Source organism: Neoarius graeffei, chromosome 15 (assembly GCF_027579695.1).
Source record: "Neoarius graeffei isolate fNeoGra1 chromosome 15, fNeoGra1.pri, whole genome shotgun sequence".
In the NCBI taxonomy this organism is placed as follows: Eukaryota; Metazoa; Chordata; class Actinopteri; order Siluriformes; family Ariidae; genus Neoarius; species Neoarius graeffei.
The window spans coordinates 70,112,146-70,173,093 of NC_083583.1; the positions used below are offsets into that span (position 1 = coordinate 70,112,146).

Consider the following 60,948-nt stretch of genomic DNA (forward strand, 5'->3'; position numbering starts at 1 on the left):
TTTGCTGGATTATCACACCAGCGAACTAGGTTTGAATCCCAGCTAACACATTCCACAATTCTATTAAGCTGGTGTCTCTCATCTGGTTTTGCAGAAACATACAACTGTGTGTCATCAGCATAACAGTGGAAACCATGCTTACGAATAATATCACCCAGAGGTAACATATATAAAGAAAAAAGCAGTGGACCCAAGACAGAACCTTGTGGGACACCAAACTTTACCTCAGTATGTCTAGAAAAATCATCATTTACATCAACATACTGATAGTGATCAGTTAAATAAGAGCTGAGCCAGGAGAGGGCCGTTCCCGTAACTCCCACAACATTTTCTAGTCTGTCCAGAAGAATGGAATGATCAATGGTTTCAAATGCTGCACTAAGGTCAAGAAACACACACAGCAAGACACAGCCCTGATCAGACGCCAACAGTAGGTTGTTTACTACTTTAACCAGTGCTATCTCTGTGCTATGATGGTCTAAATCCTGACTGATACATTTCATGGATGTTATTCCTATGTAAATATAAGCATAACTGCTGTGCCACAGCTTTTTCTAGGATTTTGGAAATAAAGGGGAGGTTTGATATTGGCCGATAATTGGACAGCTGACAGGGATCAAGGTCAGGTTTTTTAATCAGTGGTTTGATAACTGCAAATTTAAAGGTTCTGGGTACATAGCCAATCCTAAGAGAAGAATTTATTCTTTTTAGAAGCGGTTCAATTACTTCAGGTATTATCTGTTTGAATAGATGTGTACGGTAGGTAAGGGATCTAGTACACAAGTTGAGGCTTTTGATGCGAAGATTAATGAAAGTAATTCGATTTCTCTAAGGGGAGTAAAACATTCTAATTGGTGATCTGATACAGTCATATTGTTAACTACAGGGTCACTTAAATTGTCTGACCTTAAATTAGTAGTTAGAATTTTTTGTTGGATATTTTCACTTTTGTCATTGAAAAAATTCATGAAGTCGTTGCTACTACATACTGCAGGTGTGCATGTGTCTATAGTCATCTTTTTCCTGGTTAATGGACTTTTTCCTGATTAATTTTGCTACAGTATTAAATAGGAATCTAGGATTATTTTTGTTATCTGTTATCTTCTATTAGGGTGAAGAAATATGTTGACCTAGCAGCATTAAGAGCTTATCTATACTTCAGGAAGCTCTCCTTCCAAGCTAATTTGAATGCTACCAATTTTGTTTGACGCCATTTACATTCCCATTTTTGAGTGGTCTGTTTTAAAGTGTGAGTGTCATCGTTATACCATGGTGCTAATTTTTTCTCTCGAATCATTTTCCTTTTAAGTGGAGCTACATTATCTAAAGTATAGTGGGACTTTGACTCTAAGCATTCAGTTGCCTGATCAAGTTCTGCGGGGGCTGACGATAACTCTGGGAGATCATTTATAAAACTCTGCAGTAGTTGATGTGAATGTACTTAAACATAGTAGTGTGGTGAGGTGCATATATTATTACTCAGATATATTTTGAATGAGATGAGATAATGATCTGAGGTAACTTCAGACTGTGGAAGTGTGACTATATTTTCTATGTTTAACCCGAATGTTAGTATTAGATTGAGAGTGTGACCACCATTATGGGACGGTCCTATGACACTCTGATTAACCCCTACTGAATCTAAAATGGACAAAAATGCTGTTTTCAAAGGGTCTTCTGGGTTATCGAAGTGAAAATCTTAAAATCTCCGTCAAATAAAGCTTTGTCTAAGGAAATAACCAGGTCTGAGATAAAATCTGGAAATTCAGAAAGAAACTCAGAATATGGCCCCGGGGGCCTGTAAATAATAAGTCACAAAATTTATTTTTTGAGGCTACATACATTTTATTAGTATGGTGAACTTCAAATATATTAAATTTATAACCAGGTTTTTGTGTTACATCTAGATAATTATTATAAATAACCATGCTGCCTGGGGTGGCACAGTGGTGTAGTGGTTAGTGCTGTTGCCTCACACTAAGAAGGTCTGAGTTTGATCCCCGTGACTGGCGAGGGCCTTTCTGTGTGGAGTTTGCATGTTGTCCATGTGGGTTTCCTCCGGGTGCTCTGGTTTCCCCCAAAGACATGCAGGTTAGGTTAACTGGTGACTCTAAATTGAGTATGAATGGTTGTCTATGTGTCAGCCCTGTGATGACCTGGCAATTTGTCCAGGGTGTACCCTGCCTTTTGCCCGGAGTCAGTTGGGATAGGCTCCAGCTTGCCTGCGACCCTGTAGAACAGGATAAAGCGGCTAGAGATAATGAGATGAGATGAGACCATGATGCCTCCTCCTCTTCCAGTTAGACGAGGCTGGTGTATATAACTGTATCCAGGAGGACTAGCTTCATTTAATGCTATATATTCAATTGGCTTAATCCATGTTTCTCTAACACAGTACATCAATCTCCTGATCAGTAATAAGCTCATTAACAATTAGTGTTTTAGATGTAAGAAATCTAATATTTAATAGCCCTAAAGGATCTTCTGAGTTGAAGTGAAGATTAAAGTGTCCAACAACTAAGGTTTTGTCTAAGGAAATAACTAGGTCTGAGATGAAACCCACAAATTCAGAAAGAAATTCAGAATACAGGCCTGTAAATATTTATTTATTTATTTATTTTGGTCAGTACATATATTATGTTAGTATGAAGAACTTCAGACATATTCAGCGGTGGACAGTAATGAAGTACATACTTGAGTACTGTACTTAAGCACATTTTTTCAGTACCTGTACTTTACTTGAGTATTAATTTTTTTGGCAACTTATGACTTTAACTTCACTACATTTGAAAGACAAATATCGTACTTTTTACTCCACTACATTTCTATCAAGGTCTTCATTACTATGAAGTGGCTTTGAAAGTGGATGTTTTTTCTTTTCTTTTCTAAAACGTGATTGTTTTTTTCACAGGTGACACTGAGACAGCCTATTAGTCTTGAATAATCGTGTTAAATAATACTGCGGAAAAATCATTGGTCTTGATTTTATCCAGTCTAGGGTCAGGTCACATCCATAGACTGGATAAAATCAAGATCAACGATTTCTCTGCAGTATTATTTAACATGATCAGTTGATGGCAAAATGGAAGGAAGTAGTTTTTCTGGGGAATGCACGCACTCATGGCTATAGCTAGAACCCATGTTTCAGTTTTCTGAAAGGAATAAAGAGTTGTTTCATTTTAAATGTTTGCTTTGTTTGCCTAAAATGGAGCACATCACAGCCTACAAAAACTTGCCGTCTGACCTGCAGAAGCATATTGAGGTATGTAAACGTTTTATTCCAAGAGAAAGCTTGCAATGAAGTTGTCTGTGTTTTTAGAGCTAGCGATAACATTGCAATAGCTATGCAGTCTGGTTAGTCAAATGACTTTCTATGGATTTGCCTGCCAATTTGTCATAGCCTTATCCATGGCTAATGTTAACACATACAGTGCTCAGCGTAAATGAGTACATCCCCTTTGAAAAGTAACATTTTAAACAATATCTCAATGAACACAAACAATTTCCAAAATGTTGACAAGACAAAGTTTAATACAACATCTGTTTAACTTATAACGTGAAAGTAAGGTGTAATGGAAACTTCTAATAAACACTTCAGAACGCTTAGCAGTTGTCTTTTCAGTTATTATTATAGTAGATCATATAAAACAGATATATAAAATAGGAAAGGAAAAAAGAAGAAGAGAAGACACCACTTCAGTGATGCTGAGAGTACACACAGTCTAAGTTGTGTTTTAGTGGCTGTTATCTATTATACTCTAAAGGCATTCGCTTACTGCTTCACGTGATTGGCTCAAGATTTTCTATGAAGCTTTGTTAAAGCGTGCACCTGGTGTGCTCTGGTATGTGCAGGCGGATGCGTAGTTAGGGAGAACTCAGGCACCCTGCTTATCACCACCAAGGCCACAGAAAGGCAGTTACAGCATTGGAAAAACAACTTTTCTCAGTACACTAGGCCACTTGAGCTTAACACACAGAAACACAGAGAATAGGAATCTCTCATCTCATCTCATCTCATCTCATCTCATCTCATCTCATCTCATTATCTCTAGCCGCTTTATCCTGTCTTCGACTCCTCCATGTTCATCTGCTCGTAATTGTTCAGCAACCTTGCGCATCTTGTTCAGTGCCTCAGTGATGTTACTGAGCTAACCCTTGCCCTTCTTGATGTGTATTGGTGCTCAGAGGGAGGGCACACCCTATCAGCCCTCGTCCCACCTCACCGGGACTTGGAGGAAACTCGAAACCCTAAGACTTATCTATCGGCTAGACACTGAAATACTCTTCCCTATTGAGGGTGTGTGCGTGATTGATGTGATACTTGCACTGTTCCATGCAGTGATGCTTTCTTCCTCATGTGCTTTACCAGCATCCGGGTCACTTAGGCCTTCCTTTTCCTCCTGCTCAGCCGGTTCAGGAACCCTCCTGCAGTGGCTAGCATGGATCCATGTCACTCTGCCTGTGACCTTCACTGCCGTTGGGGTCATGAGCAGGACCTGGAATGGGCCATTCCACCGTGTCTTGTTCCACTTGGTTCGTTCTTCACTACTATCCAATCCCCTGGTTGTAGATCATGCAGAGGTCCTTCAGCGGGCTTGGGAAGTGCTTCTTTTACCTGTTTGTGGATAGATTTCAAAGCAGAGGACAGAGTTGCACAGTAATTCAACATTGCATCATCACACAGTCTGGTGTCCTGCAGTGTTCCTTGGGCTGGCCCTATCCCCATGTTGGGTACTCGTCCAAACAGAATTTCAAATGGGCTTAACCCATGTTTAGGTCTAGTTTGCATTCTCATTTGTGTGAGCACTACAGGGAGGACCTTTGTCCATCCTAGCCCTGTTTCTGCACAAGCTTTGCTTAGTTTATTTTTTAGGGACCCATTTTCCCTCTCTACTGCTCCCGCACTGGCAGGATGGTAGGCACAATGTTGTTTCAGGTCTATCCCTAGGAATGCTCCTATTTTCTTTAGGGCTGCATTAACAAAGGGTGTTCCATTGTCACTTGAAATTTTGCTAGGTATACCCCACCTCGGAATTATATCTCTCAGGAGTGCTTTAACTACTGCCTCTGAGTCTTGCTTAGCTGTGGGGAATACTTCAACCCATTTTGAAAACATGTCAATTATTGCCAGGCAATACCTTTTCCCTTCGCTAGGTGTCAGTTCAGTGAAGTCCATTTGGAGATGATCAAACGGTTTGTCTGGTATTGGGTGTGCTGCTTGAGTTAGTTTGGTACTTTGACCTGCATTATGTTGTGCACATATCAAGCATTGCTTGCAAAATTTCACAGCATAATTTGAAAACTCCTTTGTGAACCATCTCTTTGTTACTTCTGCTACCATGCCCCCTTTTGACACATGGGTGAGCCCATGGGCCAATTTTGCATAGAAAGGGAACATGTGTTTTGGTAGACAGGGACGGCCTGAGGGACAAACCCAGACTGAGTTTGCAAAGATACAGCTGGCCTGTTTCCAGACTCGTCTCTCATCCTGGGTGGCAGTGCTCTGAAGGTCCGCTAGCTGTAAACAGGAGGTAGAAAATTTGCTCTGTCCCGTCTCCGGGTCTCTGGAGGCTGAACCATCCGCATAGAGGACCATGTCTAGATTTCCCAAAGGGTCTCTCTTTAAGTCTGCCCTGGGGGAACAAAAATCGTTAGTGAGAGCAACACAGTCATGTGGTTCTCCATCATCCTCTGTAGGGAGAAGAGAGGCAAACTTCAGAACAGAACAACATTTCACAATGTTGTTAGGCATATCAAGTATGACAGTATAAACTTTAACCATCTCTTTGCTGACAAATGTGACATCTTTTTCTCCAACAGAAGCAGGGAGACAGCATGTGGGACCAAAAGGGTATACCCCACAATATACCCCACAATATTTCTGGAAGCAGTTACCACCTTTTCAGCTGCAGCAACTGCACGCAGGCAAACAGGAAGTCCAGCCACCACTGAGTCCAGTTTGCTGGAGAAGTAGGCTACAGGTCTTAATCTATCCCCGTGCTTCTGTAAAAGAACAGAGATCATGAAACCCTTCTTTTCATCTACAGTTTGAACAAATGGTTTATTGGGGTCAGGCAATCCCAGAGTGGGTGTGGTCTGCAGAGCGCTCTTTAGGGACATCAGACGCACGCGGAACAACCGCAGCATTGACTGCTTGCAGATCTTGGACAAACCTCCACTCATCAGGCTGGGATAGTTTTCTTGCCTTCTTAACTGGAAAAATAGGAGTGCGCACTGGAGAGTCCAGGCAAGGGACAATTACACCTGCCTTCAGGTAACATCGGAGAGTGAGAACCGCCCACTTGATGGCCAGACACTCCTTCTCTATTGTGCTGTACTTCAACTCTTGCATGGAAAGCTTGTGACTGATGTACAGCTCCTCCCCCTCCACCACCTGGGACAAAACGGCCTCTAGCCTTCTGTCCAACAGGGTCAGTCTGTAAAACAAAATAGAAAGAAAAGTCAGGAGAATGCAACAGTGGGCCCCCACACAAAACAGCCTTTACCTGAGCAAAAGCCTGTTCGCACGGCTCTGTCCACTGGACTGGATCTGGAACCCCCTTTTTAGTGAGGTCAGTCACTGGGCTGGTGACGTCCGAAAAGTTAGGCACGAACTGTCTATAATAGCCAGCCAGCCCCAGGAACTGCCTCACCCCCTTTTTGGTCTTAGGTCGTGGGCAGGCTGCAATTGCTGCAGTGTTATCAATTTGGGGATGCACCTGCCCATGACCCAAATGGAAGCCCACTTGTCCAATTGCACACTTCAGGTTTGCTGTGATCCCAGTGCGCCTCAGCGACCTCAGAACTGCCCTCAGATGTTGTAGGTGCTCCTCCCAATCATTACTATAAATGATTATATCATCTAAGTAGGCCACCACATACACATTGTGGGGATGGAGAATTCGGTCCATGAGACACTGAAACGTCGCTGAACCTCTCGTGGGATAATTGAGTCAAGGGGATCTGCTAATATCCCTTTGTCAAATCCAGTGTCGAGTAAAAGCAAGCCGCGCCTAACCGATTGAGCAGTTCATCAATGCGGGGCATCAGATATCTGTCAAATTTAGACACTGCATTGATTTTTCTATAGTCTACACAGAACCGGCCCGACCTGTTGGTCTTGGGAACCAAGACCACCGGGCTGCTCCAGTCGCTCTGTGATTCCTCAATTACTCCCATCTTAAGCATACCCTGAAGTTCATCCCAAACCACATTTTTCTTGTGTTTGGGGAACCAATATGGGTGGCTGTGCACCACCACCCCGGGAGAGTCTCAATGTGGTGTTCTATGAGATTAGTGCGACCAGGGAGGGGCAAGAACACATCAGAAAATTCCACCTGTAACCTAATTACCTGTGCTCTCTGGGACAGTGAGAGGTGGTCTCCACAGGGGACCAGGGTGAATTGGGCCACACTTTTTGGACTTACCTCCAGTCCCAGCTCCACCCTTTCTGGAACTACCATCACCAGAGCCACAGGAACCTCCTCTCTCCATGGTTTCAGGTGATTGAAGTGGTAAATTTGACTTGTCGCCCCATCTGGCCATTTGACCTCATAATCAACCTCCCCAATTTGCCAGGTGACCTCAAAGGGCCCTTGCCACTTGGCAAGCAATTTTGGAGTTGAGGTCGGCAGTAAAATGAGGACTTTAACTCCTGCTGCAAATTCCCTTAGCCGTGCCCCTCTGTCGTACAGGCGAGACTGACATTCTTGGGCCTGTAGCAAATTCTCCTGAGTTATGTGACTCAATGCGTGGAGTTTTTTTTTTTTTGCTTGTGCCCATTCAATTCAAAAGGGGAAAACCCAGTGGAGGCTTGTGGGACATTGCACACTGCAAACAGAGGGTTGAGCCACCTGTCCCAATTTTTAGCATCTCCATGAACGAAATTACAAATCATGTTCTTAAGTGTTTGATTAAATAATTCAACCAGCCCATCCATTTGTGAATGATAAACACTAATACGTATCAATTTCATTCCCAATAATTTATATATTTTGCGCAGTGTGCATGACATAAACGTAGTCAGTCAGGATCATAAACTTCTATCAGTCAGGATTTCTTTCAGAATCCCGAATCGGGAGATAATGCAGAAGAGCACCTCCCCAACACTGCATGCTGAGATATTGCGGAGAGACACTGCTTCCAGGTATCGCGTTGCATAATCCACAATGACTAATAGAAAGCAATACCCACGTGCAGATCAATTTAATGGCCCGATGAGATCCATGCCAATTCTTTCAAAGGGGATCTCCATCAGTGGCAAAAGGCGCAATGGCACTTTTGGTGTGGCTGCTGGATTTACCAGCTGGCATTCACGACAAGCCGCACACCACCTGCGGACATTGGCGCAAATCCCTGGCCAATAGAAATGGGCCATGAGACAATTCCAGTGTTTTATCCTGCCCCAAATGCCCAGCTATAGGATTATGATGAGCCACATGGAATAAAAGTTCCCTGTGGCTCTTTGAGACCAACAACTGTGTTATCTTGTCTTTATTTTGAGTGACCTGCATCACTCAATATAGCCTATCATCGATAATACAAAAGTATGGGAAGGAAAGCACAACATTAGGCTGGATAATTTGGCTATCAATTACTTTCACTTGGGCAAAGGCACGTCTCAGAGACTCCTCATGCACCTGCTCCAATGGGAAGTCCCCTAAGGGATTCCCCAGAGAGGCAGGAGGGCTCTCCCCACTCTCTGAGTCATCATGACGTGGAGCTGACATGGCCTCCCCAGCCAACATTGCGGTGGGATCCCCCTGTGACATGCTACTGCAGGACTCACCCATTAATGTTTCATTAATGTTTTAAACACCAGCCAATCGGTTCCCAGGATCAGTGGGTGAGTGAGACTCAGACTAACCATGGTCTCTAAGCTATGTTTTTCTCCCCAGAAGTGGATAGTGATGGGCATCAAAGGATATTTGTGTTATCACCACGCATGCACTTAACCTTCATCAAACGTGTATTTCCCAGTGTCCTGCATTGAGTCAGGCTTTGATGTATGGAGGTCTGATTACAACCTGATGTGTACCCCCTCGAATACTCACAGCTATCCTGTATTCAAGATTCAAGATTTTTATTTGTCATATACACAATAACAGACACAGCAGTTATTATTGGGTAATGAAATTCTTATTTTGCAACTACCTGACCAAACTATGCTTACTAATATAAAAAGAAATATATATAAAATATGAAATATAAAATATAAAGTGCATATGCAATGCAAAATATAAAAGTAGAATGAAAATAAACAATTAAAATAAAGAATAAAGAATAACAAGTAACTGATCAATGTGCAGTAGGACAGCAATCAAACAATATGCAATAGGACAGATATAATTTGCAATGTCTTGTGCAAAATTGCAAATATAGAGGTAGATGGTGATTATAATCCTTGGTTCAAAAGCCTGATGGCCTGGGGGTAAAAACCGTTTGTCAGTCTAATAGTCCTTGCTTTCACACTCCTGTAGCGTCTGCCAGATGGTAGGAGTGTGAATAGTCTGTGTTGTGGGTGTGTTTGGTCCCTGATGATGCTCTGTGCCCTTTTTGTGACCCGGGTGTTGTAAATGTCCTGTAGTGGGGGGAGGGTAGCTCCACAGATGAACTGTGCCATTTTAATGACATGCTGGAGAGCCTTTCTGTCCTGAGTTGTGCAGTTCCCGTACCACACAGTGATGGAATTTGTCAGGACGCTCTCCACTGTGCACCTGTAGAAGTTGCTGAGGAGTCTGGTGGACAGTCCAAATTTCCTCAGCTTCCTCAGGAAGAAGAGTCTCTGTTGAGCCTTCCTGATGGTCTGCTGTGCGTTGTGTGTCCAGGTGAGATCCTCACTGATGCCTCCACTCGATCAGGGTAAGCCTGAGGTGCATTGGGAATGCGAATTAGTAGCCTTGCCTCCTTGTGGTAGTGCTGACTCCCTGCCTTCCCTCTGCATCTACAGACCTGCTCGGCCTCATTCACGATTCTGGTGGGCATGGATGAGTTCATCTGTGGAAAGAGGGGGAGTTAATGGCAGCACAGACACAGAAGGAGAAGGGGGAGTGGAAACATGAGGATAGACATGGGTGCAGGGAGCGGGTTTCGGGGGAATTGGCCCCTGTTTCCATGGGGCTGGGGTAGGGGAGGGATGGAGTGAGGAGGAAGGAGAAGGTGAAAGTGATTTGAGAGAGGGAGTTGTAACAGAGCCTGCCTCCGGATATGCCGTCAGATGATCCTCAGTCAGTCGGACCACCTCCTCGAGCGACATCGTTCAGTGACACCGGACCCATGCTGACATCCCGCTTGGCAGCTGAGCAATGAACTGCTTCAATGTCAGTCACTCAATGATGGCTTCAACGTCGCACTCGCCAGCCAGAAGCTACTGTGGGTAGGCATCTCAAAGCTGTTAGGCGAACGCGAACAGCTGGCCCACTTCGCTATAAGCCAGTGTGCAGAAGCACTGGTACTGCTCTTCTGGGCCGCGTCCGACCCGCTGTAAGATGGCTCACTTCAGGTGGGGTTACTCCCGCATGTTGGTGGCCAGGAGCTGTCAAGCTACAAGCTGGGCTTCCCCTGACAGGAGTGGCAGTAGGCAAGCCACCAACTATGAGGTTGGCCAAGAGCTTGCCTCTGCAACACGCTCAAACAGCTCGATTAAGGCATCGGGGTCATCCTGCGGCCCCATCTTCACCAGCTGGATGGGCATGCTGGCTGCAGGAACGATGGCTGGAGCACCCACAGACTGGAACCAGCTCCATATCACCTGCCAATCCTCTACCTCGGATCCCAGAAGAGCCTAGAAGCACTGGCCCAGGTCGATGGACAGTGCAACAAGGGTGTGCTGCTAGAGCTGGAGGTCATTGGTGAGCGTTTGGAGGAGCTCTTGAACTGGTTTGGACCCCATGGCAGCGTTCATTCCTCAGTCCTGGGTTTTGGCACCAGTGTAACAGTTCTCAGACTTTGGGAAACAGAGGAACAGGAAGTAGGCTTCAGAACAGGTGAGTCATTTTATTTTAGCACACTTTTCAGTGATCATTCACAAAACAAACAAACATGCAATGGGGTGTCACAGCTCCCTGTCTCTCTCGTTCCTGACTGTCAGCAAGACGCACAGAGACACAGGTTAATAGACAACCAGTAATTTGACACAGGTGCACCTCATCACATGTTACCTACTGGTTCAACCTGCCTCCTCACTGTTCACAGCCGACGCTTGACCATGCCCCTGCTGCCACAGTGTATGTATATTCACATATTACTGCCAAGTTGACAATTTATTATATTTATAAATAACTATTAAACGTTTTATGTCTTATTCTCAGTGGATTTGCTGTTTGTGCAGAAATGTCAGCATCGATCAGAAAATCCTAGCAGACAAAACAAAATTGTGTGACAAAACATGCAAGTGCATATTGGCTAATGCATGACAACATACTTGCATGTACTATATACAACCCCGATTCCAAAAAAGTTGGGACAAAGTGCAAATTGTAAATAAAAATGGAATGCAATAATTTACAAATCTCAAAAACTGATATTGTATTCACAATAGAATATAGACAACATATCAAATGTCGAAAGTGAGACATTTTGAAATTTCATGCCAAATATTGGCTCATTTGAAATTTCATGACCGCAACACATCTCAAAAAAGTTGGGACAGGGGCAACAAGAGGCTGGGAAAGTTAAAGGTACAAAAAAGGAACAGCTGGAGGACCAAATTGTAACTCATTAGGTCAATTGGCAATAGGTCATTAACATGACTGGGTATAAAAAAAGCATCTTGGAGTGGCAGCGGCTCTCAGAAGTAAAGATGGGAAGAGGATCAACAATCCCCCTAATTCTGCGCCGACAAATAGTGGAGCAATATCAGAAAGGAGTTTGACAGTGTAAAATTGCAAAGAGTTTGAACATATCATCATCTACAATGCATAATATTATCAAAAGATTCAGAGAATCTGGAAGAATCTCTGTGCGTAAGGGTCAAGGCCGGAAAACCATACTGGGTGCCCGTGATTTTCAGGCCCTTAGACAGCACTGCATCACATACAGGCATGCTTCTGTATTGGAAATCACAAAATGGGCTCAGGAATATTTCCAGAGAACATTATCTGTGAACACAATTCACCGTGCCATCCGCCATTGCCAGCTAAAACTCTGTACTGTAGTTCAAAGAAGAAGCCATAACTAAACATGATCTAGAAGCGCAGATGTCTTCTCTGGGTCAATGCTCATTTAACATGGACTGTGGCAAAGTGGAAAACTGTTCTGTGGTCAGACGAATCAAAATTTGAAGTTCTTTATGGGAATCAGGGATGCCATGTCATTCAGACTAAAGAGGAGAAGAACGACCCAAGTTGTTATCAGCACTCAGTTCAGAAGCCTGCATCTCTGGTGGTATGGGGTTGCATTAGTGCGTGTGGCATGGGCAGCTTACACATCTGGAAAGACACCATCAATGCTGAAAGGTATATCCAGGTTCTAGAGCAACATATGTTCCCATCCAGATGACATCTCTTTCAGGGAAGACCTTGCATTTTCCAACATGACAATGCCAAACCACATACTGCATCAATTACAGCATCATGGCTGCATAGAAGAAGGGTCCGGGTACTGAACTGGCCAGCCTGCAGTCCAGATCTTTCACCTATAGAAAACATTTGGCGCATCATAAAACGGAAGATACGACAAAAAAGATCTAAGACAGTTGAGCAATTAGAATCCTACATTAGACAAGAATGTGTTAACTTTCCTATCCCTAAACTTGAGCAACTTGTCTCCTCAGTCCCCAGACGTTTACAGACTGTTGTAAAGAGAAAAGGGGATGTCTCACAGTGGTAAACATGGCCTTGTCCCAACTTTTTTGAGATGTGTTGTTTTAATGAAATTTAAAATCCCCTAATTTTTCTCTTTAAATTATACATTTTCTCAGTTTAAACATTTGATATGTCATCTATGTTCTATTCTGAATAAAATATGGAATTTTGAAACTTCCACATCATTACATTGCATGATGGATGATTCGTGATTGCAATAGCTCATCTGAATGAGCTAAGATTGTTTTTGTCATATTTGATGACATCAGTGGCGGCTGCTGGTTTTTAAAACAGGGGAAGCCCATTTTACGCATTCATCGTAAAACCTGTAGGCCGGATATCAAAGCATAGAAAGGTGTGCCCCATTAGCATAGTGAACTAGACAACCCCATCTAGTGGCAGAAAGTATTTTTGCTTGTACATTTCATGTTATAGTCTGGCTTGCCAGGCTAGTGCCTCATATCCTTTATCAAAAATATCAAACATCCAAAAATCACTGGCTATTCAACAAAGAGCCTTGAACATCATACCCTGATATGCAACACAGAGTCTTTAACACAACACCCAGCTGTGCAACACATCCTTGAACATCTTCTGCAACACAGTCTGGAAATTAATAACCAGGTAGGCTATGCAACACACAGAACCTTGAATATTATACCCAGGTATAACCTATAACACAGAGCCCACCATTCTCTTAACATTACTGAATAATATACACACTTCAGATTCATGAACATTATATGATACACACTATTTATACACAAATTCTGCCCTCCGCTCCTTTTCCAGAAAATGGTCTGTGACCCTGTCATACCAGCTAGTTGTGCTTTCCAGAGACTTCACCAATTTCTTCTCAATGGCCAGCAGAGCAAGACTACTTAAACAGTGTTGGCCCATTGTATTTCAAGTGAAAGACTTCACTCTTTTTAAACAAGAGAAGCTATGCTCTACTCCAGCTGATGTGGTGCCAATAGTTGCAACTAAAGACAGCAGCTTGTATAGCTGGGGCATTGAACTGTCCAGCTCCATGTCTTTGAAAAACAACAGAGAATCACTCAGCTTGCCCAGAGTGCCCTGCAAGTCAGTGTTTTTGTACCAAACCTGCAGCTCAGACTCCCTAAATCAAAAAAATTACCATACATTTTCTCAACACTCTGGAATTCTTCCTCTGGAAACACCAGCTTTATTTCATCAAACCTTCCTGGGTTAACCAGTTCAAGGAAGCGCAGACTTTCCAGGTTTGTAAAACAACGAGAAATCTGTTCAATTATGTATTATGTTATCAAAGATGGCCATATACAAATTTCTGTAATGCTCCTGTGGATCTGACACCGTGGAGTGGTGCTTTCTCAAGGGCACATCTCGAGGGTCTGTTGTCATATTTGCAGCTTTGACATACACAGCTTGAAAAGCCTCCTCTGACCTTTTCTCCACTGCAAAAGAAAGCAGGGCCTCTACTCTCTTTTTGCAGAAAAGGACATCCATGGCCTTGGCTTGCACAATGTCAAACACAACATCTGTCTCACAAAAGATGTCATAGTAGGACTGCAGCAGGAAGGCAAACTCAAAGTCCTCCATCCTCATCACACACCCCTTGGCACAGTCAACTGTATCATCATCCATGCTTTTATCAGCAATTAAGCTGTCAAAAATCCTGATCAAAGCATCATAATTTTCAAGCACAGTGCCCACTATGCGGGAACTAAAATTCCACCTAGTAGGTGCATTTCGGGGCAGCCTTGAACATTCTGCAGATTCCAGAAAAGATGTTCTTTTAGTTGATTTTGCAAAGAATGTCGCAAACCCAGACAACGTTGCAGAAAACACTCTTGCTTGAGGTATGCATTTAGCACCCTGGGACAACACCAAGTTCAGTCTATGTGCATAACAATGCACAAACATGGCACTAGGAGCTACTGCCCTGACTCTGGCTTGCAGGCCATTGAGAGACCATGCCATAACTACAGCCCCATCATATGTTTGTGCCACAAGTTTTTCCTCAAAATTGTAAGCATGCATATTCTGCTGCAAAACCTCAAACACAGACTGAGCATCGCGGCCTTCTGACACATCAAAAAATCCAATAAAACGCTCCTGGATTGCACCTGCCCTATCCACATAGCGAACAATGACAGACATTTGGGCATGACAGGATATGTCTGTGGTCTCATCCACCTGCCAAGCAAAAAAGGGAGCAGCCTGCACTTCACTGGTTATCTTGTCAGAAACAGTGGCAGCAAGTGCATTGATCAGGTCATTTTGAATGGTGTGAGACATACCAGTAAACACAGCTGATGACTGAAAACGTGTGGCTAGGACAGAGTCATATTTTGCTAATGTTTCAGTAAATTCTCTGTAATTCCCCTTGTTGTCTGATTCATGACTCTCATTGTGCCCCCTGAATGACAGTTCCTGATGGCCAAGCAATGAGGTAACATCTATCAAATGTTTCAGGAAGGCCCTGTTTTGAGTGACTATTTCATTATGCCTTGCACACTGTATACGAGCACCTTCATCGATGGCATGTTCCACCCTGACCCTCCCCAGACAGCTAAGTCTTGCACATGAAGTGACACGCTCATTGCTTGTTTCATGCCTTTTGCAAGCCCTTTTGAAATTCACCAGGTCCCTAAACCCATCTTTTGACCAAACTAAATTTCCGTGAGAGGGCTTCATCAACAGACATGGCCAACAGTACATTTTATTAGTCACAGGAGACCCAGTCAACCAGTTCACATTTTCATACCAAGACACCTGAAAAGACCTGATATGACCTGCTGATTTTTGAATGAAATTAAGCTTGGGCTTTGGTCTGCCTTGCTCTTTAATTCTCACTTTCTCCTCATATGGCAGAGTGTCAAAACGTTTTGACAAAAGCATGTCCACGACGTTTGCCATTATAGCAGATAGATACCAGCTGTTAGCAGCTAGCACTGCAGATCCCAATAAGGCTCAAGCTAGCCTACAACCATGTTGATTGAACTACAAATGAAATAAATGAGTGAATTCACAAATGATCAAACTGATAGAATGGATGAAAGTTAACGGAGCACAATGAGTGATATTTACATTTATTTACAGAGTAATGTACAGAGACATCAATGAGAAGAAACATTTATATGAAAAGAAATTCGGACAGCACTTTGGCACATGACTACACTTTCTCGACATCCGCTAGGGACTGACTGATCATGCTTACCGTGTTCCTCGCCGACGCCGAAGTACAGCGACCGCCCTCCTCATGTCTTTCAAACACCACCTCCAATAATCCTTTATCAGCCCGGCTTCTTGGCCCTCCCATGTCCCGTTTACCCCCAGAGATACCCGGCTTCCCTGGAAGTGACAATTTTGTCGATTTTAACCAATAACAACTAGCCGAAATTGGCCGTTCAGAGCCATCTCGTAGACTGCAACGGATAAAATGTTTGATTCTCGTAGCGAACTTCAAGTTCGTCAGACATCACTCAAATAAGTTACAGGATGACATAGGGATAGTTATGAACGTAAATACAATCTTGGGCATATATTATGTTATGCAAGTTATTGTTTTAATGAGAATTCAACGTCGTAGACGCCGCAGTTTGGGGAGAGAATTTTAGGGGAAGTTCGGCTTCCCTTGTTGTCTCTGAGAAATTGCCCCTGGATGACATATTATACAGCTACAGCCTACAGGTAGGTTTGTTGTCTACTAGCATAAGTATAGAAAGGCTAGCATTTTAGATGTGGTATGCATATCTGCACAAACATAAGAAAATGTATAATAAAATATTCCCTTTTTTAAAACCTGTCTAAAATGCCTGTTTGTTTTGAACTGCTTAACTTAATAATGGCTCACATCACAACCACTCGTTTTCCCATGGAAACGGCTTAAAGAACTAATATTAGAATTGATAAATCATTGCAAACTTGTTGAACAGGATAGCTGACTGTGATAAACCCAATATAATGGATACCAGCACGGACAATAGCGCATATGTTTATGGTATTTAAGCCTTGACACTCGAGGCTCAATCTTTTAATTATCACCCATAAAATGTTTGATCTGTCATCAGAAATTTAAAATGTCCACAAAAATCATAAATATAACATGTGGCACCACCACCTTGACAAATATTATGTATAACCTGGGGAACATTGTGTGTGAGTTCACTCGAAATCCAATCAATCCTGTGGGAGGAGTAGCGATTTTTATGAAATTGCATATGACCCCCATGTAGTCGCATCCATGGCAGGTGGTGCCACCTGGTGAACAATTCTTGTTGGACTATGTCTTCAGAGTCTTCTGGGTGAATTTCAATGAAAACATCCTAGCAGTTTACAAACAGTAGTGTTTGGTGTGATGAGTCACCCAAAATTTTCAAACGCCCATAAAATATTAAATATGACAGGTGGTGCCACCATCTTGACAACTTTTATACATACCAACCTGAGGAACATTCCATACAAGTTTGATCAAAATCTGATCACTCCTGTAGGAGGAGTAGTGATTTTCATGAAATTGCACGCGACCGCTCTGTAGCCTCATCCATGGTAGGTAGCATCACCTGGTGAACAATTCTTGTTTGAATCTGTCTTTAGAGTCTTCTGGGTAAGTTTGAGTGAAAGCGTCCCAGCAGTTTATGACCATTAGTGTTTAATGTGATGAGTCACCCAAAAAATTCAGACGCCCATCAAATCGTAAATATGACCAGTGGTGCCACCATCTTGACAATTTTTATGCACACCCACCTGGGGAACATTGTGAGTTTGATCAAACTCCGATCAATCCTGTAGGAGGAGTAGCGATTTTTGCAAATTGTGGACAGACGATGACAGACGGACGACGCGTGATTGCATAAGCTCATCCAGCCTGGACTGTGGCTGGATGAGCTATATATATATATATATATATATATATATATATATATATATATAATCTCCTTCTCACCCCCGGCGGGGGGGTGGTATCCATGTCATCCTCAAGCTCGGGTCCTCTACCAGAGGCCTGGGAGTTTGAGGGTTCTGCGCAGTATCTTCGATGTTCCTAGGACTGCGCTCTTCTGGACTGAGGCTTCAGATGTTGTTCCTGGGATTTGCTGGAGCCACTCTCCCAGTTTGGGGGTTACTGCCCCAAGTGCCCCCACTACCACGGGGACCACGCAACCCTTGACCTTCCACATCCGTTCCAGCTGCTCTTTCAACCCTTGATACTTCTCAAGTTTCTCATGTTCCTTCTTCCTGATGTTGGCATCAGCTGGGATCGCCACATCTATCACCACCACCCTCTTCTGCTCTTTGTCCACCACTACTATGTCCGGTTGGTTAGCCAGGATCTGTTTGTCAGTCTGGAAGCTGAAGTCCCACAGAACCTTGGCCCTGTTGTTCTCAGCCACCTTCTGTGGTATGGCCCATTGGGACTTGGGTACTTCTATTCCATACTGGTTGCAGATGTTCCTGTATACTATCCCAGCCACTTGGTTGTGCCTCTCCATGTACGCTGATCCAGCTAGCATCTTACACCCTGCTACTATGTGCTGGACTGTTTCAGGGGCTTCTTTGCACAGTCTGCATCTTGGGTCTGATCTACTCTGGTAGATCCTGGCCTCTATGGCTCTTGTGCTTATGGCCTGTTCTTGTGCTGCCATGATTAGTGCCTCTGTGCTGTCTGTCAGTCCTGCATTATCCAGCCACTGGTAGGATTTCTTGATATCAGCCACTTCCTCTATCTGACGGTGGTACATACCATGTAGGGGTTTGTCTCTCCAGGTTGTCTGTTCCTCCTCCTCCTCTGCACTCTCATCAGGGTTCTGCTGCCTGAGACATTCACTTAGCAGTTCATCCTTTGGGGCCATCTTTCTGATGTATTCTCGGATTTTCGATGTTTCATCCTGGACCGTGGTCTTGACGCTCACTAGCCCTCGGCCTCCCTCTTTCCGCTTAGTGTATAGTCTCAGGGTGCTGGACTTGGGGTGGAACCCTCCATGCATGGTGAGGAGCTTTCTAGTCTTGATATCTGTGGCTTCTATCTCCTCCTTTGGCCAGTTTATGATGCCAGCGGGGTATCTGATGACTGGTAGTGCGTACATGTTGATGGCTCGGACCTTGTTCTTACCATTCAGCTGACTTTTCAGGACCTGCCTTACTCTCTGGAGGTATTTGGCTGTGGTTGACTTCCTTGTGGCTTCTTCATGGTTTCCATTAGCCTGTGGGATGCCAAGGTACTTGTAGCTGTCTTGGATATCACCTATGTTGCCCTCTGGTAGGTCAATCCCCTCAGTCTGGATCATCTTGCCTCTCTTTGAGACCATCCGGCCACACTTGTCCAATCCGAATGACATCCCTATGTCATCGCTGTAGATCCGGGTGGTGTGGATCAGCGAGTCTATTTCTCGCTCGTTCCTGGCATACAGCTTGATGTCATCCATGTAGAGCAGGTGGCTGATTGTTGCCCCACTACGGAATCGGTACCCGTAGCCGCTCTTCGTGATGATATGACTGAGGGGGTTCAGGCCTATGCAGAACAGCAGTGGTGATAGCGCATCTCCTTGGTATATGCCGCACTTGATGTTGACTTGGGCAATGGGTTTTGAGTTGGCCTCTAGGGTTGTCTTCCACATTTCCATTGAGTTCTGGATGAAGGTCCTTAGGTTCCTGTTGATCTTATACAGTTCCAGACATTCCAGTATCCATGTGTGTGGCATTGAGTCGTAGGCTTTCTTGTAGTCAATCCAGGCAGTGCACAGGTTGGTCTGTCTCTTCTTACAGTCTCGGGCGACTGTTCTATCAACCAGTAGCTGGTGCTTGGCTCCTCTGGTGTTACTGCCAATTCCTTTCTGTGCCTCGCTCATGTATTGAGCCACATGCTTACTCATTTTTGCCGCAATGATGCCTGACAGGGCCTTCCATGTTGTGCAGAGACAGGTAATTGGCCGGTAGTTGGATGGGATGGGTCCCTTCTGGGGGTCCTTCATGATTAGGACTGTCCTGCCTTGGTGAGGGTTCCATCCCTCAGCAGCTGGTTCATCTGTGCTGCTATGCGTTCATGGAGTGCAGTTAGCTTCTTCAGCCAGTACGTATGGATCATATCGGGGCCTGGTGCTGTCCAGCTCTTCATCTTTGACACTCTTTCTTTCATTGAGATGGTTACTGGTTCTTGTTCTGGGAGGTTGCTGTGGTCAGCTCTTAGGTCCTGGAAAGGCATACTTAACATAACATACGTCTTTCCAGTATTTTTCCACCTCAGCTCTTGGTGGGTCTGACCGGTTGTTGTTCCCCTGCCACTGAGAGTACACTGGAGAACAGCTTGTTTATTCTCCTGGCCTCTCCCTCCTTGGTGTATCTCTTCAACTGGGTGGCCAGAGCTGTTAGTCGCTGTTTGGCAGTTTCGAGTGCCTCTGGTATGGAGAGTGAGTTGTACTTCCTGGGTGCCCCTTTATTCACCATGTTCCCTTTCTGTAGTTCAGCTAGCTGGCTAACTTCTCTCCGTGCTGCCTTTATCTTGGCCTCTAATCGTCTCTTCCATGGTGGATACTGTTTGTTATGTCCCGAGCCCACTTTGTTGGTCTCAGTGATGGTTCTTGTGGAGACTGTCTTCAGGTTTCCAGTTGGGTCACGATCTTCCTTCTCAGGTCAGCAGCTCTTGTGTTGAGGCTTGGTACCCAATCTCTGGTTGTGGGGATAATGACATCTCCCCACTGACCTGTCTTCCTGGCTCCCCCTTGCCGTAGCATCGTTGTTGTATTTCATTAATCTCTAGTTGTGATAGTAGATTTCGATTATGGATGTTGGAACACTGGGCTAATAGCTGTTTCTTTGTTAGCCTTGATTGTGGGTTTTGAAGTATCCAATGGTCCCACATTCGCTGCATGTATCCCCTCTCTCTGGGACTGCTTGTATAGTAGCATTCCAGCAACTCCGTATTTTCTCTCCTCGTCCATCGATGTCTTGTTCCAGTAGCCCATTTCTCATCAGTTTGCCCTGGTTCCCTAGCAACTGACGCAGACCTTGTTGACCCGGGCGACGTCTGAGCCGGTATGACTCTATCAGTTATGTCTTCACTCATTCCTGAGGTAGGCCGATATATCATGAGGGGTCTTGCCTAAGGACCCTTACTGGATGATGTTTTGCCCCGACCGGGATTCGAACCCCGATCTCCTGCGTCGTAGTCAGTGAGCATTACCACTGTACTATCCAGCTGATCTATATATATATATAAAGGATGTGATTAGAGTAGTTTATAATTTGTGGCAATATTACCCTGAAACACAGCATGCATTGCCTTATTTCTATTAAATAAAACAATGGCACAGGCAGTTAAAAATAAAGATTGTGGGACAAAGAGAGAGAGAGAGAGAGATTACAATGTTGAAATGGACACTGTGTAGCTACTTAATGATTAGTGAATTGGCTTTTTAGCATGCAACTTTTATGCATGTTCAGTCTGGCTGTTGATTTAGCAGACAAACCAGAAGAGCACAGTTTTTCCTTTTTGTCTCAGCAAGAAGTCCATCCATCCATTATCTGTAGCCACTTATCCTGTTCTACAGGGTCACAGGCAAGCTGGAGCCTATCCCAGCTGACTATGGGCGAGAGGCAGGGTACACCCTGGACAAGTCGCCAGGTTATCACAGGGCTGACACAGAGACAAACAACCATTCACACTCACACCTACAGTCAATTTAGAGCCACCAATTAGCCTAACCTGCATGTCTTTGGATTGTGGGGGGGAAACCAGAGCACCCAGAGGAAACCCACACAGACACAGTGTAACATGGCTGTGACAAACCAGACACTCACGGATTAAGAATAAACTCAACCTTTTAATATACAGTGAGAGAAGACAATGTACAATAGCCAGGCCAGGTCAATACTGAGAAATCCAACAAATTAATGAGGGCTAGACAAATTGAGGTAATGAAATGGGCAATAGTCCAAGAACCGGAAATCAGGAAAACACAGGCAAGATAAACAAAAGGGTGAGGCAAATTGGAGTTGAGAAACAGGCGAAGATCGAGAAACCAGGAAGCGAGAGAAATGAGCAGATAAAGACAGGATGAAACCGGAAGGCAAAAAGGGTAAAACACAGAAACGCAATCAGAAATATAAATGCTCAGTAGGCTCATGGAAATATGGAGGCAATACTGTGCAATGAACAAAACAAACAGAGGGGTATAAATACAGACAAACAAAAAGGTACAGGTGATGACAATTAGAACTCAGGGGAGCCACTTCTAGGAAGTGACTCTGGGTTGGTTGATGGAGTGCATGTGGTAGTGTCAGGTGTGTGAGTGGGATTGTGGGAAGTGGAGTCCAGAGTGTTAGGTGAGCCCGGGAGCATGACAGTACCCCCTCCCCAAGGAGTCCAAGGAGGCTGAGGGATGAGGGCAACCACAACGACCACCACCCATGCTGCCGGGAACACTCCTGAGCAAGCCATCAGAACTGCCATGGTGCTGGACAGAAGGTTGTCACTGCAGACAACCCTGGGACCACTGCTGTGCAGACTGCCAGGAGGGCTGGACCCATGGCACCTGGGACGGCCCCTAGGCCAAGGCACGGGTTTCTCTGGATGATGCTGATGGAACTCCTCCACCAACCCCGGATCCAGGATATCTCATGCAGGAACCCAGCTACGCTCCTCAGGCCCATAGCCATCCCAGTCCACAAGGTACTGCAGAGTCCCTCCTCTCCTTCTGGCGTCCAGCAACCGGTAGACAGCATACACCAGGGTACCTTCTACGTCCACCAGAGGTGGGGGTGTGACATCAGGTGTGACCTCATCCAATGGACCTGGGACAACAGGTTTCAAGAGAGATGAATTAAAAAAGTCAGAAACACGGTCATGCACAGGCAGATCCAATTTGTATGTAACTTCATTGATTCACTGGAGAATTTTGAACGGTCCTATGTATTTGGGTAATAACTTTCTACCTCCCTCAGGAAACTTGAAGTCCTGGGTCGACAGCCACACTCATACCAGGGAGGTAGGTAGGGGTGTCCCCTCTATGGCGATCCGCCATCCTCTTGTGTCAGCAGACGGCGTTCTCGATCTGCTGATGGGTCTGTTCCCAGACCTGCTCTCTCCGTTGCATCCAATTGTCCACGGCCAGGTTGTCAGAGGGCATGGCCGATCATGGCATTAAAGGGGGTTGGTAACCCAGCATGCATTGAAAGGGTGTGAGACATGTAGCAGAGCTGATTAATGAGTTTTGGGCTATTTCGGCCCAGGGCAAATAGTCTGACCAATCGGCTGGGTTTTCATGACAGTATAGCCTCAAAAACTTTCCCAGTTCCTGGTTAACCCTCTCACATTGACCATTAGACTGGGGGTGGTAACCGGAAGTGAGGCTGATGTTAACCCCCAGTCTCTCAAAGAAAGCAGACCAGACATGTGAGGTGAATTGGGGCCCTCGATTGGACACGATATCTTCTGGGATACCAAATAGATGAAACACATGATTTAAAAGGGTTTCAGCTGTCTGAAAGGCAGTGGGTAGGGTAACGAAGGGGACAAATCTAACTCCACGCGGGAACCTATCTACAGTGGTCAGAATGACCATGTAATTCTATGAGGGGGCAGGTCAGTGACAAAGTCTACTGCTACATGTGACCATGGATGAGAAGGGATAGGCAAGGGCATGAGTTTACCGGCAGGGAGGGTTTTGGGTGTTTTACATTTAGAACAGGTGGTGCACGAGGAGACAAACCTATGGATATCAGATAACATTCTCCCACCAATATCTGCCAGATAATAACTGGTGCATACATGTCTCACCAGGATGGCCAGATGACAGAGAGGAATGAGCCCAGGTTATTAACTTATCCCTGCATTGAGTGGGTACATATTTACTTCCTACGGGACAGGACTCCAGGACAAGAGTGACAGATAGTTCTCGGTTGATCTCTTCATCTATTTCCCATCTAATGGGGGCAACTAAAATGGATGGGGGTAGTACATACTCCAAGGAGGCTTCGAGACTGGGATATATGCGAGACAGAGCGTCTGCTTTAGTATTACGGGAACCGGGGTGATAAGAGATGGAAAAATTGAACCGGGAAAAGAAGAGGGACCACCGGGCCTGACGAGAGTTGAGCCGTTTAGCTGACAGTAAATATTCTAGGTTTTTATGATCTGTTAACACGAGGAAGGGATGCATCGCTCCCTCTAGCCAATGGCGCCACTCTTCGAAAGCTAATTTCATAACCAACAATTCTCTATCCCCGATACTGTAATTACGTTTGGCAGGGGTCAGTTTGTGGGAGTAGAAGGCGATAGGATGTAGTTTACAAGGTCACCTATGCGCTGGGACAGCACCGTCCCAGTGCCTACCTCAGAGGCATCCACCTCCACCACGAAAGGCTGAGTGGGATCAGGATGCTTCAGGATGGGGGCAGAGGTGAAGGCTACCTTGAGGGCTTCAAACGCCTCCTGCACCCGGGGGTTCCACAAGAGTCTCTTGGTCTTTCCCTTCAATAAGGTGGTAAGGGGAGCTGCGAGACTGCTGAAGTTACGAAAGAATCAACGGTAGAAATTAGCAAACCCAATAAATCGTTGGAGGTCTTTTATGGACGTAGGGATGGGCCAAGTTGTTACAGCTCTCACTTTCTCATCGTCCATAATGACATCTTCCGGACTGATGACATAACCTAAGAAAGAGGTAGAAGGGAGATGAAACTCACTTCTCTCCTTTAATGAAAAACTAACTCTCAAGCAGACACATGAGGATGGAACGGACATGACGAATATGGGTTTCAAGACTTGGGGAGTATTGTCGATGTATGCAATGACATATTTGCCAAGCATGTCCCGGAGTACGTCATTAACGAAAGCCTGAAATACGGACGGCGCATTGTGCAACCCAAAGAGCATTAGCAAATACTCGTAGTGCCCCCTAGTGGTGAGAAATGCTGTTTTCCATTCGTCACCTTCCTTTATACGGACTAGATTATAAGCACTTCTTAAATCAAGTTTCGTAAAGATATGTGCTCCACGAAGTTGTTCTAGCGCTACGGGAACTAAGGGCAATGGGTAGGAATATGGTTTCGTGACTTGGTTTAACCCACGATAGTCAATGCAGGGCCTAAGTCTCCCGTCTTTCTTGCTGACAAAAAAGAGCCCTGCAGCAGCGGGGGAAGTAGAAGGACGGATGAAACCCTGTTGTAAGACCTCCTGAATATACTCTTCTATTGCTCTCTCCTCTGCCTGAGTAAGTGGGTAAACCCTAGATTTAGGTGGGACCGCATCATCTAGTAACTCAATAGAACAGTCATTCTCTATGAGGGAGAAGTTTGGTAGCATTCTTTTTACTAAACACTTCTAGCAAATCACTGTATTCGGGAGGCATGGAAACTATGACATTGTCATTGGGGCTTTCTATATTGGTAGACGACACCAGAGCTCTGGGAAGCGTGAGACAACGATCATAACAGTAACTGGACCACGAGAGTATTTCCTTGTCAGACCAGGATATCACAGGGTTATGTTTTCTGAACCAAGACCAACCTAAAATAATTGCATACTCACAAGTGTTTAGTACAAAAAAAAAAGAATATTTTCAGAATGCAAAGCATTGACAGTCATTTTAATGAGTTTCATGACCCAGGTAACAAGTCCCTCTCCAACTGGATCCCCATCGACAGCAGTCAGTCTCAGTGGTGACTCCAGTGGCTCCACAGGAATCTGGAGTTGCTCCACCAGCTCGGCGTGGATAAAATCCCCCTCAGCTCTGGAATCAATGAGTGCTGAAAACACACAGACATACTAAGGGCAGTTAACTGTCACAGGCAGGAGGAAGGACTTGGAGACCAACCCCTTAGTGGGTGCACTCACCACATTAGCACATGGAGCAGGCTCCATGCGCTTTCCCGAGGTCGGTGCCAAAGTGCTGCGTCGGTGGATTTGACAGTCACTTAGTAGGTGACCTGCAGCTCCGCAATAAAGACACAGTCCTTCATGGAGACATTGTTGCCTCTCCTCTGCAGACAAATGGAAGGAGTCACACTGCATGAGCTCAGGGGTTTCTGGCTCCTTAGGAGTCCAGGTCAGTAGTGGACATGGGCGACGAGGAGCCAGTGCAGCAGCTGGAGCCATAGGGGATCTATGCAGACCTCTCCCGTGCTTCAGTTGGTCCAGGTGAATGGCGAGGGAAATCAGCTTCTCTAGGGAAAGACCGTCGTCCTTGCATGCCATCTCTGCTAGTATGTCAGGGTTCAAACCATTGTAAAATGTTACCAGTAACACCAGCTCATTCCAACCACTCCCAGCCACAAGAGTGTGAAATTCCAAGGCATAGTCCGACACTGAGCGATTACCCCGATGTAAATGGGTGAGTAATTCCCCTTGAGAGCAACCCTCATTGGTGTGATTGAAAACAATGTTGAATTCTTTAATGAAATTGTCATAAGTGTCGAACTGGACAATGGGCCAAATTGCGGTAGCCCAATCTAAGGCCTTGCCCATAAGGTGAGAAATCACAAAAGAAATGCGAGCCTTGTCTGAGCTCTGGGGGGAATTCGAAAAAAATATAGAACATTGTAACAGAAACCCCTTACACTGATTAGGTGAGCCATCAAATTTATCCAGCTTGCTGACAACAAATGAACAGGTACCTGTCATGGGGGGGGCAGCCTGGTTAGTGACCATAAGTGCACTGGGGGGCTTGAGTCATTGGAGTTGGGTTGTGATTTCTTTCATGCTTTCGGCGATCTGTATTAACTGTTTTTGCTGCTCACCCTGCTGCTGAATAGGATTCTGGATAGACTGGGTCATGGAGTCGAAACGCTGGTGGTGATGTCCAAGCATCTGTCCTTGACTGCTAAGCGCCACCTGTAGCTCCGTGTAATCCACCGTCTGCATGTCGGCACAATATTCTGTAACGCGGCTGTGACAAACCAGACGCTCGCGGATTAAGAATAAACTCAACGTTTTAATAGACACAGTGAGAGAAGACAATGTACAATAACCAAGCCAGGTCAATACCGGGAAATCCAACAAAATAATGAGGGCTACACAAATCAAGGTCATGAAATGGCCAATAGTCCAAGAACTGGAAATCAAGAAAACACAGGCAAGATAAACACAAGGGCTAGGCAAATCGGAGTCAAGAAACAGGCGAAGATCCAGAAACCGGGAAGCGAGAGAAACAAGCAGATAAACACAAGGGCTAGGCAAAACAGGAAGAAATCGGAAGGCAAAAAGGGTCATACATGGAAACGCAATCAGAAATATAAACACTCAGTAGGCTCACGGAAATGTGGAGGCAATACTGTGCAATGAACAAAACATAAGAGGGGTATAAATACAGACATAAACAAAAAGGTACAGGTAATGACAATTAGAACTCAGGGGAGCCACTCTTAGGAAGTGGCTCTGGGTTGGTTGATGGAATGCATGTGGTAATGTCAGGTGTGTGGGAAGTGGAGTCCAGAGTGTTAGGTGAGCCCAGAAGTGTGACACACAGAGAACACATACAAACTCCACACAGAAAGGCCCTCACCAGCCGCTGGGCTCAAACCCAGGACCTTCTTGCTGTGAGGCAACAGTGCTAACCTCTACACCACCATGCCGCCTTCAGCAAGAAGTCAAAAAATAGAAATGTGGTGATGGTTAAATTGTAAGTGTTAGCACCCTCTTTATGACTGCATTTGAAAATTCCAAAGGAAAACTGAGAACTTCGATAAGCTTGTATCTCTCTCTTTTCTTGTACAGTTTTGTTCTTTACTGCATGACATGCTGACACAGAGAAGATCTGTTAATAATAAATTAGTAGTGAGTTCTGGAGCAAATCATGTAGAGCAAACAAAAAATTCTAACACCAGTTAATTATGATGTGGACAAAATACATTCATTATGTATTATGGATTAGTTCATGCAACAATCATGTCACTAAAAAGCAGTTAACATTTTGAGATATTTATTTTCTTAACCCATCTGTGTTGTATAATTGCATTGTCGTTCAACATTAAGCTATAAACACAAATAGCATATAATAGTCTATTGCCATAAGTGGGTTGGTAGATAATTGCTAAGTCTTAAAATATGCTAGCATGCACTGCGATTAGGACCACATGGTTAAAATAGCTTAGAAACACAATCAGCACTAGAAGAGCCATTAGACTAGTCAGCTCTATAGCATGGAACCAATTATCTATTTGTCAAAATCTAGCACTAAGCAGAAGGAGGAGAATCATCCCATCCCACAATCTCAAGAATAAAAGAGAAATTTACAATTTTACTTTACCTAGGCATCGCTCCTAATCCTTTCTTGAAGTTTTCTGTAAATACTACTTAATCACAGAATCTTATCGATTATCTATTATCTAAATGAGAGATAAAATACAATAAGACCTTATACATCAGTGATATACATTAGTGATAGACATAAATAACTACATGTATGTACATGTATACTCCCATTATTCTACAAGTAGGGCCTGTTTCTTGTGGTGTACAAACTGGCAAAATCAAGTGTCAAATCTCCTTCTATTCAAAGATAACTAATCAAATTGAAAATGATGCTGTCAGTGTTTGTCTTTTGCTCACTGAAGTTATGAGACCTTGGCTGTGTTAAAGACATTCTAGTTCAAAGAATACTAACATCCCAAATCTTCAGTGCTACAATCAAAGCTTGGTTAAACATGTTCTTAATGCCTTTGAAAGCAGTACTGTCTAGTGAACACAATAAACATCTAAACCAATATTACTGAATGGCTTAATTGCATGTATCCTGTATAATTATATAAGAATATATATACACCATGCATTTTTATTTAGAAAATTAAATGTTATGAATTCTTCCTCTAATTGAGGGACAGAAGTACCAGCAAATCACACTTATTATAATAAATTTAAAGTGAGGTTTTGTTCAGGTCAACTTTGACTGGCAGAGGCCCTGCCTCTTTTCCTTCATCATGATGATCGACTGCAACAGCAATCACTGAAGTTAGATGGTAGGGGTTGACTTTTGGCATGTAGTCCAGGAACTCCTTATCACCATTGATGCTTAACTGCAAGAGAAAATAGACCAATGAAAATGGACTTCATAGTGAAATTCTAAGCAGGGCAAAGTACACACTAAAAAAAGATGTATGTATCAAACACACTGTATGCTTTTCAGATGACTCAAAGTACACCAAAGTAGTCTAATGTCAATTTGGCAAAATTCTGTCAAGTGACCAGTAATACACTAACATCTCTTAAAAGTAGACCGCCTTTCAGATTTTTCAAGTTTAGGTCATAAAAAGAATTTTCCCTGACACCCAATTATTTTTGTTTCGTGGACCAAAAACTACTGAATTCGAATCACAGACTTCCAATTTTATTAGGTTTTTTTTAATAGAACAATTAATGAATTTAGCGCCATGTGGCCCTAAATTCTCTGCTATTTTTTCTTGTTTCACCATGACCCAATTCAAGATATTACATCATACATCACATGGTGGGCTTTCCCTGTACGCGCAAGCCACTGTGGGATACAAATTTGAAACAGGAGAGGAAAATAGAGGAAGTGAATGAAACATGAAAGACCAACTACAGTAACAGAAAGCGAGAAGAAAAGATGTTATGTTGCAAAGGAAAGGAAACGCAGGACCAAACTAATAAATATTGGCGGTCAGCGAGCACCTCGGTGTGATCAGCTGTTTGTTTAGCAACAGAATGATGTAACTGTCAGTGCACGGTCAAGGTAAACCTGCAGATGGCAGTAATGCAACACTGGATGCCAGCTGCCGTAAAACCCAAAAGAAGGGGGGCGTCATGGCTCAGGTGGCTAAGGCGCCATACCATAAATCCGGGGACCTGGGTTCGATTCCGACCTGAGGTCATTTCCTGATCCCTTCCCGTCTCTCTCTTCCGCTCATTTCCTGTCCTGTCTCTACACTGTCCTATCCAATAAAGGTGAAAAAAGCCCAAAAAAATATCTTTAAAAAAAGAAGCAGCAGGTAAACCTGTGCATGTGTACACCAAACTTCCTTTGTCTGCTTGACTGTGCGAAGCGAGTGATTTCATGCACATTATTTGCTAGGGAATTCCCTCAAATTAAATAACTTCCCAGCCACAGAATGGCCAGTTTTTGTTTTGTTTTTTTATTGCATAAATAAACATATATCACAATGACCAAATTTCAGAGGGAACTAAATTTCACAAATTTTATGAAATCAAAAGGCCATATAACTTTAAAAGTTTTATCAAAATTTATCTAAAAGGTACATTCTGAAAACACAAATAAATTAAACATATATCACCTCCAAAAAATGTGAACAGACGGCAATTCATTACAAAAAAATACAGGAACAACAAAATTTCCAAATAATGGTTTTATCATACATACACAGTGACTTTCATAAGTATTCATGTTCATAAGATTAGAACTTAGACATTAAAGGAACAGTCCACCGTACTTCCATAATGAAATATGCTCTTATCTGAATTGAGACGAGCTGCTCCGTACCTCTCCGAGCTTTGCGCGACCTCCCAGTCAGTCAGACGCAGTCAGACGCGCTGTCACTCCTGTTAGCAATGTAGCTAGGCTCAGTATGGCCAATGGTATTTTTTGGGGCTGTAGTTAGATGCGACCAAACTCTTCCGCGTTTTTCCTGTTTACATAGGTTTATATGACCAGTAATATGAAACAAGTTCAGTTACACAAATTGAAACGTAGCGATTTTCTATGCTATGGAAAGTCCACACTATAATGACAGGCGTACTAACACCTTCTGCGCGCTTCGGCAGCGCATTGATATCTGAGCTCCGTATCAATGCGTCTAACTGACTGGGAGGTCGCGCAAAGCTCGGAGAGGTACGGAGCAGCTCGTCTCAATTCAGATAAGAGCATATTTCATTATGGAAGTACGGTGGACTGTTCCTTTAAGATAAGAACAATAAGATAAGATAAGAACTTAGACATTTAAAGGCACTTTGTGCAAAGGTCTGCATTAAAAAATACAAAAAACTTTTGAAATAATGATGATTCTCCACAGTACACCACTAACCATAATTTTCACAATGTGCAACAAGCAGTAAAATAGTTGCAGGTTAGCTACAGGATTACACATTCTGGTCTTTCTCAGGTCTTTGTGTCAGAATAAACATTGCTTGATTGTCAGTATATTAAAGTATCTAAAAACATTTGGGGAGGTCAGTGTACCAAAGTACTTTAGAAGTCTCATCTCATCATCTCTAGCCACTTTATCCTGTGCTACAGGGTCGCAGGCAAGCTGGAGCCTATCCCAGCTGACTACGGGCGAAAGGCGGGGTACACCCTGGACAAGTTGCCAGGTCATCACAGGGCTGACACATAGACACAGACAACCATTCACACTCACATTCACACCTACGGTCAATTTAGAGTCACCAGTTAACCTAACCTGCATGTCTTTGGACTGTGGGGGAAACCGGAGCACCCGGAGGAAACCCACACGGACACAGGGAGAACATGCAAACTCTACACAGAAAGGCCCTCGCCGGCCATGGGGCTCAAACCCGGACCTTCTTGCTGTGAGGTGACAGCGCTAACCACTACACCACCGTGCCACCCTACTTTAGAAGTATGCATGTAATATAAAATCATACTGCAAAAGACAACAAGTGTGTTCCAATCAGGATTCGGATCTTGCGAGAATAATAGGTTTGTTTGTATGAATAGGTACCTGAGTCTTCACATGTTGCTCCGGTGCTGTTACCAGACTGGCACAGCTCAGCCATAGCATCACCATGATTGATAACAGGAGACAGGTAGCTAAGATCCAACGTGGCAGACCTGAACGTCTATAAGAGAGAAAGACCAAAATCAACAATGCCTTATGTAATTCAAATCTAAACATTTTTTTTTTTAATTATTCACAATACTACCCATCAAAGTCTTTGTTAATATCTGAATGTGACTGAATCTGGCCTCTCTAACCTTGACATGCAGCCCAGGAAGTCGTGTTCTCCAACTGTGTCCTCAACATGCTGACTGCTTTGCTTTCCCTTATTCACTTTAGGCGCATTTCTCTCTCCATGCAGTCGGTCTCCTAGAAGGCAGTGGCAATTCATTTTAAAGAAACAACATAATTCATAGTCCCTTTCAAATTACAGTCAAGATAAAGTCAGTTATGTGTATGTACCAGTATTGATCTTATAGAAGAAAAGACCATTTTTAAACAGCCCTCTAAACTACAGGAGCTCCATCTCACCAGATTGTAGTCTCTGTTTCTGAGGATTTCCTTCAGGCCAGGGTTTGTTTGCAACACTGGAGTGTGGGGCTTGCAGTTCAGGTACATAATACTCAATTTCTGGCTCACTCTGAAACAATTGACAATTAAGAAGTCAGGACATGTGCAAAGAGATTATCTATGTACATATTGCATATGTCCATCCATCATCTATACCACTTATCAATCAGGGTTAGGGGGAAGCTTTAGGTTTCAGGTGAGATTCACCCCCAGTAGGTCACCAACCTATCAACCTTTCACACCTGTGGGCAATTTAGAAAAGCTAGCCAACCTAATCTACTGTGGGAGGAAATCCATGCAGGCATGAGGAGAACATGCAAACTCCACACAGAAAGGCCCCAGTCAGACATGAAGTTTGAACCCAGAGCCTTCTTGCTGTGAGGCAATAGTGCTAACCACTGTGCCACCCCATCTCACTAGCTGTCTGTCTGTCTAATTGAAATCTCTTTCCTGACAGGGACACTTATGGCCCTTTTCCACTGCCTGGTACCAGCTCAACTTGACTTGACTCTACTCACCTTTTTTGGTTTTCCATCAGGCCAAAGTTGTGGATAGTTACTGTACCTGATAGTCGGTACTTTGTTTGGCATCACCTCCATCGAGGTTCCAAGCGCATCACTGTATCATCATTGTGTGAGACAGGACGTCCTGAACAAACTCCATTTTTAAATAGCATTATATTTATTGATTATACTTCACTCACTATATGTGTCTTTTCACCACTTGCATGTATGTTTTTGTGTATGCATGTGAAACGGTGTTATATCAAGTCGAAGTTGCCACAATCTGTCACGTTTTTAATGCATTTTGTTAAGCAAACAAAAACAAAAGGCATCAAAAAGCTGCATCCAAACTGTCAGGATGTATTGGTAATGGCAGGAAAAGTGCCATCGTTTACGAGCAGCAAAAAAAAAGCCGTGCTGTGTATGCTAAAATGGTGTAATGGTTAAGGTGCAGGGTGTGCGCCACTTGGTGTGTTTTATCTGGGGAAAGTTTTGCTGCAGGTAACTCCTTTAAAATTAGCCACCCTGTACTGATATTTTGCCTAACTCTCCATTGGTAAATCAATAAGTGTACATGCACTCTGCCTTTGATCTCGGTCATCAAAAGGTGGCACATTAAAGCATGCAACAGACCGAAGGCTCCTATCTTCATAAGAAATCATTTGAGTCCCTAACTTTTAGGAACATAGACGGAATTCTGCTTCAGTCTGAGTAATGCCATGGCATGATGTTTGATTTATTATAAAATCTTGATTAACCCATAACATTATCCATAACTTTATTTTACTGACAGAGATTTAGGCAAAATATGAGTCCAGGGTGGTTAATTTTAAATGAGTTACCCGGAGCAAAACTTTCCTCAAATAAAGTATGCTAAAGCAGAACACAAACCTGAGTTTCCCAATTGAAAGCCCTGTGCCTTCACCATTACACTATTTAGTGTGGCTTGTAAACTTAGTCCACTTTTCATGCTGTTACCATTATGTACTGACAGTTTGAACACCAGGTTTTTTTTAACACTTTTTTTATTCCTTTGTTTAATAAAACTCATTAAAAACATGACGAATTGTGGCAACTTTGGCTTGACATCACACCGTTTTACGTGCGCACACACAAACATGCACACAAGGAGCAGCTGTAGTGGAAAATGAACTACTGATACCAAACGCACATGAAGTTGAGTTGAGTCAAGTTTATTTGAGACGGTACTATGCAGTGGAAAAGGGCCATTAGACCAGAACACAGGGCAGCTCTTACTACCCCCAGTGGTTGGTCAATGCTCACAGAACTACAGTTACATGTAGTAACAAGCATTTTGCTGCTTATAATATACTTTGATACTTCAATTTTAAAAAATCTTTATAAATAAATTGGCTATCAATTTCTCAGGCGGCACAAAGGTGTGGTTATGGGTGCTGCTGCCTCACAGCAAGAAGGTTCTGGGTTTGAGCCCAACGGCCGACGGGGCCCTTGCTGTGTAGCATTTGCATGCTCTCCCTGTTTTTGTTCCAGTTTCCTCCACAGTCCAAAGACTTGCAGTTAGGTTAATTGGCTACTCTAAATTGCCCATAGGTGTGAATAGTTGAGAGGCAAAAACCTCTATAATAATCCAGTAGAATGCAACAGGGAACCATTACTGTAATTCTTCCCTGGAACCTGCACCTTGCCTAGGCTATTGTCCTGCAGTGATTATGTTCAGTAAGGAATTAGTTCAACAAACCCTGTGGTAGTCAGTCTGTGTAAAGATGTCTAAGAGGCTGTCCACATGGCAACGGATTCAGGTGGATCTGATAAAATTGTTTATCATTTCGGCCTGGCGTCCAGATGGCACCGGCGTTTTGGGTGCCCCAAAACGATATTTTTTGAGAACGGGTTCCACAGTGGAAAAATCTGGCAACGGCGCCGTTGCGAAGTCGTCTGGATGAGTAGAACGGATTTGTTTACGATGACGTCACAACCACATGACTAGAACAAGCAGCACTCTCGCTGTTTTGTATGAACCACTGCATTGCATTCACTTTTGTATACAGCTTTTATTTTAAATAAACAAGTAACTGAACAATTTCTTGAATTTCTTTTTTTTATTGGATAAGACTACTTTTCAAAATGTTCACACACAATATAAAAAGTTATATAAATTATATAAAAATGCTTTTCAAAATGTTTACACAAAATAAGAAAATTAAGTTATATAAAACTATGCACACTAATAAAACTAATTTGTACACACAGAAGGCACGATTTCCTCGCATAGTTGCAGCCATCTTCTTGTTGTTGTTGTGTGTTCCTGTGAGTGCTTCACGCCAGGTAGAGGAAGGGGTTTATGCGCATGCGTCCTACTTCTTCTATTGTTCTGGTGTCTCCGATGGGACCATCTTACAGCACACATGTATTACAGTATTACGTCTTACAGTACATGTGTCTTGCATCGTTTTCAGCAAGCGCTGCATTGCCATATGTACCTGATATTTTACTGATCCGTTGCCCATGTGGACGCGATATTTTTTTTAATAATATCTCGTTGCCGTTGTCGTGTGGATGTAGCCTAAATGCCCATGTTGCTGTACTGTTCCATTCCTGTACTGTAGTTGGAGTGGACTCTTTAAATATAATTTTTTTCCCTTTTTGCAGTAACCAGATTTTTAAAATGCTAAAACTTCACTTGTGCTTGATAGACAATACATGCAAAAGAGAGGAAAGATGCATACAGTATACCTACAGTGGTGCTTGAAGGTTTGTGAACCCTTTAGAATTTTCTATATTTCTGCATAAATATGGCCTAAATCATCATCAGATTTTCACACAAGTCCTAAAAGTAGATAAAGAGAACCCAGTTTAACAAATGAAACAAAAATATTATACTTGGTCATTTATTTATTGAGGGAAATGATCCAATAACACTCAAAAACACTCAAACAAAAACATGTGAGTGGCAAAAGTATGTGAACCTTTGCTTTCAGTATCTGGTGTGACCCCCTTGTGCAGCAATAACTGCAACTAAACGGTCCGGGTAACTGTTGATCAGTCCTGCATACTGGCTTGGAGGAATTTTAGCCCATTCCATTTTTTTAAATTATTTTATTTATTTTTATGTGTCTGTGTGTGTAGTTTGATGTTTTTGTTTGAGTGTTTTTGTCCGCCGGTTGTGGTGTACCGGTAGCTCTGGACCCAGTTTTGAGCGTCAGTTCCCTCCAGGCCTTGGTTCACCGTGGGTGATGCCTGTGCTCCTAGCTATGGATTGCAGTGAGCTCGTTGCTCATTTTAACATCGGGGTTGTCCCGCGCTCTGTGCTTTAGTGCTTGGCGTGATGTTCTGAGCAATGTTGCTTGGTAGCGTCGCCGCGGCTGTGCAGGCGGTTTGGGATATACTGGTGCTCTGCATGGCGGTGCTTCTGTGCTCGCTTTGTGGATCCATGGCGTGGTGTTCCGAGTGATGCTGCCAGCGGCTGTGCTGGTGGTGTGGGACTTGTTTTTGTGTGCCTTTTGGTGGGACTGTGGCTGCTACACCATTGGAATGACATCTTGACCTCTATTTGGTGGACTGACGTACTTTATTTATTTATAACTGTAAGGCGACCTTGGGTTTTGTGAAAGGCGCTATATAAATTGAACTTCCTCCTCCTCATTCCTCCATACAGAACAGCTTCAACTCTGGGATGTTGGTGGGTTTCCTCACATGAACTGCTCGCTTCAGGTCCTTCCACAACATTTCGATTGGATTAAGGTCAGGACTTTGACTTGGCCATTCCAAAACATTAACTTTATTCTTCTTTAACCATTCTTTGGTAGAATGACTTGTGTGCTTAGAGTTGTTGTCTTGCTGCATGACCCACCTTCTCTTGAGATTCAGTTTATGGACAGATTTCCTGATATTTTCCTTTAGAACTCGCTGGTATAATTCAGAATTCATTGTTCCATCAATGATGGCAAGCCGTCCTGGCCCAGTTGCAGCAAAACAGGCCCAAACCATGATACTACCACCACCATGTTTCACAGATGGGATAAGGTTCTTATGCTGGAATGCAGGGTTTTCCTTTCTCCAAAGATAACACTTCTCATTTAAACCAAAAAGTTCTATTTTGAGTTCATCCGTCCACAAAACATTTTTCCAATAGCTTTCTTGGCTTGTCCACATGATCTTTAGCAAACTGCAGACGAGCAGCAATGTTCTTTTTGGAGAGCAGTAGCTTTCTCCTTACAACCCTACCATGCACACCATTGCTGTTCGGTGTTCTCCTGATGGTGGACTCATGAACATTAACATTAGTCAATGTGAGAGAGGCCTTCAGTTGCTTAGAAGTTACCCTGGGGTCCTTTGTGACCTCACCGACTATTACACGCCTTGCTCTTGGAGCGATATTTGTTGGTCCACCACTCCTGGGGAGGGTAACACTCACACCTGATTGTCATCCCATTGATTGAAAACACTTGACTCTACAACCCCGATTCCAAAAAAGTTGGGACAAAGTACAAATTGTAAATAAAAACCAAATGCAATAATTTACAAATCTCAAAAACTGATATTGTATTCACAATAGAACATAGACAACATATCAAATGTCGAAAGTGAGACATTTTGAAATTTCATGCCAAATATTGGCTCATTTGAAATTTCATGACAGCAACACATCTCAAAAAAGTTGGGACAGGGGCAATAAGAGGCTGGAAAAGTTAAAGGAACAGCTGGAGGACCAAATTGCAACTCATTAGGTCAATTGGCAATAGGTCATTAACATGACTGGGTATAAAAAGAGCATCTTGGAGTGGCAGCGGCTCTCAGAAGTAAAGATGGGAAGAGGATCAACAATCCCCCTAATTCTGCGCTGACAAATAGTGGAGCAATATCAGAAAGGAGTTCGACAGTGTAAAATTGCAAAGAGTTTGAACATATCATCTACAGTGCAGAATATCATCAAAAGATTCAGAGAATCTGGAAGAATCTCTGTGCATAAGGGTCAAGGCCGGAAAACCATACTGGGTGCCCGTGATCTTCGGGCCCTTAGACGGCACTGCATCACATACAGGCATGCTTCTGTATTGGAAATCACAACATGGGCTCAGGAATATTTCCAGAGAACATTATCTGTGAACACAATTCACCGTGCCATCTGCCGTTGCCAGCTAAAACTCTATAGTTCAAAGAAGAAGCCATATCTAAACATGATCCAGAAGCACAGACGTCTTCTCTGGGCCAAGGCTCATTTAAAATGGACTGTGGCAAAGTGGAAAACTGTTCTGTGGTCAGATGAATCAAAATTTGAAGTTCTTTATGGAAATCAGGGACACCGTGTCATTCGGACTAAAGAGGAGAAGGAAGACCCAAGTTGTTATCAGCGCTCAGTTCAGAAGCCTGCATCTCTGATGGTATGGGGTTGCATTAGTGTGTGTGGCATGGGCAGCTTACACATCTGGAAAGACACCATCAATGCTGAAAGGCATATCCAGGGTTCTAGAGCAACATATGCTCCCATCCAGACCACGTCTCTTTCAGGGAAGACCTTGCATTTTCCAACACGACAATGTCAAACCACATACTGCATCAATTACAGCATCATGGCTGCGTAGAAGAAGGGTCCGGGTACTGAACTGGCCAGCCTGCAGTCCAGATCTTTCACCCATAGAAAACATTTGGCGCATCATAAAATGGAACATACGACAAAAAAGACCTAAGACAGTTGAGCAACTAGAATCCTACATTAGACAAGAATGGGTTAACATTCCCATCCCTAAACTTGAGCAACTTGTCTCCTCAGTCCCCAGACGTTTACAGACTGTTGTAAAGAGAAAAGGGGATGTCTCACAGTGGTAAACATGGCCTTGTCCCAACTTTTTTGAGATGTGTTGTTGTCATGAAATTTAAAATCACCTAATTTTTCTCTTTAAATGATACATTTTCTCAGTTTAAACATTTGATATGTCATCTATGTTCTATTCTGAATAAAATATGGAATTTTGAAACTTCCACATCATTGCATTCCGTTTTTATTTACAATTTGTACTTTGTCCCAACTTTTTTGGAATCGGGGTTGTAATTTCACCTTCAAATTAACTGCTAATCCTAGAGGTTCACATACTTTTGCCACTCACAGATATGTAATATTGAATCATTTTCCTCAATAAATAAATGACCAAGTATAATATTTGTCTCATTTGTTTGACTGGGGTCTCTTTATCTACTTTTAGGACTTGTGTGAAAATCTGATGATGCTTTCGGTCAAATTTATGCAGAAATATAGAAAATTCTAAAGGGTTCACAAACTTTCAAGCACCACTGTATATACAGTAGAAAAGGTCAGACTTTAACCATGTGAAGGAGAATTCCCAGGTCATGACACATTTATAATCTACACTGCACCATGAACAACATTAATCCATTTTTATAATGTTTCATCTGAAATAGCCTTTTTGAAAAAGAATTCACCTGGAACACAACCACCTTGCCATCATCAGCCTGCAGGTAGAAAGTCCATGTGGAGGACATGAAGCTTTGTGCAGAGCTGACTATATCATTACACCATCCAAACAAAGCGTCCAGTACTGAAACTGGTTTGGGGCGGTTGGTCAGGGCCTTGAGCTGCAGAGGAAACAGTCTGGTTTAATAGATCTCTGATTTGTAGGCTATTAAAATACAAATATTAGAAATCTATTAATCCAAGGGTGGTTAGTGAATACTTACCTTCCTCCGTTTGATTTCGGGCTCAGCTGGTTGGCTGTTACAGCCTGTGCTACAAGCCTCCTGCTCCAACAACTTACTGTATGCTTCCTGGCATGCTGCATACACACAGTCAGAAAGTGTCAGACTGTTTCACCCCACTGTTCAACAGTATACTTATCAAAAACACTGTATATAAGCATCTGCCACTCACAGCAAAGCTTGGCAGCTCCCATAGATAGTTGCAAAGTTATATATCTATACTACATTGATTCCCCAGGCCTCACCTCCCTGACATTCCTCCTTGCTGTTGTTGAAGCCTGTGTTTCCATTCACAAACTGGCAAATTGAATAGAGCCGGCAGCCACGGTAGCATGCATTCATTATGGAGTCCTGAAAGCACATAAGCTTTGTAAGATCTAGGACCAACAACAACATATAGTTTAAAATTACTGTTCGGAAAGCAAGATTCATTTTCATTAAAGTATATCTTATACCAAAAATGAAAAGTGGTTAAAAATAATTGTAATAATTATTACAATTAAAAATTTGTGTTAATAAGTGGCAAAGAAGCAATTTTGCTTATCATTTATCCTCTCTCTTATTAACAGAATTATTCTGCATCTCTTAAGTTTTACATTTAATTTCTGTTTGTACTTGATGGTCATGTGCACACACATTTACCTCGTGATTTAGACTCTATTATATTTTAAGATTGTAATGATCCAATATGTAATGCAATGTTTTTCTTTTATCTCATCCACATTCACTCAGGTTTGTTGACAGTGGAGTGGCTGGCTGCGTTATGTCCCAGGGCTTCCTTGTGTCTGTGTTACCTTCTGGCTCTCCCTTTTAGTTATGCTGTCATAGTTATGGCCCTTTTCCACTACCCTTTTTCAGCTCACTTCAGCTCGCTTCAGCTCACTTCAGCCCGACACGGCTCGCGTTTCGACTACCAAAGAACAGCACGACTCGGCTCGCTTCAGCCCTGCTTAGCACCTAAAACTCGCACCGTTTTGGAGTGGGGCTGAAGCGAGCCAAAGCAAGCCGAGTGAGGCTGGGGGCGTGAGCAGACACTCCCCTGTGCACTGATTGGTGAGGAGGAGTGTCCTCACATGCCCACACACGCCCCGCGAGCACGCTGGGATCTGTAAACACCGTAAACCCGGAAGAAGAATAATTACAAATTACGAGAATTTCTGAAGCCTTATGCGCCTCGCCTCATCTATACACTCTTGCCAGTATCTGTTGGCGTTGTCGGTGACAACAAGCCACAGCGCCAAGACCAGCAACACTAACGACTCCATGTCCTCCATGTTTATTGTTTACTATTCGGGGCGTGAGACTACCGCTTAAAAGCTCACTGATGTCACTGTTTGCGCTGCTTAACGACATCACGTGACGTCCACCCACTTTCGCTAACTCCGCCCAATGTGTCCACCCACTTCCAGCCAGCACGGTTCAGCGCGGTTGTAGTCGAAATGCAACTCCAACAGCCCCGCTCAGCTCGACTCAGCCCAACTCAGCACGGCACGGCTCAGCCCGACTCAGCCGCGTTTGTAGTGGAAAAGCGGCATTAGTCTTGCAGGAGTCCCTGCTTGCACTCAGCACAAATGTTTACTGTTTTTAACCATTAGGTGACACCGGGCAGACCCAACAACCTGTTTTCTCTCATTCTCTCTGTCTCTCCCTCTGTCTGCCTCTCTCTGTCAAGTTACATGTCAATCCTGAGACACCACTGATGCTGACCTCTTCTGCCTTTTAAACCTGCCTGATCCATCCTGATGCCCTACGTCTGGCTGGAGTCTCGTGACATCACTCCTGTGGAGGATGGCCCCATATGGACCATCAAAAGATACACTTAGAAGATGGCTCTGGACACTTACAGTTTTGCTATAATGGCTGAGGACTACAATTGCCATGATAACTTTAGGACTGCAGTCGTCATGAACAGTTTTCAATGATGGAGAATTGAGTGCAAAACTGTTCATGACGACTGCAGTCTTAAAGTTATCATGGCAATTGTAGTCCTCAGCCAATGTAGCAAACCTATAAGTGATAACTTCAACAAAGCAGACGTCATGCTAAAACTAGAATGAATTTCCTGGTTACACAGTTGCACTTTGTGACTATATAGGACACAGTTATAGAAGCAAGTTATAATCACGCTATCTGTTATCACCCAGATGAGGATGGTTTCCCTTTTGAGTCTGGTTCCTCTCAAGGTTTCTTCCTCATGTTGTCTCAGGGAGTTTTTCCTTGCCACCGTCGCCACAGGCTTGCTCATCAGGGATAAATAGATTACAGATAAAATTAGCTCATTTAAAAGCCTTTAATTTTCTGTAAAGCTGCTTTGCGACAATATCTATTGTTAAAAGCGCTATACAAATAAACTTGACTTGGCATCCTCAGTGGTTTTAGTTTCTGATTTCTTGGTATAGATGAAATCAGTTTGATCCAGTTTTAGAGTGCAGCTGCAGTACAGTAATCTCATGTAACCCTGTCTTCCTTTGTTGGATCAATATGATCATAATCTATAATACCATATGTAGATCCTCTTTCTCTCCATAACCAATCATGTGCTAGAATTATGAAGTATATGAAGTGATTTTAAGTCAGTCTGTTACTTGAATTGCTTTTGTATCAGATTCATTGAGAGTATACGCGCTCTCTTTTCTATGGCATAATAAATACGTTTTTTGATTGAGCTTCTGAACTCACCCTGATTCTCTCCACTCTTGCTCACTGAAAATGGACAGAAGTTCCTTTTAAACAATAGTGGTGGCTGCGTACCACCCACCCTGGAAGAGTCTTGATATGATGCTCTATGAGGTCTGTGTGGCCGGGCAGAGGCAAAAACAGGTCAAAATTCCCCTTGCAACCTGGTTACCTGTACTCTCTGGGATGGTGAGAGGTGATCTCTACAGGGGACCAGGGTGAATTGGGCTGCACCTTTTAGACTCACCTCACACCAGAACCACATGAACTGCCTCTCTCCACAGTTTCATGAGATTGAAATTGTATATTTGACACGCTTCGCCTTCATCCTTTCATATGGCCTGATGGTCAACTTCTCTGACTCACCACAAGACCTCAAAAGGTCCTTGCCATTTTATGAATAATTCAGAGTGTGACGTGAGTGTAAAATTAATACCATTAGGCTGGATTTGCTGACCATCAGTTATCTGATTTTGATCCCTAGCACCTTGGTTCCAGGGATATAGGACCGGGGATGAATAGGGAGAAAAGAGAGAGTAAGAGAGAGTGGAAAAGAGGAGACACCTGGACTTGCCACCAAGGGAGCCTGAACAACTGAATGGCTTTGTCCAGGGATGCGGGCCAGTGGCACTGGACCCACTCTACCATTCCTGTCGGGAGTCAAGAAACAAATTGCTGCAGTACCACCAGCTCAGTGACCTGTTCCAAGTTCCGCTCCTCTGCCATCAACCACCAGTGACTGAATGAGGAGGCGATGTCTGAGTTTTCCCATATCCTGAGTTTCAGCACCAGTGTTAAACCCTGGTGTGGATGTGTACAAAGGGAGACTCAGGAGGCAGAAGGAATGTCAGCAGAGCTCTGGAATGTGGCCAGCTTGTATTTTTATGAAGGGTTCCAATCATTCCCAAGGGCACTGTAAATGTCTGAGCTGCAGGGCTTTACATTAGCACCCGCCCACCCACCAAATGCGGGTAAAATTTGGCTTTGGCGGGTAATAACCTTAGTCCCACTAGCCACTTTGGCGGGTGGTTTATTCTGTGGTATGACAATATATTTTAATTGTAGTTTTCTCTGAAGGCATCTGATATAATAAACGCATTGCAATGTAATATTACGCGCCTACAACTCCCATGAGCACCATTCTGACAACATGTTAGAATTATTTAGAACGTTCGTTAACATCTCAGATAAAATCAATGATACGGTAACTTGTGGTTAATAAACGAAGCAACAAAGTTGCTGACGACTGACAAGCACACTATGTGGCAGCATACAGCTGGAGTTTCAAACCCTGCTGCTCAGGAAAAAAGGGGCAGAGATGAGCAGGGCCGGAGCAGCATTTTAAAATCACCGAGGTCCGTGATGCGTGGTAAGGGTGACATTAGGTATGGGTGACATGGGCAGCTCCCCAGGGCAACATCTTGTTGGGGGCAGCATGAGATACCCACACACACAAAAAATTGGAACAATGACATTTGCATGATCAGTTTTCTGTCACTCATTTGCACATCACATCAATGATATAATGTCATTGTATGGGTCAGTTAACCTGTTGGAGTAGGCCGATTCTAGTTTGTGAGCCAGTAGGCTGATTCTAGTTTGTGAGCCAGGCAGGCTACTCCCTGGTCTCACACTCAGAATGACCCTAACCCATAACTACATCATCGCTTGTTTACCACAATGCATTATGGGCAATACCCGGGGTCAGCTCTGCTGTATTGTTTACTTTTGCCTTTATTAAACACTGCATTGTTCTGTCTAACCGGTTTTAACCATGCCTAAAGTGAATTGCTGTGTGCCTCACTGTGTCTCCACAACAAAGAGAACACCTAATTTGAGCTTTTATTAGCTGCCAGTCAAGAAGAAAAGAAAGAAAGAAAGAAAGAAAGAAAGAAAGAAAGAAAGAAAGAAATGGATAAATTTAATCCGCAACAAAAACCTTTGAACTAAATTAAATTGGACAAATGTTTGTAGCTTACATTTCTCTAGTGGGAAAAAGACATACTTAAATCGTGACCCAGCAATATTTCCATGGTCTGCGGAATGGCCTTCAGTTATAGAAGATTATAACAATCAACACTGTTCATCATTTGAAACTAGCGATATTCCAAAGCCTGTAAAACAAAGAAGCATTCTTCAGCCTTTGCCTCTTAATGTGCCAAAGCGCTCAGCAGCCGAACAAGCCTGTTGGCCTGATAAAACTCCCAAACCACGAAGGGTTCTCTTTTGGGTATGTATAACGTTCAGTGTACCTCACTAGCGGCATTTATTGAAGAAAATGCATTAATACTGAACATGACACGGCAGATCAGCAGGTTTCCAAAGGTTTTTTTTTGGTAATGTTTCCTGATATCAAAGTTTTATTTAACTAATCACTCATTTATAAATGTTTTGATGCTGTTCATCTGGGCCCGGGATCATGAAGCAATCTTTGACGTAATGTAACTTCGCCATGAACACTATAGACATTACAGCCAATTTCAGAGAGGCTACATACAATTCCCAATATTCAGATAGATTTGTTTTCTCGATAAAGTTTAGCTGGTGCAGTATACGTCCTCAGAAATAAGACATTCTGAGATTTGATGCTGTTGTACAGTGTGGTAGACTCGGTCTAGACTCTTACCTTTTCACCAAGCTTGATGTAAATTCTTATTTTCCTGCTGTAAACCCGCAACATGTTATCCACCTCTTTAAATCACCAATTTCATTGTCTTCCACAACAGAGCACAGCAAAATCGCTTCTCTCACATCACTCTGACATAAAATTAATCTGACATCCGTCATATCGCTCAACTACCCACCCCAGCTATCCCACACAATACACTGTGGTAAACAAATGATGATGTAGTTATGCTTGGGAGCTATTATGAGATGGGAGGGAGGGGGTGAGGGTAGGTTGACCTCAGCTTCTCTGCACCAGAAGCTGGAGGTAGGAGGAGTGGAGAATGTATTACCTATAAATGTATACAGTACTAATGCAATTAGTAAAATCAGAGCAAACATGCAAAAGATAAAGGTATGCAGCTATGTCATCTCTTTATGAGTATTATATTATGCATGTAATGAAACAGGCTAGTATAATGATTACATTTGTTAACCTATGTTGCTTACTATGCTATTGCACAATACACTGCAACCCGTTATAATGAACTCTTTTATAATGAACCTTCGCATATAATGAACTAAGTTCGTGTCCCCTGCCTTTAGTGACAATGAGTCGGAGTCTTTAAAAAAAGCATCACTGAGCCATGCACTCTTCTTCCCACCAGAGACAAACAATAAGTAATCAAGTCCGCAGTCAAGTTAATAATATGCCATAAAACAAAGGCTTAGCTAGCCTCACTTAGGTGTCGATCACTAACAATTATAAGAATGGCAATCACTGACTTCAAAAAATCCCTTAAAAGGATTTTATGAGCTAAAAACATAGGCTTAGCTAGCCTTGCTTAGGGGTCGATCACTCTCACTATACTAGCCTGTTTCACTATATCCAAGTCTTTACTCTGTAAGCACTGCTGTCATGGCTACTCGTAAACGTAAGATACTCTAGGTCAGGGCTTTTCAAAGTGTGGGGCGCGCCTCCCCTGGGGGGCGCCAGAGTTCTTCGGGGGGGCGCAACGTGAGGAAACATAAACCAGAATAAGTTACTATTGTAGACATTTAGTGAACTTCAGCTAGCCTTTGCCAGAGACAAAATGGATCGATTTTTAGTACCTAAAGCTACAGTGAGTGAGGAGACAGAGTCTGGGCCAAGCAAAAAAACAGACCCTCCAGGATTTCGCGATGTTGCAATTTGCAACTTCAACGCAAATTCAACCAGTCCCCGCGAATTCAGGGCGGTGTTGCAATTATATCCAATCACCGCAACCTTCCTGCAAATTTGACCAATCGTTGGCATCGTCTTGAGGTGACATCGACAAACTACATTCCGCCTTACTTCCGTGTATATGTTCAAGAGAAGCAGCATGTGCGCAGTGTTGCCAGATTGGGCAGTTTTAAGTGCATTTTGGCGGGTTTTGAACATATTTTGGGCTGGAAAACGTCAGCAGTATCTGGCAACACTGCATGTGCGAGTCAGTGTTTATGTAGGCTTAAATTCTGTTACTGAAAGTGTGTTATGTTTACAGTGAAGGACTGTGTGCACTTTACATTATTTTTTACTTAATACAAGAAATTAATGGATGCCAACATTTTTGCCAAAATGGTATTTTATTTTCCATTGTTTAGGCAGCTTCAGCATCATACTGTGAGATTCTCTTCAAATTGTTTTTTTTCTTCTATGAAGCCTGAGCCATTTATTTTATTAGTTTATAATTATTGTTTAATTTAGTCTTCAGGAGAGACTGCCTGCACACAGTACTAGTATTAATAGTGTTTTTTTCTTACATGAAAGCTGAGGCATTTATATTATATTTTAAGGTAACTTCATGTTGTGCTGTGAGGTTCTATGCACTTTAACTTTTGAACCAACAGGTGCATTTGGATAAGTAAAGCCTATTTTTCTGCATTTTTGTAGTCCTGGTAATCTTTTATATTGGTAAAGTTGTTTATAGGACCATTTCTCAGTGTCTTTGTTTTTTTAATCAATAGTTTTTCGGTAATAACTTAATATTTAACATATCACTCAATTTTAATCACAAAAAGAGAAAATCGCAAGAATTTCTCGCAACTTTTACTTCCTCCCGCAATGTAATCGCAACAAAAACCTAAAAAACACCGCAACTTTCATCGCAATTTTTTGGAAAACCCCCGCAACATCAGACATTTTAGCCCGCAACAATCACAAAAAAGGCCCGCAGAATCCTGGAGGGACTGAAAAAAGAAGGAAGTATGACCACGATTATTTAAAGTTTGGTTATTCTTTTAAGTTCGTTTCTTAAGACACGTATTTTTAAGTATGTTACCTCGCTTGTTGACAGTTTCGGCGAACACTTCCGCCTTCTTCAAAACAGTCACCAGATGTCGAGTGGTGACGTGCCTTATCAGCTGATGTTACTCTATGGAGGCGTGAACGTCCCGCCCAATTTGACAGGTAGTCCACGCCTCCTGCTGTCAGGTCGCTGGCCCAGGACTGCGCTCCAGGTGTGTGACAGCGCGTACGCTCCCTCATCCCGGTTCATCGTCCTCTGCGCCCGCTTACGTATCTCCACTGCCTCCAAAATCCAACGCTGATATCTATTCTCTTCAGCGCGAATGACTCTGGCCTCTTCCCAATTCATAATATGATTTTGTCATTTGCAGTGGTCTGAAATGGCTGATTTTAAGTTTTCTTGGCTTGCTTTTTCTTTTTCGGATCTTGTGAGTCTTTTTGTTGTTTCTTTTTCACATTCTAATTGGTGTTCTTTCCTGCGAGTGTGGAAGCATCTGCCCATTTCACCAATATAGACTTCACTGCATGAACGGCAAGGGATTTCATATATGATATTGCATTTATTGTCCAGTTGTATTTTATCTTTGGGGTGAACTAGCATCTGTCGGAGGTTCTTGTATGGTTTGACCGGGGTGTTGATATGGTATTTCCTCATGGATCGTTGGATGCGTTCTGTAACTCCTTTTATAAGTAATGTGTAATGTGACATAAGTAATGGTAATGTGACAAAGCGCCGGTTTATTTTTTCTGTGTTTTTTCTTGTTTGTTTGTTTCTTTCCTTTTTTTGTGTCTGTGATTTTCCTTTTCGAATTGCCCACGGTGGATATTGGCAGTTTTTTAATGCCTGTTGGATGTGTTGTTCCTCCTCCTGTCTGTCTTTCTCCTCCGTGATGTTCTGTGTTCGGTCGTATAGTGTTCTGATTACTGACATTTTGTGTGCGATGGGATGTTCAGATGTCCAGAGAAGATATTGGTCGGTATGTGTGGGTTTTCTGTATGTTGTAATTCTGATGTTCCCTTCTTCTGTGTGGTGTATTTTTAGGTCCAGAAATGCTATTGTCTTGTCCGTTTCCTCTTCGTGTGTGAATTTGATGTTGCCTGTCTTGTCTATGGAGTTTAGATGATCCATGAGTTGTTGTGTGTGGCCTGTTTTGGTTATTTCAAGAATGTCATCAATGTATCTTTTCCAGAAGATAGGTTTGCAGTCATCCGGTGCTGTTTCTATGGCTCGGGTTTCCAGATCCTCCATAAAAAAGTTGCATAGAGTGGCATGAGGAAATACCATATCAACACCCCGGTCAAACCATACAAGAACCTCCGACAGATGCTAGTTCACCCCAAAGATAAAATACAACTGGACAATAAATGCAATATCATATATGAAATCCCTTGCCGTTCATGCAATAAAGTCTATATTGGTGAAACGGGCAGATGCTTCCACACTCGCAGGAAAGAACACCAATTAGAATGTGAAAAAGAAACAACAAAAAGACTCACAAGATCCGAAAAAGAAAAAGCAAGCCAAGAAAACTTAAAATCAGCCATTTCAGACCACTGCAAACGACAAAATCATATTATGAATTGGGAAGAGGCCAGAGTCATTCGCGCTGAAGAGAATAGATATCAGCGTTGGATTTTGGAGGCAGTGGAGATACGTAAGTGGGCGCAGAGGACGATGAACCGGGATGAGGGAGCGTACGCGCTGTCACACACCTGGAGCGCAGTCCTGGGCCAGCGACCTGACAGCAGGAGGCGTGGACTACCTGTCAAATTGGGCGGGACATTCACGCCTCCATAGAGTAACATCAGCTGATAAGGCACGTCACCACTCGACATCTGGTGACTGTTTTGAAGAAGGCGGAAGTGTTCGCCGAAACTGTCAACAAGCGAGGTAACATACTTAAAAATACGTGTCTTAAGAAACGAACTTAAAAGAATAACCAAACTTTAAATAATCGTGGTCATACTTCCTTCTTTTTTCAGTCCCTCCAGGATTCCGCGGGCCTTTTTTGTGATTGTTGCGGGCTAAAATGTCTGATGTTTTTTTTTTAAATACGAATGGAACATTAAGTATAGCAACAAAAAAAATTGTGAGGGGGGCGCTGTTGTTTATTTGCTCTCCGAGGGGGGGGGGGTTGACTCTCCCACATTTTGAAAACCCCTGCTCTAGGTCGAAGACAAACTTCATATCCTGGACTGTCTAAAGCGTGGTGAGAAAGCAACAAATTTGTCTAAAGAATGTGGTATCTTAAAAAATTCAATTTCAACTTTTAAAGCAAAAAAACCCCCTCCAACCTCCAAGACTTAAGCCCACCGCACACCTTCCTGATTCGCTTACAGTTTTGTCAGGCCGATTAAATCGCTTGCGAATCGTAAATGTGTGCGGGGGCACCTCGTAGCCGATTTCATCGGTTCTCGGGTTGCTCGGTTCAGATCAAACTGGTCTTGATATTTTCGGACGCGATCTCCTCGTACGCAATACAATTGCATGTGCATTGTTACTACGATCTCATCGGTTACGATAATTTTAAACAGCCAATTGGAGTGCCAGGATTGATCACATGGTGTAAATAAGGCAAAATGGTGACTTGCGACAATCACACGTGGACTGCAGACCGGGAAGCACAACTCGTGTCACTTTGGGAAGCATCCAACTGTCTTTATGACATTAGTTCACCTGATTACAGCAAACGGGAAAAGAGGAACGAGGCTATGGCTGTAATCGTGTCAGCTTTGAAAATGCCTGGTAAAGTATTACAGCATTGTCAGTGGTACAGAAATTGCTTGTCCGGAATCCCATAACAAGTTGAATTTTAAGAATGACTGAACAAATTTGTGGGTGGTAAAAGAGAGCAACTGGACTTGCTTGAAGATTCTTGAAGATGTTTCACCTCTCATCTGAAAGGCTTCTTCAGTTCTGTTCAGTTCCTCAGGCCAGGACTCTGCTGTCTATCTTCATCTTAACAACAAAGGACACTCATTTCAGGATTGCAACGTACGCATTTTAGCCAGAGAGGATCGTTGGTATGAGCGAGGAGTTAAAGAAGCCATTTTTGTCAACCTGCAATGGCCATCACCAAACAGAGGTGGGGGTCTAAGACATCATTTATCAGCCACCTACAATGCAGTCCTTGGCACACTTAACAGACAACTGAATGCACACCAAAACCCAGCTGTTTTCAGTGACTCACAGGAGGACAGAGAGAACCAGCAATCCATTGATCACCCCAGCGACTCTCGAGGCCATTCACACCCAGCCCCCAGTGACCCACGCCAACAGGATGACTCAACGACACCTTAGGATTGCTTTTCATCCATGAGAGGATAAATACCTGATAGTCCCTATTAGTAAGACAGAACTGAAGAAACCTTTCGGATGAGAGGTGAAATGTCTTCAAGAATCTTCAAGCAAGTCCAGTTGCTCTCTTTTACCACCCACATTTTACTATGACCTGGATGACTGAGAATCTTCACAGACTGAACAAATTAGAATCAATTCTTATTATTGATTTGTCTAGTTGGGATTATTATCCCTTTTTGATTCTAATATTCAAAATTTATTACTTCTACTTTATATATATATATATATATATATATATATATATATATATATATATATATATATATATATATATATAAACTGGGAGAGTGGCTCCAGCAAATCCCAGGAACAACATCTGAAGCCTCAGTCCAGAAGAGCGCAGTCCTAGGAACATCGAAGATACTGCGCAGAACCCTCAAACTCCCAGGCCTCTGGTAGAGGACCCGAGCTTGAGGATGACATGGATACCACCCCCCCACCGGGGGTGAGAAGGAGATTTTATATATATATATATATATATATATATATATATATATAAAATACATACATACGTGTACGAGGTATGTATGTATTATATATTTTTTTTTGTATTATCACGTGATATCTTGAACACGTGACCATCTATTCGGGCTGAACGTGTATGATGTCTCGCAAATGTGTGCGGGGAATTCTGAACCGATCAAATCGGGCCCGTATACTCATAACCAATCACCCGACACATGAAGCCCCGATGAAATTAGGAAGGTGTGCGCTAGGCTTTAACTGCAATCAACATAATGGGCTGAAATATAGCAGGGTTGCAGTGTATTCTGTTTTCTGTACAACTAGCTTACACAACATTGGATATAATTTCACACAATTTTACCCTGATAATGTGTGTAGCCTGCAGCAAAATGATTACAACCTAATGAGCACATTATTAATTTCATTAAGGTGACATCATAAAAGGTTTTCTGTGACTGTACTGACTAGGTCCTGAGCTCAGTAAGGGGTATTTCCATTGCTGTAGACTAACTTAAAAGATGTCTATATTATGCTGATATTTTGCATCTTTTGTGATATACTGAGTATTTTGTGTGTCTTTTGCCTACAATTAGCCAAGGAGGTTGTATGGTTCCTATTCTGAACGTTTGATAAATTGTGCATAATGACAATTGTGTAATATGTCATTGTGCAACAAATGTCTTTAGAGTGTCAGACTCATATTTACGTAGTTTTAAATATGAAATAAAATTGGTGAACAGCTTTTTTGTGGGGGTGGGGGTGGGGAATTGGTGCTAAAAGGGAGGTTCACTCAAGACACCATACAAGCTGGAACCACCACTGCAAAGCAGGTACTGTGGACAACTCGGCATATGTGTGAACCCCTAGGATCGTTAGTTGTCCACAGGCACTGACTGTTCTGGATATAGATCTGTTCTCTTTTGTCTCTCTGGCCTAATTCTCTTTCCAAGAAAACAGGCAGCATACAGTATACATGTGAAACAGCGCCGCCGTACGGATGAAACGAGAACAACAGGAGCAAGACAATTCTGTCAGCTTTTCTATTTTATACAGCACCGTCCCTTTCGGTCAGTAATTACTGTTTAAAGCAAATAAGTCACATTTTGGTGCCTGTTCCTTTTAGGCTTTCATTTTACCAAAGCACACACTAAACAGCACTTTACTATTCCTCCTCTTCTCTTTTTAAAACCAAATATCCTGTTTAATGAAGGAACCTGGATTAAGCACCTATAAACATTTGTGTAGCTGGTAGTGTGAATAACACTCGCATTCACATTTTCCCAACTGTCTATGCCCACGAGCTTCATGATGATGATGATGATGATGATGACCCCTTTTAGTAATGGAGCTATCTATATACACGACACAGAGCACACCAACTGGTCATGATTCAATCATTATTGAATGACTGAGTTGTGCTGCTTAGGAAGCAATATTATGCAAATCAACTTTGACCGTTTCTTTGCCCCCAACAAATGCCCCATGCGCTCTGGTCGCAGGGCACCATTACAGCTTGTGCGTAATTAAAACTGCTCTGCACTACTGATGCGGGAGGTAAACAGTCAGCTACATGCACAAAGCCTTAGATTATTCTGAATACTGGGTAACTGTTAGCTTGTGAAAGGCCCTAGCCAGAATTTTGCGCAGTGTCGTCACTGACAATCCAGAGTTAAAACTGCTGATGACATGAATGTGCTCTGACTGCAGCCCAGTGAGGAGCCTGTTATTCTCACTGCATCTGTTTCACATTTATTCAGCTGCGACTGGGCAAAACAGTGCACAGGATTTACCTCAATCTCATTTATTATTATTACCGCATGATCAATTTGTCCAGTCACTTACTTTGGCAGCTTTTTTGTTTTTGATGGTGATCTGACACTGGTTTTTGCAGTAGCTGATGTCTCCCAGTTGGTTTTCAAACAGATCGGATGCTGCCATCGCCATCGCCACGAAGAGCAGAGGAAGGGCAGCTCGAACGCCGCACACTGCGCTACCGACCCGTGCCATCTTCTTGCCCTGTTCACTCGCAGTGCACTGGCCTCGTCCCTGATTCACTACGCGATCTGGATCCCCTCCGCCCTAAATGCTTCGGGTGCGCGCTCTAGCGTCACGCACAGCATCATCACGCACGCGCCGCCGCACTTGCCCGCTGGAACCGCACAGCAAAGCGCGTGAAACGGTAACGTAACAAAAAAAGAACAATAAAAATAAACCCTTACCGTTTTCCTAGTTAATGTTGTGCTTGTTAATGAGTGCAGTCAGACTTTAGGGAATTAATAAAAACATGCACTGACATTAATAAAGGAGGAAACGAGAAATCACCCAGTTTCTCATTTCCTCCTTTATAGGGTCTACACGACAAACAAAAGCTCTGACATTTGGTATACATTTATAATTATACACAGTGTGCATCTGTCTACACAGGTCACAGAAGGTAGGCATATAGTCGGCAAGCTTGGAAGCTGATATTGCGGAAGCCGAGAGAGGCCCTTCATATAATCCTTTTTTTTTATTCACCTTGTTATCCCGAGATAACGACATAATTAATTCAGGAAAACAACACAACTAATTCGAGATCTCGAGAAAACAAAACCGTTACAAAATTAATTCAGGATCTCGAGAAAACAACACAACTAATTCGAGATCTCAAGAAAACAAAACCGTTATTTCGAGATCTCGAGAAAACAAAACAATTATTCCGTGATCTCGAGAAAACAAAACACTATTTCATGATCTCGAGTAAACAGCTGAGAAATGGTTCATTCAGGTGCGCCAAGAGACTTGTGATATGCTGACTTTGGAGCTATTTCTCATTCTGTATAGACGCAACTTTGGTCATTAGAATGTCTGGAATAATCGATCACCTAATAAGGCAATATTTTGATCAGGGGTTGACACAGGGAGAGATTGCATTAAGTCTTTTAATAAGGGATAATTTCAAAATTAGTCCGCGGCACCTCCGCAGAAGACCCGCCAATTTCTAAGTCTTCGTTGTCTGACCCGCAGGGGGCGCAGCTCTGCTAGAAATCTCAGCTGTTTTCTCGAGACCATGAAATAATTTTGTTTTTTCGAGATCACGGAATAACTGTCTTGTTTTCTCGAGATCTCGAATTAGTTGTGTTGTTTTCTCGAGATCCTGAATTAATTATGTTGTTATCTCGGGATAACAAGGTGAATAAAAAAAGATTATATGAAGGGCCGCCTTGTGATGACCTGGCGACTTGTCCAGGGTGTACCCCGCCTTTCGCCCGTAGTCAGCTGGGATAGGCTCCAGCTTGCCTGCGACCCTGCAGAACAGGATAAAGCGGCTAGAGATGATGAGATGAGATGAGATGAGATGAAGGGCCTCTCGCGGCTTCCGTAGAATATCCATCCATCCATTATCTGCAGCCGCTTATCCTGTCCTACAGGGTCGCAGGCAAGCTGGAGCCTATCCCAGCTGGCTATGGGCGAGAGGCAGGGTACACCCTGGACAAGTCGCCAGGTCATCACAGCGCTAACACATACTAGTGCATCTCAAAAAATTAGAATATTGTGAAAAAGTTCAATATTTTCCACCAGTTATTTAAGAAAGTGAAAATGTTATACATTATAGACTCATTACACATAAACTAAAATGTTTCAAGCATTTTTCTATTTTAATTTTAATCAGTATGGCATACAGTACAAAAACATAAAAAAAAACCATCTCAAAATATTAGAATATTTCATTTCGAGTTTGAGTAAAACAGTATGAACACAGTGTATCTCTCGGTCTAGTTCAGTACACACAACCACAATCATGGGGAAGACTGCTGACTTGACTGTTGTCCAGAAGATGATCACTGATGCCCTCCACAAGGAGGGTAAGCCACAAAAGGTAATTGCTGAAAAGGGTGGCTGGAAAAGGTGCACAAACAACAGAGATGGCTGCAGTCTTGAGAGGACTGTCAAGAAAAGTTGATTCAAGAACTTGGGAGAGCTTCACAAGGAGTGGACTGAGGCTGGTGTCAGTGTATCAAGACCTATCACGAACAGACATCTTCAAGAAAGGGGATACAACTTTCGCATTCCTAATATCAAGCTACTCCTGAGCCAGAGACAATGTCAGAAGTGTCTTATCTGGGCTAAGGAGAAAAAGAAATGGACTGTTGTTCAGTGGTCCAAAGTCGTCTTTTCAGATGAAAGTACATTTTGCATTTAATTTGGAAATCACGGTTCTAGAGTCTGGAGGAAGAGTGGAGAGGCACAGAATCCAAGGTGTTTGAAGCCCAGTGTGAAGTTTCCACAGTCTGTAATGATTTGGGGTCATGTCATCTGCTGGTGTTGGTCCACTGTATTTTATCAAGTCCAAAGTCAACACAGCTATCTACCAGGAGATATTAGAGCACTTCATGCTTCCATCTGCTGATGAGCTTTTTGGAGATGCTGATTTCTTTTTCCAGCAGGACTTAGCACAGTGCCAAAACTACTACAAAATGGTTTGTTGACCATGATATTACTGTGTTTGATTAGCCAGCCAACTTGCCTGACCTGAACCCCATAGAGAATTTATGGGGTATTGTCAAGAGGAAGATGAGAAACACCTGACCCAAAAATACAGATACGCTGAAGGCCACTATCAAAGCAACCTGGGCTTCAATAACACCTCAGCAGTGCCACAGACTGATCACCTCCATGCCACACCGCATTGATACAGTAATTCATGGTAAAGGAGCCCCAACCAAGTATTGAGTGTATAAATGAATATACTTTTCAGAAGTTGGACATTTCTGTATTGTAAATCCTTTTTTTGATTGATCTTAGGGAATATTCTAATAATTTGAGATACTGGATTTCTGATTTTCATGAGCTATAAGCCATAATCATCAAAATTAAAACAAAAAAGGCTTTAAATATTTCACTTTACATGTAATGAATATAGAATATATGAAAGTTTACCTTTTTGAATTAAATTATGAAAAAAAGGAACTTTTTCATGGTATTCTAATTTTTTGAGATGCACTAGTAGACACAGACAACCATTCACACCTATGGTCAATTTAGAGCCACCAATTAGCCTAACCTGCATGCCTTTGGACTGTGGGGGAAACCGGAGCACCCGGAGCAGACATGGGGAGACTCCACACAGAAAGGCCCTCATTGGCTGCTGGGCTCGAACCCAGGACCTTCTTGCTGTGAGGTGACAGCGCTAACCACTACACCACCGTGCCGCCCCAAGCTGAATATCCATCAATCAATTATCTATACCCCTTTATCAGTCAGAGTAGCAGGGAGCCAATCCCAGCTGACTTTGGGTGAGAGACACCCTGGTCACCAATCTATCTCAGGGTGAACACAGAGACAAACAACCTTTCACATTCACAGTATGGGCAATTTAGAGTAGCCAGTTGATCTAATCTGCATGTCTTTGGACTGTGGAATGAAATCAGAGCACCTGGAACAAACCCACACAGGCACAAGGAGAACATGCAAACTCTATATAGAAAACTCAATACAGTTGACTGCAAGGTTTGAACCCTGAAGTTTCTTACTGTGAGGTGACAATGCTAACTACTGCACTCCACTGTACCACCAGGAAACTGGATATGTAGCTTGAATGTCTTTAAATTGTACCATAGCGTAGTGAGGAATTAATTTAACAGGAGAAATATACTAAATACAGTTAGGTCCATAAATATTTGGACAGAGGCAACATTTTTCTAATTTTGGTTCTGTACATTACCACAATGACTTGTGAACAAAACAGTTCAGATGCAGTTGAAGTTCAGACTTTCAGCTTTAATTCAGTGGTTTGAACAAAATGATTGCATAAAAATGTGAGGAACTAAAGCATTTTTTAAAACACAATCCCTTCATTTCAGGGGCTCAAAAGTAATTGGACAAATTAAATAATTGTAAATAAAATGTTAATTTCTAATACTTGGTTGAAAACCCTTTGTTGGCAATGACTGCCTGAAGTCTGGAACTCATGGACATCACCAGACACTGTGTTTCCTCCTTTTTAATGCTCTGCCAGGCCTTTACTGCAGCGGTTTTCAGTTGCTGTTTGTTTGTGGGCCTTTCTGTCTGAAGTTTAGTCTTTAACAAGTGAAATGCATGCTCAATTGGGTTGAGATCAGGTGACTGACTTGGCCATTCAAGAATATTCCATTTCTTTGCTTTAATAAACTCCTGGGTTGCTTTGGCTTTATGTTTTGGGTCATTGTCCATCTGTATTATGAAACGCTGACCAATCAGTTTGGCTGGATTTGAGCACACAGTATGTCTCTGAATACCTCAGAATTCATCCAGCTGCTTCTGTCCTGTGTCACATCATCAATAAACACTAGTGACCCAGTGCCACTGGCAGCCATGCATGCCCAAGCCATCACACTGCCTCCGCCGTGTTTTACAGATGATGTGGTATGCTTTGGATCATGAGCTGTACCATGCCTTCGCCATACTTTTTTCTTTCCATCATTCTGATAGAGGTTGATCTTGGTTTCATCTGTCCAAAGAATGTTCTTCCAGAACTGTGCTGGCTTTTTTAGATGTTTTTTTTAGCAAAGTCCAATCTAGCCTTTTTATTCTTGAGGCTTATGAGTGGCTTGCACCGTGCAGTGAACCCTTTGTATTTACTTTCATGCAGTCTTCTCTTTATGGTAGATTTGGCTATTGATACGCCTACCTCCTGGAGAGTGTTGCTCACTTGGTTGGCTGTTGTGAAGGGGTTTCTCTTCACCATGGAAATTATTCTGCGATCATCCACTACTGTTGTCTTCTGTGAATGTCCGGGTCTTTTTGCATTGATGAGTTCACCAGTGCTTTCTTTCTTTCTCAGGATGTACCAAACTGTAGATTTTGCCACTCCTAATATTGTAGCAATTTCTCGGATGGGTTTTTTCTGTTTTCGCAGCTTAAGGATGGCTTGTTTCATCTGCATGGAGAGCTCCTTTGACTGCATGTTTTCTTCACAGCAAAATCTTCCAAATGCAAGCACCACACCTTAAATCAACTCCAGGCCTTTTATCTGCTTAATTGAGAATGACATAACGAAGGAATTTCCCACACCTGCCCATGAAATAGCCTTTGAGTCAATTGTCCAATTACTTTTGGTTCCTTTAAAAACAGGGTGGCACATGTTAAGGAGCTGAAACTCCTAAACCCTTCATCCAATTTTAATGTGGATACCCTCAAATGAAAGCTGAAAGTCTGGACTTTATGCCCATGTCCATTATATAACTATAACTTGAATATGTTTCAGTAAACAGGTAAAAAAAACAAAATTTGTGTCAGTGTCCAAATATATATGGACCTAACTGTACGTGATCTGAATTAGCCCTGTTATGTCTATTGATAAATGTGACTAGCTCATATTTTGGATCGATGTCAGACTCCTGAGATACCACTGATCCTGTCTCCTTCTCCTTCCACTTCTGCTTGGAGGTTCCATCACCTGAAAATCATTCTGCTGCTGAGGATGTCCCTGCATGGACAGCTTACATGATTTTACTGTGGATGGTACCACATAGACAGATGGCTGTGGATGTTCTTCCTTTGACAGCCTAAAGACAGCAACTGCTAAGAACAGTTTACACTCAAGTCTCCATTGAACAGTTAATAACTTCAGATTGATATAACAGACTTAAAGTTCAAATTAATGTGATTCTCATACCTGTTAACACAATTAGCATTATACAGGGTATTTCAAAAAATTGTCTCATTCTGGGATATTTATATCTCAAATAATATAAAATTTTTTGAAACACCCTGTATGATTCTACAGTGTACAGATATAGAAGAGAAATTATTTACAATTGCAATACTTGGTGTCACCAAATAAGGATCGGTTCCCTTTTGAATGTGGTTCCTCTCCAGGTTTCTTCCTCATGTCACCTCAGGGAGTTTTTTTTACTTTCCACCATTGCCTCTGACTTGCGCAGAGATAAATTCACTTTTTAAATTTAAATTTACAATCCAGTTTTCTGTAAAGCTGCTTTGTTCTTTCTGTCCATTGTTAAAAGCGTGAACTGAATTAATTCAAATTCTATCATCCTTTTTCCCCAAAATGCATTTGGAGGAGAAACCAAATGTCTTAGAATGAAAGGATTAGAGCTTTCTTGTTTAACATATTCAAAGGAAATACAGCCCTGTTTCCAAAAAAGTTGGGATGCTGTATAAAATGCAAATAAAAACAGAATGTGGTGATTTGTAAATCATGGAAACCCTATATTTCATTGAAAATAGTACAAAGACAACATATCAAATGTTGAAACGTCATCCTTTATCTGTAGCCACTTATCCTGTACAGGGTCACGGGCAAGCTGGAGCCTATCCCAGCTGATTATGGGTGAGAGGTGGGGTACACCCTGGACAAGTCATCAGGTCATCACAGGGCTGACACATAGAGACAAACAACCATTCACATCTACAGTCAATTTAGAGCCACCAATTAACCTAGCCTATATGTCTTTGTACTGTGGGGGAAACTGGAGCAAACCCACATAGACACGGGGAGAACATGCAAACTCCACTCAGAAAGGCCCCCGTCAGTCACTGGGCTCGAACCCAGAACCTTCTTGCCGTGAGACGACAGTGCTAACCACAACACCACCGTGCCACCCCAATCATTGAAACTGATAAATACTATTGTCTTTTGAAAAGTATACTGCCCGGGCAAAAAAAGTTGCCATTTGGATTTAAGTAAGCAAATACTTAAGAGCCTTTGATTGGATAATTACTGTAGTGTAGCGATTGGCAACAATTCTTTTAACCCTAACTGATGCAGTGAGTAGCTTCGCATTTCTTTAACAACCATATCGGAAGTTGTTCATTGAAAAGATGTTACTGTGTTTCAAGGTCAAATTATTGGTCTGCATCAAGCAAAGAAAACAACTAAGGAGATTGGTGAAATGACTGGAATTGGGTGAAGAACTGTCCAACGCATTAAAACCTGGAAGGAAGTGCTGGAGAAGACTTTACAGACTGGTTCGACTCTCCCATCGCCAAGACAAACTTAATACAACTCTGGATGGAAACAAATCTTGAGACATTGCATAAAGTTGTTGAAACAATGCCACAGCAAATGCGTGCCATAATCAAAGCTAAAGGCAGTCCAATGAAATATCAGTGTGAGACTTTTTTTTTTTTTGGGGGGGGGGGCAGTGTATATGCTAATTTTGAATTTAATCCCAGGAACAGGTTTCAAAACAGTTGGGACACATGCAAGAAAAGACTGGAAAAGTTTTGTTAAAAAAAACACCTGTTAGAACATCTCACAACCAATTAGGTTAATTGGCACAAGATCAGTAACACGATTGAGTATAAAAAGAGCATCACAGAGAAGCGGAGTCTCTCAGAAATAAAGATAGGGAGGGGTTCACCGCTCTGTGAAAGACTACGTGGGCAAACAATGCAACAATTTAAGAATAACGGTCCTCAATGTAAAACTGCAAAGAATTTGGGGATCACATCATCTACAGTGGTGCTTGAAAGTTTGTGAACCCTTTATAATTTTATATATTTCTGCATAAATATGACCTAAAACATCATCAGATTTTCACACAAGTCCTAAAAGTAGATAAAGAGAACCAGTTAAACAAATGAGACAAAAATATTACACTTGGTCATTTATTTATTGAGGGAAATGATCCAATATTACATATCTGTGAGTGGCAAAAGTATGTGAACCTTTGCTTTCAGTATCTGGTGTGACCCCCTTGTGCAGCAATAACTGCAACTAAACGTTTCCGGTAACCGTTGATCAGTCCTGCACACCGGCTTGGAGGAAATTTTAGCCCATTCCTCCATATAGAACAGCTTCAACTCTGGGATGTTGGTGGGTTTCCTCACATGAACTGCTCGCTTCAGGTCCTTCCACAACATTTCAATTGGATTAAGGTCAGGACTTTGATTTGGCCATTCCAAAACATTAACTTTATTCTTCTTTAACCATTCTTTGGTAGAATGACTTGTGTGCTTAGAGTTGTTGTCTTGCTGCATGACCCACCTTCTCTTGAGATTCAGTTCATTTTTCAGAGACAGATTTCCTGATATTTTCCTTTAGAATTCGCTGGTATAATTCAGAATTCATTGTTCTATCAATAATGGCAAGCCGTCCTGGCCCAGATGCAGCAAAACAGGCCCAAACCATGATACTACCACCACCATGTTTCACAGATGGGATAAGGTTCTTATGTTGGAATGCAGGGTTTTCCTTTCTCCAAACATAACGCTTCTCATTTAAACCAAAAAGTTCTATTTTGAGTTCATCTGTCCACAAAACATTTTTCCAATAGCCTTATTGGCTTGTCCACATGATCTTTAGCAAACTGCAGATGAGCAGCAATGTTCTTTTTGGAGAGCAGTAGCTTTCTCCTTACAACCCTGCCATGCACACCATTGTTGTGCGGTGTTCTC

General features: G+C 42.7%; 1 protein-coding gene across 1 annotated transcript; it reads right to left on the reverse strand.

Annotated features, from left to right (window-relative positions):
- Positions 1 to 26,690: 26,690 nt before the first annotated feature.
- Positions 26,691 to 52,633, reverse strand: tmem59l (transmembrane protein 59-like). Its single transcript, XM_060940620.1, has 8 exons — positions 52,411 to 52,633; positions 39,439 to 39,544; positions 39,176 to 39,270; positions 38,921 to 39,073; positions 31,959 to 32,067; positions 31,685 to 31,796; positions 31,431 to 31,548; positions 26,691 to 28,790 (listed from the first exon to the last, which is right to left on the reverse strand). The coding sequence occupies exons 1-8, from the start codon at positions 52,573 to 52,575 to the stop codon at positions 28,632 to 28,634; spliced, it is 1,017 nt and encodes a 338-aa protein (XP_060796603.1). The 5' UTR covers positions 52,576 to 52,633; the 3' UTR covers positions 26,691 to 28,631.
- Between the last annotated feature and the right edge of the window lie 8,315 nt (positions 52,634 to 60,948).

Coding starts and splice junctions, on each gene's coding strand:
- tmem59l (XM_060940620.1), bottom strand. CDS start 52,575: ATGGCACGGGTCGGTAGCGCAGTGTGCGGCGTTCGAGCTGCCCTTCCT. Junction 31,549..31,684: donor TTCCTGGGCTGCATGTCAAG/GTTAGAGAGGCC, acceptor TCTCTCTTATAG/ACGTTCAGGTCTGCCACGTT. Junction 28,791..31,430: donor AGCAACATGTGAAGACTCAG/GTACCTATTCAT, acceptor TTTCTCTTGCAG/TTAAGCATCAATGGTGATAA.